General features: G+C 42.9%; 2 protein-coding genes and 4 non-coding genes across 6 annotated transcripts in view; 3 read left to right on the forward strand and 3 right to left on the reverse strand.

Moving 5' to 3' along the window:
- The first annotated feature begins 3261 nt into the window (after window positions 1-3261).
- On the forward strand, window positions 3262-3370 carry TRNAL-CAA (transfer RNA leucine (anticodon CAA)). The gene is made up of 2 exons: window positions 3262-3299; window positions 3325-3370. It is a non-coding gene; the product is annotated as a tRNA-Leu (tRNA).
- Window positions 3371-3904: 534 nt separating this feature from the next.
- Window positions 3905-3976, forward strand: TRNAE-CUC (transfer RNA glutamic acid (anticodon CUC)). The gene has a single exon. It is a non-coding gene; the product is annotated as a tRNA-Glu (tRNA).
- A 3223-nt stretch (window positions 3977-7199) lies between these two features.
- TRNAE-CUC (transfer RNA glutamic acid (anticodon CUC)) lies at window positions 7200-7271 on the forward strand. Its single transcript has one exon. It is a non-coding gene; the product is annotated as a tRNA-Glu (tRNA).
- Window positions 7272-18933: 11662 nt separating this feature from the next.
- LOC134395481 (L-amino-acid oxidase-like) lies at window positions 18934-53321 on the reverse strand. The gene is made up of 7 exons (XM_063121644.1): window positions 52868-53321; window positions 31606-31820; window positions 29567-29679; window positions 25899-26100; window positions 23837-23905; window positions 21324-21460; window positions 18934-19741 (listed from the first exon to the last, which is right to left on the reverse strand). Exons 1-7 carry the CDS (start codon window positions 53319-53321, stop codon window positions 18934-18936), a joined length of 1998 nt encoding a protein of 665 aa, XP_062977714.1.
- Window positions 53322-54378: 1057 nt separating this feature from the next.
- On the reverse strand, window positions 54379-54487 carry TRNAL-CAA (transfer RNA leucine (anticodon CAA)). Its single transcript has 2 exons — window positions 54450-54487; window positions 54379-54424 (listed from the first exon to the last, which is right to left on the reverse strand). It is a non-coding gene; the product is annotated as a tRNA-Leu (tRNA).
- Window positions 54488-64456: 9969 nt separating this feature from the next.
- Window positions 64457-72089, reverse strand: part of LOC134396870 (zinc finger protein 345-like) — a 9588-nt gene continuing 1955 nt past the window's right edge. The window contains exon 2 of the mRNA XM_063123463.1: window positions 64457-66499. Coding sequence (XP_062979533.1) covers window positions 64710-66482 — 1773 coding nt within the window. The 5' untranslated portion in view covers window positions 66483-66499 and the 3' untranslated portion in view covers window positions 64457-64709. The remainder of the gene's footprint in view (window positions 66500-72089) is intronic.

Genomic DNA, 72089 nt, shown 5'->3' on the forward strand with positions numbered 1-72089 from the left:
AGTAATTTGGGCACTAGAGAGAATAGATCTTTTGTCTAACTTTCATCTCCCATGCACCTAGACTGTGTGCCCATGCTACAGGCTGGCAAGGAAAAGCTAAAAGGAAGCTATGGATCATCTTCCTTGCCTGGTGAAGACCAAGGCTTGCTAATAGTGCTTCTCCACTCTCAGGTTAATTCCAGCAGCTCTTATGAGCGTCCTGTTTGAGATTAAGGAGATGTTGGCAGTCTTCCCTTGGATAAAATTAAGCACACTCCAACCTGGTCTGCAGAGACAGGGTAATATTCATGACATTAAAGCCAGTTTTGGTAAAGGTCTAGCTATGGATATCCCAGCCAGGTTTTAGGCTGGTGGAATATAAGCTGATTCGCTCAAAACATGCTAGGGAAAATAATGATGCTGTTGAAAGCTCATTTTCATTGCAAAAATAATCTTCCAGGAGCCAAGGAGTTGTCAGACTCATGTGCATCATAACAGGGCAAGGATAATAATCACATTTAGGGTAACAATGGTTCCTTGGCTACAGCGAAGGTAAAGCCACCCAGTCATAATGTAGCTCCTTCATTTGCATGCTGTTGCCTATAACTGATGGTGCTTGGCCAAAGTCTGGTGACATTTGAGGCAAGTGCTTAAGGAGAAAAGAACAATGGCTGCTAAACAGCAAGGCATGAAGAAAACCAGGGATGTGAAGAGAAAGACGACTCAGAAGAAGCATCAACAAGTTGGACGGAAGCAGAAGAAGCTGCAGCCTCAAAAACAGAAGAAGCGCCAGTCTCCTCTTAAGCATCAAGTCAAGCGGACCTCTGCCAAAAAGGCAGTGAGCGGTGGGCAGGAGAAGAAGACCTATTCCCCAAGGCTCTTTGTATCCAAGTCACTCCGGCAGATGCCCAAGGTGCGGATGGAGGCCAATGCCAGGGGTCTGGTGAAGACCTTGTTGATGGACCTCTATTACCAGGTGGCCACCGAGGTAGAAACCCTGAGCCAGAAGGATGAGTCGTCCACCATCACCTGTGCTGATGTGCAAACTGCCTTGAAGGGGGCCATGGAAAAGGAGTTGGCCAAGCACACGGCCGAACCCACCACCAATGAATGTGCCTAGAGGAACATGCCTCCCCTTCTCCAGCTGGGGCAAGAAGGGAGAGGACCAAACGGTGCGAAGAGAAAGATCCCAATGATGCCTGAGAAAACCAGCAGAGGCTGAGTGGGGGGAACAGCCATGATCAAATATATATATTTGAAAGAACTGTTTGTCTAGCTGTTTCTAAATGGAAAAGAAACACCATATATGAACTTCTTCCAATAAATCAGGGTTTTTGCAGCTTTATTCACAGAAGTGTGTGACTGTGTCTATGTTTTGTTTTTCAACATGGGGATTTGCGGTTGGGTTGTGGGTTGACTATAAGGCACAGTTGAGAACTTCTAGTTCAGGAGCCAGATCTGGGTCACAATATGTCCTTCTGGATTTCTCTAAATGACCATGCCATTGTACCCCAACCACTGATCATTTTGTGGTTACACGGCTTCTTTGCCTTTCCTGTCCCCCCTTCTAAAAAGCTTTAAATGCTTCTCCTAAGGTTTGGTTAATGGCAGTAGAAGCTTTAAGATATAGGCCTTTTACACATGGGCCCTTTCTACACCTAAGGGTTATCCCAGGAAAATGGAGGGATCGTCTCTGCCTGCTCCCGGGATCCCCTGTGTGTCATTTTGATGCACAGGAACAATCCTGGGATGATCCCGGGATTTACGGCTGGTGTAGACATGCCCTTAGAAAGAGCTTCAAAGGTACTACGAGCTGTATTAGTACACTATAACAACCTAAAAGAATTCTACTGAAATAAAATATTTAACATAAAATAATAAAAGAGAACCACATAACTGGTGAGGTGGGATACCCCCTTGTCTTCACTTTAGGTATCCCTTATTTTAGGCAGAGTGAGGTGGCCATCTCAGGTAGCGAATGCTGGGGAAGAGGTGTTGGAGGGCAGAGCTGTATGTTCACCACACCATTCTGCCCATGTTGTCTAAGCAGCTAGCAGTGCAGCAGAGGCAGCCAGTATTGAAGTAAGAGCCTTCAACTCCATATAGCCCCCTTCTGTACATGGACTGGCATGGGGAGGCACCATTTTCTCCTTCACCTCTTGTGCTGGTCCTGTGTGATGTTATTACTCTGCAGATTTGCAGTACAAGCCCTAATTATAACAATATATCTATAGCAAAGGGGTAGATTTGGGAGGCAAAGGAAATTGTCTGCAGAAAATACGTTTAGGGAGCAATGTTGGGAGTTGTAGGACTTTTATTGGTCAAAACTAGCATAGGATGCACCCTAGAATGTTTTTTGAGAGGAAGCATGAGGAAGAGCAATTGGAACCATCAGAGTATTTTGATGGTTAGAGCAGAAAAGGTAGAACAATAGCACACGAAGCAAGACAGACAGATGTATAATAATCTATAGCAGCACTCTGCTTTAATTACTATAGTTTGGTGCAGATGTTGAATGATTTAACAAGAAAAATACCTCTGGGAGAACCCATTCAGAAACACCTCCCCCCCCCAATTTGATCGTAAATCCAGTGCAACTAAATTATTTTGCACTAAATTATTGCTTGCTCTACAGCATTTTGAACGGCAGGTGACGTTAAGCGGAACAGGCCAAGAACGCAGATGAACGAATTAGCTGAGTTTTAATCTAAGCAGGAAACGCGTGTGATTGGCTAGAAATGAGCCGTGTCAGTGGAGGCTGGTGGCTCCGATTTCGGTGGGGATGTAAATCCATTCTGGGTTTCAATCAGAACCAGCCAGAACTCTAAAGGAGATCTCCAGGGTGCCGAACCCTGGCTTTTGCACCCTGGATGTTGAACCTTAGGGCTGGTTCTGTTTAGTTCTGATTGAACCCCAGTCTTAGAATTGGGTTCCTTTCTAGAAGGAACCAATTCTAGAATTTTATCTCACTTTGGGAGAACAAAAGTATGCAAACATCGTGCAGCCTGTAATTGAGGGGTCCAATTTGTATGGTTCTCGGTGGGCGCATAATGAATGATCCGACACTGATTGGAATTTAGCATTCAGACTTTAAGAATGAAAGGGAACAACCGCAGCGGCGCTTCATAGGCATTATTTTCCCGCTGGAAGGAGGATCCTTCGAGGAATTCGTGTGTTACTCTCCTCTCTCCCGTTTCTTTGAAAAGGATAGTAATATAATCGCCAGCCTGAAAACAGCCAGCAAGTATTAGAGCCCTTTGTTCGCAGTAGTCTCATGCGAGTGTCAGGATGGCCGAGTGGTCTAAGGCGCCAGACTCAAGGCTTCTACCTTCCCTGCTCTGGGTGTTCTGGTCTCCGAATGGAGGCGTGGGTTCAAATCCCACTTCTGACACATCTATCTTTTGTTTTCAGCTCTTTTTCTCCGTACCTCTCCCATAGAACACACACATAAAATTACTAGAAATACGAAAGAACTTAAAGAAAAAAATGCAAGCAATTTTTAACTTCCTGTTTATGTTACTTCATTTTTCTCGCATTTATGTTTACGATGCCTTTCATGTTTCTCTTCTTTCATTGTCAAGTTATTTTAGCGACTTGGAATGCATTTTGTGGGGTATAGAATTAAGCAGGGATACAAAGGAAAATATTTTTTTACTTTTAAACCCTAAATTTTACGATTCTAAAGCATCCACTCTTTCGGGACGCTTTGGCTTATAAGCGGCAGGCAGCTTCTACGTGTCCGTTTTTATTTTTGCCCTGTTGGGAAGGGACAAAAATGTGTTTTAATCTACTGATTAGCAGAACATGATCTATAGAGAGTGAGTACATTGCAACATCGAGAAATTTACTTGCAGACACATTTATCACCAAAGAATCTCTTTTAGTATGGACTATGTATAGTTTGCTGCAAGAAGGCACTACAGCTTCCCTGGTGGTCTAGTGGTTAGGATTCGGCGCTCTCACCGCCGCGGCCCGGGTTCGATTCCCGGTCAGGGAACATATTTTGAAAATATTCCAAAATAATACGTTTAATTTTTGCAAAACATGCTTTATGTTTGAGGGTACTTAGAATAGCAGCTCCCTTTGCACTTCTTTTTGTAGCTGTGTATGATGAGGGAAATTACTTTAAAAATTACTGAATGAAGAATTAACATTTTAAAATGTACAAAACCTCTGAGTAAATTAAGCTGATATTTTATTTCAATACTGGATGTTGGATATACATTTGTCTGATATTTTAGAATATAGATTTGTTTTAATAACCACCAAACAAAACTTCCTTTAAAAATAAATTATTTATTTATATAGTAGCAGCAATGTTTCTGTACCACTTGTCGTTTGCACAAATCCCAAAGCCGTTCACAAAATAACACAATAAATACAATACAACAAATAGTATCCTACGAGAGACAGATTCACAGAGAGCTCATGGCTCGGGCAAAACCAAAGTAAAAAGATGAATGTTCAATAAATGCCTAAGTCATGCTAACAAAGGGGAGATCATTATACAAGGGAATGTCATTGCAGAGAAGGCCTGCCTCAGAATCGTTGGCAAACAGAAATCTGTAGGTCAGGGCATGGACACAACCTCTGACTATTGTAATGGCCTGGGAGGTCTGCAGCAGGAATCCACATGGATATTCCCACTTTCCTTGCAGCAAGAAAGTGCTTTTGGAACATAGTCCTTATCTACCTTTCTTTTGCTTGTCACATTGTAACTTCTTAATATTTCACTTGTTGATCTGTATCCCTTTTTACCTGCAGAAAAACATAAACACTAAATGATGCCCAAAAGACCCTTTCCCAGTCAACATCTGTTTTCTGGTAAGGACAAATTATTTTCTCCTTCTGATGGCAGCCCAATGCTGGATCAGACTGAAGGCTCAGTGTCCTGCTTTGCGCTGTGGTCCCATCACACATCAATTTCTTGTGTAGCTTCTCTGAGGATTCATTCTTCCAAAAAGTCATTCAAGATCTATTTTTCTCATGCTTAATTGCCTTTATGGACTGCCATTGGACAGGTGCCATTTAACAACAGCTAGAACAGCTCAAAATTGCATGGTTATACCTTATTATAAAATTGTGCACTGTGATTTCTGGGACTCCTCACATTATATTCATAACCTGACACTTTCCAGATGTGTTGAACTTCAGCACCCATCATCTCACCAGCATGGCTGATCTTGGGTAGTGGTAATGGGTATAAGAATATTAGAGCCATGCTGGATGAGGCCAATGGTCCATCTAGTCAAGCACACCTTGTTCACACAGTGACTAACCAGCTATCAACCAGGGACCCACAAGCAGGACACGGTGCAACAGCAGCCTCCCACCCATGTTCCCCAGCAAATGGTGAATATAAGCTTACTGCCTCTGATACTAGACGTAGCACATAGCCATCAGGCCTAGTAGCCGTTGATAACTTTCTCCTCCAGGAATTTATAAAACCCTCTTTTAAAGCCATCCAATTTGGTTGCCATCGCCACACCTTTGGTAGTGAATTCCATAGTTTAACTATGCACTGTGTGACGAAGTACTTCTTTTATCTGTCCTGAATCTCCCACCAATCAACTTCATGGGATGACCTCCATGTTCTAGTATTTTGGGAGAGGGAGAAAAATGTCTCCCTCTCCACATTCTCCACACCATGCATAATTTTGTACACCTCTATTAGGTCTCCTTTACCCATCTTTTTTCTTCCTTACCCATCTGTTGTAACCTTCCCTCATAGGGGAGATGCTCCAGCCCCTTGATCATTTTAGTTGCCTTTTTCTGTACTTTTCCCAGCTCTACAATATATTTTTTAGGTGTGCTGACCAGGACTGTATACAGTATTCTAAGCGTGGCCGAACCATAGATTTGTACAAAGGCACTATTGTACTGGCAGCTTTATTCTCAATTCCTTTTCTTATAATGCTGGACATAGAGTTTGCCTTCTTTACAGCAGCTGCACACTGGTTGACATTTTCATCGAGCTGTCCACCACAATCACAAGATCTCTTTCTTGGTCTGTCACCACCAGCTCAGATCCCATCAGGTTACATTTGAAGTTGGGATTTTTTGGCCTGCTGTGCATCACTTGCTTCCACTGAACTGCATCTGCCATGTGGATGCCCACTCTCTCAAAACCAGTGGAGGGTTCCAGTTTGGGAAAGTCTGCCTGAATCCATTTAGCAGACCAGATGACCTTTCTAACAATCTGTTGTCTGCACTGCCTGGTTGTATTAGAGTAGTTCTACAGGGAAACCTTAATAACCAGACTGTTATCTGATTGGCTGAATCATTGCTCAAACCACCAATCAGAGATAGTTTAGCTGCTCAAGTTTGCTTCCTTCTTTTGGGTAAATACTCCCATATACTCCGGCTAATGTAAAAATAGAGACATTTAGGGTGCAATGCTATGCATGTCTAAACAGAAAAAAAAGGCCTACAATTCCTAGGATGCAGTAGGAACTTTTTTTTTTTTTTTTAAATCTAAACATGTGTAGCTTTGTTCAATCCATTTCTAATTGGAAGGAAGTTATGCAGCCACACTACTGCTTTAAAACGGTTTATAACAGTAGTGACAACTGTTGGGGCCCAGGACACACTCCCTATACAGTTTTCAAAATGTTTTCAAAGTGTCGTATCCTGCTTGGTGTAGATCTGGCAGCTCCGTTGTTGATTAGTACGTAATGATTTGCCTTCCTCGAGGCCTTAAAAAACCTTTCTCCCTTCTCTGATGAAGGAGAGAGCCGGCTGCAGGTAAGTGCTAATGATTTAAGTTACTTAATCTCCGGAGACGATAGTGGGGGAAAATCCCCTCTCCCAGAATACGTTCATCTCCATTACATTTATTTGCATGTTAAAGACCGCAAAAGAATAATACTCCTCCACCTTCAACTTTACAGTAGAAGGTGGCAATCTTATACACACCTGGGATAAAGTCTCATTGTATTCAATAGCGTTACTTCTGAGTAGACATCTGTAGGATTTCTTAGAGGTTTCCTTTATTTCACCTACAAATTCCGTACTCATTTTTTAATCTTATATATATTTATATATATAGGTTCAGGAAAGTGAGCCGAAGCTTTCAACTCTGAAAGTAAGACTGTGAAGTGTCATGACAGGGAACTTACTTTCATTACACCTAAACATGTCATGTATTTGAAATGAGTTGCAGGACCAAAATAATACTGATGATACAAAGATCACTGGAAAAGGTGCTTTTTTTCACAACTTCCCTGGTGGTCTAGTGGTTAGGATTCGGCGCTCTCACCGCCGCGGCCCGGGTTCGATTCCCGGTCAGGGAATGTGTTTTGATGCCTCTTCAACAAGAACAAAAAACCTGATGACTTTGGTAAACTGTGCTTTAATGTTTGAAGATATTCAGCACATTCCATTTGCTTTCAGCAACTCTGCACTTAAAGGCTGCATGTCAACTTCAGAAGAAAAAATGTCTTTTTAAAAAATGAATAAACACTTCAGGTATTACTTCAGAGTTATTATTATTATTTGTCTGATTTTCTTAGGGGTTTTTTTTGGGGGGGGGAAGCCATCAGAAAGATCATCCTTTGAACAAATCAAACAGCAGCAAAGCAATATCTCAAAGATAACATTAAATTCTTTGAGTTTACAGAAAAAGTGTATTGGAGGGATCCAGAAATGAATGCAAATTATAGAAATGTTTATTGACATTATGACAGTGCTGATAAAAAAATGTCATTTTAAAAATTCATGTTCCTCCTATTCCACTTCCTCCTGCGTGGGGAAAACTAAATTCCCACACTCTGCAATGCACTATAACCATCCTGTGCAGTACCCCAGGATTCCACTTTGACTTCTACTGCCTTCCTGTTGACATCCTTGAAATGAAATTTCACATGTATTTGAAATTTGACAAATTATGAATGTCTGAAATGTATTCAATGGTTGTTTGTCTATACCTCTTTGCCTTAATAGTTTAAGGCAGCTAACAGCCATAAAGTCATTATAAACAACAATACCAGAATAAAAATTCAAAAACTCAAACCAGTGGTATGCATCAAGATAACGTTGAAGAAGTACCAGTTAAAATAATAGCAAAATTTCCACCATCCTAAAAAGAGCCCATAACTGAGTAAAAAGATGTGAGGATTTAATGCAGCATTTGTTATTTTTTTACATAGATTCTCAAAGCACCTTAGAAGCAAAACGTTGTAATAATACAAAATATCTCCATTTCTCTCTCTGGCTGTTTCCAGATAGAGGGCTCCAAGCTCTCTCAGGCTAGTACATCTTTTCTTCCTTAATGGATTTTCTGTGGTTAATAAAAAGATGGGAGAAGTAGTAAGAAAACACAGGAGAGTTACAAACAGAAGAAGACCCTGTGTGGCCTCTCCCTAAAATTTTGTGAACGAGGCAGTATTATTGCACAATAAAAGTCTCGTCTGGAAGCACGCATGCCCCTTGCTCACACACCCACAACAGCCCTTCGTCCTCTGGCTGATGGATGGTGCCAGAGCATGCATCCCTTCAGTTCTGTAGTCTCAGAGCAGTAGGCAAGTGTTATATCTAAGAACAACTTTAGCAAAACCAAGCTCAAATTAATGGGTTGAAGAAGTGAGGTGGGGGGTTCCTTCTCAAATGTCAGATTTATTTGTTTTTAAAACTAGTACACCGTACAGGCATGATCCCCTCACTCAGGGAAGAAATTGCCCCGAAGTGGCAGATTATTACAGTGGAGAAATAGACAGCCACAATTCTGGTGGATGGTCTTCAAATTGAGCCAAATACATAACAGACAGAACTGCCAAGCCTAAGCGAGATCTTCCAGTGTGTAAACTCGGTGTTGTACAATAATTCTGCCACTAGATGGTGCTGTCTCAATGGAAGAGAATGGAGCACACAGATAGATGAAATACTCAATTCAAACCATGTGGCTGCCCATGTAATTAAGCCAATTGCAATCCCAGAAAGAAAGCAGAAGTAGAAAGCCCTGGTAAGGCAGCGGATTTTTTTTTTAATGTAGAGAAGCTCTATGACTCTGGAGATCTATTATGCCATATTTGTGACATCTGTTTGTTAATAAACATGCATGAGGAAGTAGGCAAGCACCCAGACAGAGAGTGGAAGCCTGTAATCCAGCGCCAGGTCCTCCAAAGTCAAGCAGCACCCACTGTCTGTGGAGCCCCCCAGACCTCTTGCTTCTTGGCAGCTGCAAATCCCAGAACTCTGTCTTTTTCTCTGATCACATTGCAATGACATGAGTTTCTGCAGCCTTCACAAGAGCATGTGGTGTCTATTGCAAGACTTGCAGAGAGAATGTGTGTGACATGCTTGGAAGATTAATTTAAAGCAATATATCAACGCTATTATTAGGAGCTACTGAGCCTAGAACCAGGAGTTCACAGCACTGGGAAAGGATACCCTGTGTGCTAAAGGGTACACTGAACAGCTGCCAACCACCAGAGCTCTGGACCCACTGGAACTTCTCAGTGTCAAGTGCTCTTTTAGCCATCAAATGTCATTGCATATGCCTCTTCAGCTATCTCTGGAAACATCAGCTGACCATGAATGACCATGAGCAAGTAGACAGTTTCAGTGAAAGATGGTAATTTCCAGTTGACAAATCAGCAAGGACAACCTGGTTCTAGGGGCTGTCTATATGTGGGGAAAACCCCGTGGTGGCTACAGACCTCCACCTGTAGCTTTGCAATCACTGCTGGGCTTTCCTGCAAAGCTGAGCATTGAAAAAGTTGGAGACTTACCCCCAACGTTTTCAATGGGAGCGAGGTCATGGCTGTCCTGGCATCTGATGTCGCTCCAGGGTCAATCCAGGCGTGGTCCATGGTGCAAGGTGTCCAGCGATTGGTCACCTTCCACCAGGAAGAGGGTGGGGGGCAGGGGCAGCTCTGCTACCCAGATAGCTGCGGAAACTCTGCGCTCCCTCCCTGGCATCAGGATTACCCAAAGCCACTGTGGGGGAGTAAAATGACAGGATTTCTGAAGGAGGCAGCTAGATTTTGGAAGCTGCTCTCTGGGGACTGCTGAAGGTCTAGTCTTTGGAGGGTATTTGAACTAAAATGGCTTTTGGCTCCTTCCATGTCTATTATTTTGAATTTGGAACAGGACATGGAAGAGTTTTCCTGGCAAAATAGGCACAGAAGCTATCCAAACCTTATTCTGGGCCTCTTGATACAGCTTCTCAGCAGTTTTGCCTTTTTCTGAAGGAGTCACATTGTAACTCAAGATGTCTGGGTCATTCCTGACCTCCCAGATTCTTTTCTTGATGTTGTTAATGAAATACCAGGTGTCATTGATCTCATGAAAGAGTTCTTTCAGTGGTAGGCCAAATTTCTAAACATATTCACGGACAAGCCTGAGGAAAGAGAAGGGATAATCACTGGCAGAAGAAAAAAATTTGAGTGAACCAATAGTACAAAACTGAAAAACTGTACTGGAATGTATGGAGGGCCATGGTATAGATGTCAGAGGCTGTTACTCTAGCCTCCTCATCTCTCTCATGTTAGTGCATCCGTCCCCCGAGACAATGGTAAAACAAAATAGTCTGAACATTCAGTTTAAGCAGAATTCCTGCCAGCCGAAGAGTGGAAGTGAGGTCAACTCATGGAAATCAATGGAGAAATCCTGATCTAACTGTACCTGGGCAGCAGCTTGTTTCACCCCCTCACCAAACGATAACAGCAAATTCCGGGACATCCAGCAAAAAACACAAAAAGTCTTGAAGCACCTTAAAGATTAATAAAATAATTAAGGCACAAGCCTTTTTGGACAATAATCTCTGTTCAGCTGCAAGGTTGGCTGGCTGACCTTGGGCTAGTGATAATCTCATGGTCTTAACCTTGGCTGTGAGGCCAAGGAAGGGGAGCCATGTACTCCACACTGGCCTCCTTGGGGAAAAGGTTGGGATAAAATATTTATTTATTTATTTATTTATGTCCATACTGTCCAATAGCTGAAGCTCTCTGGGCCGTTCACAAAAATTAAAATGACGAGGTACAGCATAAAATACAAAAGCTTAAAACCACACTATAAAAGTACAGCCAGAATAAAATGTAACAGCAATGCAGAGATTTAAAATTCAGATTTAAAATGTCAGCCCTGCCCTGTTCACTTAATATAAACTGTTAGAGGCGCCATGGCCAAGTTTTAATTGGCCCGTGGGTGACGCCCAAGATCTTATGGGCAATGTCTCCTTTCTTCTGCCTTTCAAACAGTCTTGCACAGCATGGCAGTGTTATAGAGCAGTAACAAATGAGCAAGAGATGCTTATGCATGCTTCATGTGCATCTTACTTCTGGCTCTCAGGCAAATGCATGAGTACCAGCCTTCTTCCTCATTGTGATAGGTCTCAACTGGTCCTCCAGTGCAGTTGTTGGCTTCAAGAACAGTCACCTGGAGGCAAAGAGGACAATTCTGGTTTGACCCTGAATTTCCTGCTCAGATGTCATTTGAACATCCTTAACCACAGATGGGAGGGCAGTTTATTTATTTAGTAATGTATTTGGTTTCTACCTATCAATATTGTTACATTGCCCGGGTCCTTCCTTTTTTCAAGCTTTATTTACAAGGGACTGGAGTTTTTATGTTATATCCGCCGCCCTTATCCCCTAGCCTTTCCTCCTCCTTAGGTCTAGTTTTCCTAAACAGCAGCTGAGAATCTGCAGGTGGCAGATGGACTCCCAAGATGGAATGCTACAAAAACAAACAAACAAATTGTTCCTTGCACTTAGAAAGTTAGATGCCAGGGAGAAGGTTTTCTATCACAACTATCTCCCTGACGACAGTCTAGTATTGTGCTGGGAATTATTTTGTATAGAGGAGTATTCACTTCAGTTATGAGGTCTTTGACCTGCAGTTTTAAGTGCTAAAACCCAGAAACAGGCTAGCCATCTCGTTGGCTGTTTGGGAAAACTAGCCCTTAATTCATTTCCCTTAGGGACATAAGAAGCTGAGTCAGATCCTTGGTTCAGCTTGTCCAGTTTTGTCAAAATTGATTGGTAGTGGCTCTCCAGGGTTTCAGGTGAGAATTTGTCCAGCCCTAGCTGGAGATGCCAGGGATTGAACCTGGGACCTTCTATCTGCAAAGCAAATGCTCTACCACTGAGCCACAGTGGTCCAGGCTGATTGCTTTGTTCATTGCTTTCATTCATTTAATATTGATTTAGCTAGTATCTATCTTGCTTTATGACACACACACCCAAACCATTTTAAACAAACTTATAGCACTGCTGTCTGTGGTTCACCTATGCGTGTTTATTTCTTGACGTCTTGGGGAGGGGCCATAGCTCGGTGGCAGAACACCTGACTTACTTGCGGAAAGACTCAGGTCCGATCACGAGTGTCTGTAGTTTTAAAAGGGCCAGGTAGCAGGTGATGGCAAAGGTAGAGAGGTCCATTGCAGGGAAATCCATCCCTTTTGGGGCTCTTTGGATTCCCCCGGCAACTCAGGCTTGGCTTGCAATTACAAGCTGAACTACAGGCTTTCCCTCAAATTTGGGAACTTTTCTTGATCCTCCCTACCCCCATATATAGGAACTTGTGCAAATTGCGCCTGAAATTTGCGTCATTTGCAGAAATTTTGGGCAGAATTTGCATGGATTGCAGCGACAATTTGCGCACATTGCTATTTACAGGTGGGGAAAGGAAAATCTGCAAGCTGGTCCGACCCAATGAGATTGTGTTGGGCCAGTTCGCTGGGAGGCAAGCCAAAATCCAGGGGGCAGAGCTGTTGAAAACTTAGTAAATTCCACCCTCCAGATGGATTCTCTGACATCCCTACACGAAAGCCCGAGAGCCTGGAGATTAGTTGCCAGTCAGGCTAGACAATACTCATCTTGATAGACAAATAGTCTTACTTGGTATAATCAATGAGGTAGGGTGGAAACTTTTCCAGTGCTTTACTTTTCCATGGAAAAGTATCCATTTCATGAGTTCTTTAGTAACAATGAGCTCCATCACACCTACATTTTTGTCCTGGTTTGCCCCTGCCTTATCCGCCTTCATTTCATTAACGTGTCAAGTGCTGGTCACTTTCACATGTGCATGTCCTTGTGCTATTTCAGCTTGTGCATCTTTTCATCTGTGATGCTCGCACTTCCTCTCACTTGCTTTCTCTCCCGCTATTGTGCCTGCCCCACCACTTCCCTTCATCTTCCTGCAGCTCATTGGTTGTTTTTGTGGCTGTGAGGGACATTGCGATGGACGTGGGTGCCCCCCTCTTCTGGTTTTCAGTCTAACATTTAAGGAATTTGGGGTTTTATCACCCGTTTCTGGCATTTGAGCTGTGCGTGGTGCAGCATCTTTACACCAGCTGCTTGAAAACTGGCTCCTGGTAGGCAGAAACCATTTTTTAAAAATTTCTGCATAAATACAACAGTATGCACTCACGGCAGCCTGAAACTGCGCAATTATGGAAAAATGCCACCCAACGCTTTCCCCTAGGATTGTATTAAACAATATAAGTGAAGGGGGAGGGTTATTAGCAATCGACAATCGGTGATGGATGCCTTTGGGGAACCACACAATAAACGAAAAGGAGGTTTTTAATGGGAGACAGCATAGGTGATTTGGGGCTTTATCGGTCGCACCTGTTCTGCCATTTGAGCTGCACTGGGCATTTGTGTACCCACGCTCCCTCCCCCTTCCCAGTTGAGCGATCGGATAGGCGTCAGGGTGTAGTTGTGCAATTCCACCTGAGCACCCATAAAGCGGGCAGAAAAAAGAGGGAAGCCAAAAGAGAGCAGGAATTGGATCAGTGAAAGTATGGTTGACTGTTCATTCCACCAACTCAGCAAGTGTCCCCAAGCAGAATGAGGAAATGGATTCAAATGGAGTGCTGGAGGAGAACTGTCCCACGCTCTTCTTTTGTCAGTGGGACCGCCCTTCACCACGCACGCTCCCAACAAAAAAAAATTGGGAAGTGCCGATAGTGCAAGGACAGCTTTACACGGGGACAGAGGAGCGGTTTTATTGTACATGGAGGAAATAATGGACTTACCCCGCTCTAAAATAAGATGGAAAAAGGGGAGGAAGTGGCAAGATGAGTGCAGGATAGGGACAATGTCATGTGAGCACTGTGCTGCAAAACCACATACCAGGCACGGGAAGTGTGTGATAAATTGCTGGTGTGATGGAGCACTATGAATGGATGCCAATTGCAAAATACAATATTAGGCAAGATTAGCAGTTGCAAAGATGTAGACAAGGGTCAGCATATTATTTATTTATTTATTTATTTATTTATTCATTTTTTGCACTTATATACCACTCCCACAGCCAGGGCTCTCTGGGCGGTTATGCAAAGGTCATCAGTTTTCAATGTCTTTGTTGCTTTCATAATTGTATACAGTGAATGACAACATTGCATCTGAAGATGTGTGAGAAGAAAAGACAGTTCTATCTATGGCGGCCCATTCGCTCATGAAAGTCATCACTTGATTTATAGCTATCGTATGAAGAAACTTTATGTGTGAACCAGCCCCAGGTGTAGAATAATCCAAGTGCAGAGAAACAAAGAGTTGTATGTGTATGTTTATCCTAAGTGTGCCTTTCTTAGGTTCAGATATTTATATTGATTCACTCTGGAATCCTTTTGCTTCTTGTTACTTACTTTTTCTCATTGGGACTTTCATTTCATCCCAGTTCCCGGTTTGGTGGTGGAGGGGCGCCAACCCAGTGCTGTGAAGACAGCCCCCAAGTCTAGATCCAACCCCAATACCACTGGCCATAGTCTGGATTTTATCCACCTTGTGACCAAGGATCCATCTTTCAAAGTGTCTGTGTCTTTAATAATAATCTCCATATTGGTGGAGCTGTATTATATATTGAATTTGCCAGTTTACAATATGTTAAAGAGAAAATCAGTGGCCTGGATATACGTTTCTCTTCCTCTTCCCCACCCTGTGAAATACAGCCAGTGACAGTATATTTTGCAAAGCCCTCTAGCAATTAACACACCAGATCTGCTAAAAGTGTGAACCGCCCGGAGAGCTTCGTCTATTGGGCGGTATAAAAATGAAATAAATAAATAAATGCCAAACAAACGGACAACAAAAACGAAGCAGCAGGTGTCTTTTTAAAGAGTGGTATGCGTTACAACTAGGGAAAGTTGTAAAGCACTGCCAAAATAAATAAATAAATAAATAAATCTCCCAAGAACTTTTTTTAAAAACAACAACAACCCATGTTTACATAGATAAATGCTCCAACTCATTTATCATACTGAGCGTGTCATGCAGTAAAGAACTAAGAAAAGCCTTATAATGTTCAGGCAAGGAGAGGAGCCTACACAGAGATTCAGAAAAGTCTATGAGGGCTTGGAAGTTATGAAAGGCTTAGAGAACACACCAGTGAGGAAGGTAGATGAGAAGTTTACTGTCTCTCAGGCCCAGCATTGGGACTTGATGTGGCTGGACAGCAGCCAAGAGCTCATCCCTGACTCTGTCAACTCAACGGGCAGTTGAACTTTTGAATGGGAAGTCTGTGCCTGCTGCCCACCATGTTAGAGCACCCCAAATGCAATGCCCGACCCAATGTCAGTGGCGTAGATGGCATTTAGGTTCATTTAAGAAGGTGGACATCAGGTGCAGAGAGGAGTTGGGCACTGGCTGGGCTCCCATTTGGTCAGGCTAATCCTCATGCATAGCCACAGTAGCAAAAGGATTTGGGAGAAAGGAGGTTACCTACAGCTCAGAACGCATTCACACTGATTTTTAATGCTTTAGGAGAGGCAGTGCACACATATGCACACCTAAAAAAACAAATGGTCAGGTTGGAGAGTATGGCCTGGGCCTGGGCTCAGCGGAGGATCATCCAACACCAACCCACAAACAGTTCCCCACCTTATGTGATATTTGGTAGCTCAAAGTTAGGGTGACCATATGGAAAGGATGCATAGAACAGTTGCATAGAAAAGGGAACTTCAGCAGGTGTCATTTGTATATATGGAGAACCTGGTGAAATTCCCTCTTCATCACTAGAGGGAATTGCAGGAGCTATACTAGAGTGACCAGATTTAAAAGAGGGCAGGGCTCCTGCAGCTTTAACGGTTGTGATGAAGAGGAAATTTCACCAGGTTCCCATATATACAAATGACATCTGCTGAAATTCCCTTTTCTATGCAACTGTTAAAGATACAGGAGCCCTGTCCTCCTTTTCATATGGTCACCTTATCAAAGTGTATTTGGTGGTGCAGGAGCATATAAACTTCAGTTACTCAGTGAAGCTCTTCGTTCATACCTCTTTCCAACTTTCACAAGAATAAGGAACTGGAAATGGCTTTCCGAGTCCCTCCTGGAAATGCCAGGGAATGAACCTGGGCGAATTCTTTAAGGGATTTTGGGAATTTCGCCTTTGCTTGCTCTTTACGCTTGTTGTGTTTCTTTGAAGAACAACAAACATATTCAACCCTTGAAAGAACAAACAAGTTTGGAAATAGCACACAAAGTATTAGAAATAATTGTGAATATGTTCTGAGCCTTAGGAAACTTCTTTCTCCAACTCCTTTTCTTACTATGCATCAGGATTAGCCTGATCATAAACTACCCCTTCTTAAAACAGAAGTCCTTCCAATTCTGCCTTTCCTTCCCACTCTAAACAAGCCTTTCATTTTCTTTCTCCAAAGTGTTAGGGACTCCAATTTACTTAATCCCACCTCTTTGACCTCTTTATATTCAAAAGCCCACCCCTGATTAGCCCAGAATGTTCACACATGACCGTGGCGCTCTCATGTTTAGCAGATGGGAGAACGAAGCAAATTTCTCCGTAATCTGTTTCTCTTCAATGTTTTTGAATGGGTTGGGGGACCATCTGCAGAAGTTATAGGGGGCTGTGTAGGGGGGGGATGGGAGGAAAGGACAATGAAATTAGGACCCAAAATAAAGGGTATAAGTTACAGATATCTAGATGCTGATTAAATACAAGGAAGAACTTCCTGACGGTAAGATCTGTACAGCATTGGAACGGACTACCTACAGTGGGTTCTCCATCTCTGGAGGTTTTTAAAAAGAAGCTGGACAGCCACTTCTCATGGATGGTTTAATTGGTTTTCCTGCACATTGCAGAGGGTTGGACTAGATTATCCTTGTGTCCCTTCCAACTCAACAATCCTATGATAAGTTCCATTCCATCAGTGGTATCCTTGGGCATGCAGAACAACATTTCTGGATCCAGCGCTGAGGCAGTATACCCCTGAATATGAGAAGCTGTAGGCAAGCAGAGGGTGGGTCTTGCCTCCATGACCTGTTTCTTGGCTTGCTGGAGGCATCTGGTTGGCCACTTTTGAAAGAGGATGCTGGACTAGATGGATCTTTGGTCAGCTCCATCAGGATGCTTCTTCTGTTCTTAACCTGCACTTGTCACCGGAAGACAGGACAGGCTTGGTTGAGGAAGAGAGCAATTTGGTTTGGGTATCATTTTTTTGGCCATACAATTGCTGTTAAAGGCACTGCTAATGGAGCTGTGTGTCACTTGGGCAGCTATCCTTTAACACAGGGTGGGTAACCTCCGACCTGTGATCTCCATGCAGCCTGTACGGGTTCCCCATCTGGCCCAGCGTCTTCAGTGTTATCTCCGAGAGACCATTTAAAGGCATTTAAATTTTAAATATCCAACATAGAACTGAGCTCTGCCTTGCAGGCATGAAAGCTGTTGCACTGGGGCATAATCATGAGTAGGCATGCATATAATTGAGATGTCCTTGGTATGCTTGATGGGAAAATGTCCAAAGTGGTAAGATTTACACCTGGCACCACCCACTTTGGCCCAGTCTGCTCTATCCTCAGCCCCACTCCATATCTTTAGCACCCCCCTCCTCACTGTAGGAATGTGGTGCCTTGAGATCCTTCCCAAATTGGAATTTGGTCCCTGAACTGAAAAAGATTCCCCACTCCTGATCGAGGAGAGAAGTCCTTCCTCTCTGTCCCAAACCATCATTTTTATGCAACACATTTTTTTTATTTACTACTACATTTGTAGATTGCCTTTCAGGCATAAGTCTCTTGAGGGGGTGTACAAAAACAAATACTAAAACAATTAAAATATATTTAAAAAACTAAGTATGTGATTCTCTAGGGGTAAATTTATGAATACGGGAAGGGGTGGTGGGGGTGTGATACGGGGCGGCCTAAAGCTTATTTGAAGCCGTAGGCTCATGTAAACATCAGGTTTTTCCCCGCCTCCAAATAATGCTGATCTAGTTTGAATTTGCACTCCAGATGATTAAAGCTGAAATAGGATCAAGGACCACGGACTCAAGATTCCAACTGAAACCAAATAGTCGGTTTATTGATACACAATGCTCAGGAGAGGTACTGCAGAGAAGTAATATTGTAGGCCTAAATGACTACATCAGAACGCAGTGGTGGGTGGGTGGGAATCTATCCAAGAAGTTCAAACATGAGAATGAATAAGAATAACTGAAGAAAGAACAACTAAGAAAGCAACTGTATACTATTAAGCCTTTTGTTACATCCTTCATCCAGCCTATAGCTTAAAAGTATCCCAGATTTTCTTAGTTGTTCTAAATGCATAACATTTTAACATTAAGGGTGCAATCCTGGCTGGGGCATGCTGGGAGTTGTAGGACGTTTTCCTGTCTAAACGTGCATAGGATTATGCCCGAAGTCAAAGAGAAAGTCATTGCTACTAATCCAGTGCATGGCTTCTAGATACTTTGACTTGTCCCAGATCCACACCTTGTGTCAAATCGTTACAATCCCATCGTGGTAACACTATATCGCTCTTGCGCATTTATACCTTGTAGGATACACAATAATATTTTTGTAATATTTTGGATAATGTGGATTAATAGCTGGAAATAACGCTATGAAAGCGGTTTGTGTAATTTGCAACAAGAGTTATCAGTGCCCTTCAATACTGATATAAAGCAGTAGTGTAGATTTAGTCCTGGATTGAAGATCCTATGTGTAGACCCACCTTATCTGACCTTTCCCCTTTTTGCAGAGCTCCTCTTCAAAGTTCCTCTTTGCCACTCGGTTTACTTTCAGACTGCTGCCCCCCAGCAGCAAGGTTTATATCCCTTGCTGCCCTCAGCCCTGTCTTTATTGTGGTGTCCAGCCATCCGTGGAGCTTGGAGGTATGTTCCCCGGCAAAATGGATTCGGCCTTCTGTCCTAGCGAGTTCTTCGCTATAATCCACAAACTGATAGGGGGTGAAGGAAGCAAAGCCACACATGGCATATCTATCCAGGCTCCACTGCTTTATGACTGAGGAGCGACAGAGAGCCTGGATCTTTCTTTTGGGCAGCTGGTGGATGGCTGACAGGTCATCCATAATGATACTAATAATGTCGTCATGGCTGAGGGACAGGAAGAAACGCGAGTCGTCATTTTGGACATAGGAAGCCAAGATAACACCAAAGCCACTAGAGAAGTTGTGGTTGGGGTAGTAGATGAATCGGGATGGACGGTCAGTTATGGACTTCCCACCATGAATGCCGTCAGCTTCCCAAAACTTCTCAGTGCAGGCAAGTAAGACTTTGGCAGCACTCCTGTAGTGGATAGATCGCAAGGCGTCCATTTTGTTAGGTGAGAGGTGTGGTTTGAAATGGATGCGCCGCGTGGCCCTTGCCGTGGAGGTGACAATGACGTAATCGGCTGTCACCTTTAGCAGTGGTTCGGCTGCCGTTTGATAGAACACAGTGACAGAGTCAGCACTCTGCTCTATCTGGACCACTCTGGCATCGAAATACACCATTTCTGGAAGGGTTCTGTAAATGGCTTTCGGCAGCTGATCAAAGCCTCCAACTATTTCATCAAATCTGCAAGACAAAAACAAACTCAAATGAAGGGGAAATATTGAAATGGATGGGGCTGCCGTACATATAATTTTTACTTTTTTTGGTTTTTTTAACCTAGTATGCAGTATTGGCATGACCCTATTGACCATCTTGGGACAAGAATATTTACTTTAAAAAATAGTATGCACTATTGGCATGATCCTGTCAACCATTTTGGGACCAGAATATTTTTTGTAATGGCAGTGTGCTATTGTGTGGAGTAGGTAGCCACTGTTCCAGTGAGCAGTCCTTTAAATGAGCCAAGTGCACAACAGATAGAACTGCCAATCTCAATCACCCACTGGCTTCATTTGAGATAGTCTCTCTCTCGAAGGCTTTCTCAAGATCATGGCTGACACCAATTTTGACGCCCCCCCTGCAAAAAGCTGTCAAGATCGCCCCAAAACACCTGCTAGGAAGACCTCCCCCCTCAACATCACACCCCAGCAAACTTACAAATTGTGGTGGGCAGCAGATGTGCAGCAGTTTGTAGCAGGCAGCTGTAAGTTGCCTGCCATTTTAGATTTTCCACAATGCCCGAATGCAGTATCAGTCTGGGGCATTGTGGGAAATTTAAAATGGCAGATGGTTCACAGCTGCCGGTCTAGCTCCAGAGTGTGGCAAGGTTAGGCATTTGCCAGGGTCCCCAAGACCAGCAGAATGCAAACAACTGCAACAGTGCTACCTCTTCCACTTTGCACAGCGTCTTCAAATAAAGCCTCAGAGATTCTCAGTTTGCATATTCCCACTCTTCCAGGGGGCTGTCTATACATGGGGAAAGCCTTGGGGTGGCTCCGTTGTGGTGCTTATATGACGTAGCAGCCACTGCAGAGTCATCCCAGGGCTTTCCCCTGAAGCTCTGAAGTAAAAAAAGTCAGCGACTTAACCCGACTTTTTTGTCTGGAGTGAGGCAAGGATGGGGCATCCGCCATCTATCGCTGCTCCAGAGTCACACCAGAGGCATGGTCGGGGGGATGGCAACTCCTGATTGGTTACCGTCCACCCGGGCAGGGGGTGGGCCAGCCACCCAAATGGCTGCCAGAATGCCCTCATGCTTCTTCCGGCATGGGGAGAAGTAAAGTTCTCCATTCCTTTGGCGGGGAAAGCCCCGTGAGGTAAGGGAAGTGGAACCAGGGAGGGATGGGTGGTGGCACCTCCTCTGATGGGTGTAAGCCCCATGCTCGCTCCTAGGCATGGGGACAACCCTGCAGGAGCAAAACTGCAGGGGTTTGGGGGCTCGTGGCACCAATGCGTCATTGTCAAGACAGGCCCCTGGTTAGAGAAGTGTCATATCTTGCTTGTGGGCTTCACAAGAGGCATCTGGATGGCCACTGTGGGACGCAGGATGCTGCACTTCATGGGCCTTATCCAACATTGGGCCTTTTATGTTCTTATGCTGAGTTCATTGTGTGGGCGGGTGGTTGGGGGAGTCTGAACACATGTTCTTACAGTCCTAAACTTGGAAACGGCACCAGAAGCCACCTAGTTCAAAGGAAAGCAGATTTTATTTCAGCAAGGATAATTTCTCCTAGTTCCCCCTGGCTGTATGTGTTTGCTGACTCACCTCTTTATAGCAGAGAAGATAGCCTCGCCTCTCAAGCTCTCAATGAATGACAGGTAATACCCGGCATCTTCGTTTAATATGTCCCCAATCATCTGGACTGCTCCACGACTCAGGTTTGCTACCTTGACTAAATACTGCTGTTAGGGTGGAAAGAGTCCCAGACCATCTTTTAAGCATAACACTGAACCAAAAAGTGCACAAAGTCGAAATAAGTACACCAGAGAATTTACCAAGCAGGCATAGAATGCCGTCCTCCACCTGATGCCCTCCAGATGTCTTGGACTAAAATTCCCATCATCCCCAGCCAGTATGGCCAGGACTAACGTAAGTCCCATTCATTTCAGTGGACCTACTCTAAATAGGACTAACATTGAACAGAACCCATAGCCATCATGACTAGAGGCCATTGATAGCCTTATGCTCCAGGAATTTGTCTAATCCCCTTTAGAAGCCATCTAAGTTGGTAGCAGTTGCCACGTCACCAGGTTGCAAATTCTATGTTTTAACTATGTGCTGTGTGAAGTGCTTCCTTTCACGTGTCCTTGTTCACTTTGTCATGCACTGAGCACATCTATCATAAATCTGAGAAAGACAAGACAGGGCCATTGGCCATGCTGGCTGGGGATGATGGGAGTTGCAATCCAACACACCAGGTTGGGAAGGCTCCAGTATACCAAGCTGAGATTCTCAGCTTTCAGCATGTTTTTCTTTTAAATAAAATAAAAGCCAGGGGATGGTTCCACAGGAAGTTAATCATTCTCAAGCTCCATTGAAATCAATGAAATAACTTCAGTTGCATTAATTTCAATGGGACTCAAGTGATTTCACTTCCTCTGGTTTTAACCCAAAATTCTTATTAGTATGGTTTTGAAGAAAAGCTTGAGAACACATAGACAATGCCTGGGGGGAAATCTCTGTCAAAATGAGGGCAGAGCAAATTGACTGACTGATAATGGATGCAATATTCTGAGTTCTTCATACGTATTGTGAATGAATTTGCAAGTCATATTAATACAAAATGCTGGATCATCTCTTACAGCTTCTCTGATTGAACAATTAATAGCATGCTCATGATTGGCCACTCACAGAAGCTTGCGGGTCTATTACATGACATCGCCAGCATCCATGGCCACTCCCACTCTATCCCCTGGAAATCATGCATTTAAAAAACCCCAGAGATAATGTGGGAATATCTGAGAAATTTCTCAGTTTCCCAGTTTGTAAACTCTGCATTGTGCTATATCTCACTGAATGGAAATTAATGGAGCACGTGGGGCACTCAGAGAGAAGAAGTATTCGATTTCAAACTGCGTGGCTGGCCGTAGCTGCCCATGTAAAGGCACCGATCATAATCTCAGAAAGAAAGCGGATGCAGAAAGCCACGGTAAGGTAGAGGAGTTTTTTTAAAAAAATGTGGAAAAGCTCTCAGTTTTGTCTGATGTTTGAGCTTTTGGCTGTCTTTCTTTTTAAAATTGTAAATAGGTGCCCACCATAAGTCAATTTGCCCTAACACACTGAAAACTTGCAGAACCATTCCCCCCACAGAGCTTATTTATCTAGTTTACTGCTTACGAAAATAATTAATCAAAGTATGTACAATACAAATATATGAATACCATTTAAAATACAATTCTAAATAGTACGATATCCCCAGGAGGCTGATGGATCCGAATGGTTTCCTGATGGCTTTTGGGGATTTTCCTGTTGCCTCGGCAGGTGATTCTGTCGAAGCCCTGGTTGATCTCTGGAATACTTGATCCTTGCCCTTCCTGGCTTATAAAAGCTGCCAGAGGGGGACTGGCTGAGTGGGTAAGCGGAGTGGTCAATGCCATCCTTCACCAAGGTAGGGTCCCAGACTGCTTGAAGGAGGCAGTCGTCTTCCCCCCCCCCCCCCGTATGTTTTAAACTTTGTAAGGCCGCCTTGAGGCCCAGCATTGGGCAAAAGGCGGGATACAAATAAATATAATAATAATAATAATAATAATAATAATAATAATAATAATAATTTCAATTTATGTGTACATATCTAGAAAAGTCACCATCAGTATACTCAATCAACAACAACAAAATAATCTGGAAAAGCTTGGATGAAAAATGATTTTTAGCATTTGCCTAAAGATCATGGTTTGTTGTTGGGTTAAAACTCTGGGTTGATTCTCCCTCAACAACCCAGAATGCCAGGTCCACACATCATGACAACAAGTCACAGAGCATTCCTGTGTTGTTTAGCGATCTGGAAAGAAAGCAGAATTGGTGGGTATGGGGAAGGCAGTGTGTTTGCTTGCTCCAGCGTGACCACGGCTAAGTATGTTTAACCCATAGTTAGCTGTTATGTGTGAACCAGGTCATTCATTTCCTCTAAATTTGCTGGGTTTGGGTCGTGGGAATATCCAAGGAATATCCAAGGAAGGCAACTTCTGCTGTAGATTTGTTTGCTTTAAATTTTCATAGTTATAAAAGTGTAGCAATAAACTTTAAGTTGGGGACAAGGCTTCCAGAAGCGTTCCTATTACCTTGGTTGAGAAGGTGTCATATTTATTTAGTGTGTAGGTACAGTTTGTCCTCATAACCTCTTCTTTAACCTGGGATGGGCATCAAGAGAAAAGATAATAATAATAATAATAATAATAATAATAATAATAATAATAATAATAATAAGTAACATAGGCTGTGAAAGTATCTGATTAAAAACACAACATCAAGAAACAAAAGGAAAAGATGCAAAGCAAAGGAAAACAAATTACAAGTGGCTGGCTGGCTGAATTGTTGCAGTCTATAGACAAAGCTTAGGACATTACAGATACAGATGCAATTATTGTATATAACGCAGAATGCAATGCAAAAGTAATCACTGTACAACCTTTAAAAGCTGCACAAGGTCAGTCCTTGGGACAATCAAATCAAATGGTCATTTCAGAACCTGCTTTCGGTTCTCCTCCGCTACTGACAGGACTTTTGCCACAGCCACTGACACTCCAGGAGTTTTATTGGCTAGTAGATAACTTACCTAAAAACTCATTGACCTACTTGACAAAAAAACCAAAGGTTGGGTGGGGGCAATTTGAGGCTATATCACTAAGTCTCTTTTAAATTTGTTACAATATTGAACCCAGCTTGGAGAAGAAAAGAGAGGTAAAGCCCAGTGTTTCAGGCTTTCATCTGTGGAATGATGGAGGACATGAAAAGAGGCCCCGAGTTCAAACCTCACTTGCAGGGACATGTCTGTGACAAGGCCATTGTAAGGTTTATTGAAATAATGTATCATGAACTTTCTGAAGTAATATATAAACAGTACTATTAAGAGCTATTGAGGCTAGAACCAAGGTAGAATCAGGGACCCACAACTCTGGGGGTGGGTGCCCTGTGTGGTGAAGTATCAAAGAGTCCTTGGGCTCTAGACTAACAATGCCAATCAAGGCTGGCCCTTGGCTCACCAGGAAGAACTATATACACTTCCTGTCCAGGCTGAGACTTTGCATGGTCAACAACAATCTTGGTTGACTCTTGGTTCCCTAGTCTCACTTGACAGCTCAATTCGGCTGGCTCCCCAGAGTCCACTTAGCTAGCTTGTCTCTATGTCCTGTATACCCTGTTGCGGCTGCGCACTGTGCTGTGTTGTTTATACGACACAGCCACCAACTCGCACTACATGGGGATTTCTCCCCGAAACTGTGTTTTGCGGTGTCATTTTAGTGCAACTTTTTCAGTTGCTCTGAGGTCACCATGTTGCTTCTTCATCTCTCAGTGGTGGTCTCGGTTCGGTTTGAGCAACTGGGTGTTGCTAGGGGCAGCTTCAAGTACAGGGTAAGCGTGGGAACGCAGGGCAGGGGGTGGGCTTGACAAACCGAGTGGCTGCCAGCATTGCGTTTTTTCCTGGTTGGACACCCAAGTTCTCTCCTGCTGTGTAACTTTCTCGATTCTGCCTTGCAGCAGCGATGCTGCGGGGTTTTGAGGGAATCAGCTACCAAAGACATCCCTTAGAACAGGACAGGTGTTGCAAGGTCTGCAGAGCTGGCTATCCAATACTTCCTTCCCCCCAACAAACAATATTCTGCATGTGAAACACTGGAGAGGGCTCCAAAGTTGGAAATGAAAGATGTGCATTCTTCCCTTCCTCCCCATTGCCATCATGGGGGGTGGCCAGCTGAGGGTAGACTAGGTATCAAGCATGGGGGATAGGGTGATCATATGGAAAGGAGGACAGGTCTCATGTGCCTGTCAATACAGTTGTATTGAAAAGGAAATGCAGCAGGTATCATTGGTATGCATGCAGCACCTGGTGAAATATCCTCTTCATCATAACTGTTAAATCTGCAGGAGCCCTGCCCTCTTGACCAGATACAGAAGAGGGCAGGGCTCCTGCAGATTTAACAGTTATGACCCTTAGAAATTACACTTCCAGTTAGCAACTACATTGTGAGAAATGTATGCATAGAAATATGCTTCGTCTAAAAGTGACTTCAGAGGGTATTTTGACTAACTTGACTTATTGCTCCTTCTACCTTGTTTAGTTCTATATTTCAAACAAGCCATAGAAGAATTTCCCAATAAAATAGCCATAGAAGGTATCCGAACCGTTGTGAGGGAGTCATGATACAGCTGCTCAGCAGTTTTGCCTTCTTCCGAGGGCTTCACATCGTAATTCAAGAGGCTGGGGTCCTCGTTCACCTCCCAGACTCTCTTCCTGATGTTGTTAAGCAAAATCCAGGCATTATCATCCGACGGAATGAATTCTGACAGCTGTAGGCCAAATTTTTTAACATATTCACGGACAATCCTGGAGAAAGAGGAGGGAAATTATAGGTGTTCAGAGAAAGATTAGGGAAAAAATCTTGAACAAACAGTACAAAGTGGAAAATGGAGTGTCAGGAGGAGGATCATGGTACAGTTGTGTGTGAGGGTGTCATTCTATTCCAGAGGTAGGCAACCTCTTCCTTTATTAATAGCAATGCCGGTGGGCCTACATTTCCTATAAGTCCCCACCAGCATGGCAAATGATTAGGAAACACGGAAGTTGCTGTCCAAAACATGAGAAGGACACCAGGTTGTCTAACCATGTTCTTCTCTACTCATCTGTGCAGTGCAAACTCAATGTTGTACACAGAGATAAAAAAATATTTAGAGCTAACACAGCCTGCAGTCTCAATTGCAGTAGATCATGGAGAAATGTTGCAATGGAGACCAAGTAAAACAGCAAAAGGTTTTGTGACACCTGGAAGGCTAGCAAATATATTAAGGAAGGCATTCAAGAATAACTACAAAAAAAATCAAGAATAAAAATTTAAATTCTACAAGATGCCAAAGAAAGAGGAGGTTTGGGACTACCCGATCTGAAATTGTATTTCTATGCATGTTGCTTGGTGTGCATGAAAGAATGGGTAGTGTTGGAGAACAGACGGCTATTAGAGGTGGAGGGGCATGATATAATATTTGGGTGGCATGGATATTTGTGGTATGAGAAAGCAAAGGTCAATGTGGACTTTAACAATCATTTTGTTAGAAGGTCTATTTTGAATGTATGGAAGAAATACAAATCGAGATTATGTCAGAAGATTCCTGTGTGGGTGTTGGCTCAAGAAGCTTTTTTTAGAAGAGAACTATCGAGTGGACACAAATGGTTAAAATATAGCGATGTCCTGGAGACAACCCAAGGAGAGACCAAATTAAAAACGAGAGAAAAGTTGGTAAAAGAAGGACATATATGTCAATGGTTTTCGTATCTACAGATCCAGGAGAAGTTTAAGAGTGATTTAAAAGAGGGGGGATTTGAGGGGTCAAAATAATTGTTCGAAGAAGTATTATGTACTAATGATGAACATCTTATTGGTAAAGTATATAAACTGTTATTACAGCTGGAGGGGGAGAAAGAACAAATGAAGGACTGTATGGTCAGATGGGAAAACAATGTGGGGCATAAGATTCTAATTGAATTATGGAAAAATATGTGGACAAAAGGTTTAAAGTACACATTAAGTACCAGAGTAAAGGAAAATTTTTATAAGATGATGTATAGATGTATATGTCTCCATCAAAGTTAGCAAAAATGTATCGTGATTGTTTGGGGGACTGTTGGAAATGTGAAGAACAAGAAGGAACCTTTTATCATATATGGTGGTCTTATAAAAGAGCAAAAGTATACTGGGTTAAAATACATGTATTAATGCAATTTTTTTTAAAGATAAACATAGAAATGAAACCAGAATTGTTTTTGCTTGGACTCGGGGATGATCAATTTAAAGAAAAAAGATTGTTATTTCAACATAAGGTGACAGAGGCAAGACTACTATATGCGCAATATTGGGAAAAAAACACAAGTACCAACAATGGAAGAATGGCTCTTCAAGGTGATGGAATTGGCGGAGATGGCGGAATTAATGGCGCTAGTACACGAAAGAACAATAGCTTCATATGTATTGGACTGGAAACCTTTTATTGAGTATATACAAGAGCAGCAAAAGGATATTTATTTGTTTGTGGGTTTTATATATAACCTGTACCTTTGCCTTTGATATATATACATTAGCTTGTTGTTATGAAATTCGTAACTGGTAATATAGAAACAACGGATGTTTGCCACCTGACATGAAGATTGATTTAAATGAAATATAGCCTTACGTATTGTGTTTATTTTACCAGATGTATGTGTGGTGTAGTAGTTTGTATAGTTTGTAGTGTTTCTTTTTTGTACCTTCCTTATGTGTCTGTTTTTTGTGGAAAATAAATAAAAGTATTAATTGAGGGGGGGGGAAGAATAACTACAAAAACATGCTTTATCCTTTTTTTTTTTGTCTTTGTATCATTTTATCAGTTGTTCACTGCTCCGGAATCTATTTAGATGTGGATCAGTATACAAATGTTGTAAATAAATAAATAAAATAATAAATAAGCTTTTGTGGATTAAGATCTACTTCAGAATCCTTGATCAGTCACAATGTTTACTAGTCTTGAGCTAATCTTGGGCCAGAACTACTCCTTGTGCCATAGCGATACGGTCCCATCATGGTGACGCTATATGCCTCTTGTGCATTTATTCCTCATAGCACACAAAATGACACCTATTGTGGTATTTTGGATAATATGGAATAAAAAAGGGGAAATAACACTAGAAAAGCAGCCTATGAAATGCCTAATATGCCCCAGCAGTTATCAGTGCACCTCAATACCAATAAAAAGCACTAGTGTAGATCTAGCCAGGGTCTCTACTAGGTTGACCATATGAAAAGGAGGACAGGGCTCCTGTATCTTTAAGAGTTGTATTGAAAAGGGAATTTCAGCAGGTGTCATTTGTATATATGGGGAACCTGATGAAATTTCCTATTCATCACAATAGTTAAAGCTGCAGGCGCCTTGCCCTCTTTTGAATCTGGTCACTCTAGTATAGCTCCTGCACCTTTAACTGTTGTGATGAAGACAGAATTTCATCAGGTTCTCCATATATACATATGACACCTGCTGAAATTCCCTTTTCCATGCAACTGTTAAAGATACAGGAGCCCTGTCCTCCTTTTCATATGGTCACCCTACTCTAGGCCTTATCTTCCTTACAGGAGCATCGTGAGGCAACTTTGGTCCCATTGAAATCAATGGGACAGCTTAAATTCCATTGATTTCAGTGGGTCCAAAGTTCAACTAACTAACACAATGATTCTTCTTTTAGCAAACCCTGCCTTTCCCCATCAGTTTTGTCTTGTTCACTTGACATAAATTATTGTAGACCCCAGGGCCAAGCGTGCCTAAGTTGTTGGACTGGGAGTGGGGAGATCCGGGTTTCAGTCCCCACTCAGCCATGGAAACCCACTGGGTGACTTTGGGCCAGTCACAGACTCTCAGCCCAGCCTACCTCACAGGGTTATTGTTGTGAGGATAGCATGGAGAGGAGGAGGATTGTGTACGCTGCCTTGGGTACCTTAGAGGAAAAAAGGTGGGATATAAATGTAATAAATAAATAAAAAAAAATCAGCCAGTGGGTCATACCACTTGCACTCATGTGCAAGCTCTCCTGCATGCCAAGGAGACCTTGCACATGAGTTCTTGGGCATGACCCACTGGCTGATTAACGCTTGGCCCTGGGGTCTTCAATAATACTTAATGATACTTAATCCAGAGTACTGGCAAGAGTACTGTGTATCCCACACAGTACACTGTGCCCTGCAATGCAGCAGTTGTTGAAGAGCAGTTAATACACAAGCAAGAATTTTTATATATATACAAGGAGATCAGAGAAGCACATGACGACATCTTACTTGTGGCTCTCAGGCAAACGCATGGCCCCCAGATTTGCATACCAGCCTTCTCTCTCATTGCGATAGGTCTGGACCCGTCCTCCCACGCACTCGCTGGCTTCAAGAATGGTCACCTTGAGACAAACGGGACATCTCTTACTTCACACCAAGAATTTCTCACTCAGTTGCCACGTTGAACTCCTTCATTTGGAAGGAGGGGGGAAGACAGCCTTCTTCTCAATGGGATGCATTTGGCATCTATAGGACAGGACTGTTTACCTGCGCAGGACCTTCCCTTTCTCGAGGCTGATATATAGGGGACTAATTTTTTTTGTATGACAGCTGCTGGCCGCTCCTTACCTCCTCCCTTAGGTCTAGCTTTCCCAAACAGCAGTTGCGAAATGACAGGAGGGGCGAGGACTCACAAGATGGAATTTGACACTGTGCAAAAATATTCCTTGCACATTAAAAAAAAACCCAGGGAGAACGTTTCTAGCCTAGCTAGCACATCCCCCTGACACTCTGATTTTCTGTGTGCGTGGAATTGTTTTGTACAGGAGGCAGATCTACACCTTGTGTCAAATCATTACGAATGTGGAATAGAAGGCAGGATATAACACTATGAAAGCAGGATATGGAATGTGGATTGTGCTCCAACAGTTATCAGTGCACTTCAATTCTGCCATAAAGCAGTAGTATGGATCTAAGTCATAAGGTCTCTCATCTGCAGCCCGAAGAGGCAATTCTCAGTCTGCTGCCTGAAGGGAATGCTTGCCATCTCATCTGCTGTTTGGGAGAATTTGGTCAGAAATGATTCCTCTCTTTTTCAGTCTCAGGCTCTTCATTGCTTTCATTCATTGAAGGTGCAAACCTATGGACATTTAGACAGAAAAAGAAGGCCTACAACTCCCAACATGCTCCAGCCAGGATTGTGCCTTGATCTTGATAAAGGTTGCATCTATTTTGCTTTAAGCCTCACCTACCACCACCCCATTATAAAGAAATTTTTAATTGCCATCCATGGCTTAGGGTTTGTTTCTTGATATCTTAGGGATGGGCTATAGCTCAGTGGCAGAGTACTGAAGAAGCCATGGGACAAAGAGCAACAGCCATGCTGAAGCAGAAACTGGAGCGCCTCTCCCAGAGGAGATAGCCCATATTGAGATGGAGTGTTGGGTGCCATCAGTATGCTGATGATACTCAGCTCTATCTCTCTAGCTCTACTTCTCCTTGTCGTTAGAGTCAGCTGGGGTGGTGCAAGTGCTGGACCAGTGCCTGGAGGCTGTAATGGGCTGGATGAAGGCCAATAAACCAAAGGTGAATCCTGATAAGACGGAAGACTGTGGATTGGTGGTTCCCGAGTCTGGGAATTGGGTAAGCAACCTGTTCTGGATGGGGTTGTACTCCCTTTGAAGGAGCAGGTGCGTAGCTTGAGGGTAATCCTAGATCCATCCTTGTCACTGGAGGCCCAGGTGGACTCCATGGCCCGGAATACTTGGGGTCAGCTTCGGCTGATCCACCAGCTACAGCCTATCCTGGACAGGGACAACCTAGTAGTGCATGCACTGGTAACTTCCTGATTAGACTACTGCAATGCACTCTACATGGGGTTGCATTTGAAAACCACTTGGAAGTTGCAGCTAGTGCAAAATGCAGCACCTAGACTGCTGACCTGCACATCCCACAAAGACCATATAACACAGGTCTTAAAGGAATTGCACTGGCTGCCTATATGCTTCCGGTTGGAATTCAAGGTGTTGGTAATGACTTTTAAAGCCCTAAATGGCTTGGGACCTTGATACTTGAGGGAGTGCCTCTCCCTATATATGGTGGCCCAAGACTTGAGATCTGTTGGAGGAGCCCTCTTCTGTGTCGCACCAATGCAAGACATATGCTATGGTGGGACATGGGAGAAGGCTTTCACTGTTGTGGCACCCCGGCTGTGGAATGTCCTCCCCTTGGAGGCCCAACTGGCACCAGTGCTGGCCTTATTTCGGTGCCAAGTTAAGACTTGGCACCAAAAAGAGAGAGAGAGAGAGAGAGAGATGTCAGTGATTTACCTCGTGCCCAGCTTCTGTGAGAGCATAGGCTGCGCTGAGCCCTGACACTCCTGCGCCCACGATCACTACACGCCTTGGCTGGGATGTCTTCTTTAGGCCATTTCTGGCTATCTCTAGAAATTCCTCATAATCAGCCTCTTTGAAGCACTTTTCCAGAGGGAAGGAATCACCAATGCAGCTTTGCAGTGTGGCAAAAAACAGCAACGAGAAGAGAACTGGACACAACACACACAAAGAAAATATTTATCAGGCCTGCATGTGTTTTCCTATTTGTCTACATCTTGTGGATTTCTCTTGTCCATACTCACTCCAATTCACTTTAGCACCATTCACATTGATTGACTGATGGCTTGATTGCCAAGCCATGGTTAGGCCACTAAAGCTTTTGCAGCAAATGGTTAGTGAACATGTTTAAACCATGGTTGCATAGCCACCTTGGTTAGGAATGGTTCACATGACACACTAAGCCATTATGTTTAGCTCAAAATGTTTAACCACCATAGCTTAGTGTGGCATCTGAACAGGGGCAATATATTACAATATATTTAAAATACAATAAAACACACACACTCATACCATCCATCGGCATACAGACATGTGTTCCATTTGTCGATCACCCACCACTCATCATCAGCATGTACTATATATATATATATATATATATATATATATATATATATATATTAATTTAAAATGTTTCTAGACTGCCTTTCAGGGCAGGTGGCTTACAACCATAGAAGAAATAATAATAATAATAATAATAATAATAATAATAATAATAATTCCAGCCAACAGCTATAGGCACTAAAACAGACTAGAATCTTGGTATAAGTTGGGTTTCCACTCTTTTATTCTTTTTACAGAGCAGCTGACTGGATGATAAGGGGTAGGGGACAGATCATAAAAAGAAAGGCTAGAAAGGGGAAGACTGGGATGAAAGGGAAGAAGGCAGCAAGAGTCAAACAGTGTGGTGTAGTGGCTAGAGCGTTGGACTGGGAGTCAGGAGGTTCTAGTCCCCACTCGGCCATGGAAACCCACTGGGTGACTTTGGGCCAGTCACAGACTCTCAGCCCAACCTACCCCACAGGGTTGTTGCTGTGAGGATAAAATGGAGAGGAGGAGGATTATGTACACCACCTTGGGTTCCTCAAAGGGGGGGAAGATGGGGTATAAATGTAACAACAACATCAACACTTGGGGGGTAGAGAAGGAAAGAGGGAACTGGGGCTAGAGAAAGAGACTGAAGAGGAAAGTCATGGATTCTGATCACAGAAGATGCACCCAGAGAAGCAAGAGATACACATTATTATTATTATTATTATTATTTATTTATATAGCACCATCAATGTACATGGTGCTGTACAGAGTAAAACAGTAAATAGCAAGACTCTGCCGCATAGGCTTACAATCTAATAAAATCATAGTAAAACAATAAGGAGGGGAAGAGAATGCCAACAGGTACAGGGAAGGGTAAGCAGGCACAGGGTAGGGAAAAACTAACAGTAGAAAGTAACAGTAGAAGTCTGCACAACATCAAGTTTTAAAAGCTTTAGGAAAAAGAAAAGTTTTTAGTTGAGCTTTAAAAGCTGTGGTTGAACTTGTAGTTCTCAAATGTTCTGGAAGAGCGTTCCAGGCGTAAGGGGCAGCAGACGAAAATGGACGAAGCCGAGCAAGGGAAGTAGAGGCCCTTGGGCAGGCGAGAAACATGGCATCAGAGGAGCGAAGAGCACGAGCGGGGCAATAGTGTGAGATGAGAGAGGAGAGATAGGAAGGAGCTAGACCGTGAAAAGCTTTGAAGGTTAACAGGAGAAGTTTATATAGGATTCTGAAGTGAATTGGAAGCCAATGAAGAGATTTCAGAAGCGGAGTAACATGGTCGGAGCGGCGTGCTAAGAAGATGATCTTTGCGGCAGAGTGGTGAACAGAAACCAACGGGCTGATGTGAGAAGAAGGAAGGCCAGAGAGAAGAAGGTTGCAGTAGTCCAACCGTGAAATAACCAGTGCATGAACAAGCGTCTTGGCAGAAGAGACAGACAAAAATGATCGAATCCTGGCAATATTATACAGGAAAAATCGACAAGATTTAGCTACTGCCTCAATATGAGGAATAAAGGAGAGCGAGGAGTCGAAGATAAAGCCAAGGCTACGAGCTTCCTTGACCGGAGTAAGCGTAACATCATTGACAGTAAGAGAGAATGAGAGATGAGGAGAAGGTTTAGGAGGAAAAACAAGCAATTCAGTCTTTGCCATGTTAAGCTTCAAGCGACGATGAAGCAGCCAAGCTGAGATATCTGAAAGACATGCCGAGATACGATCGTGAACATCAGGAGAAAGTTCCGGAGATGACAGATATAGTTGTGTATCATCGGCGTACAGATGATATTGGAGACCATGAGATTGAATAAGCTTGCCCAAGGGCAACATGTATAAGGAAAACAACAACGGGCCAAGCACCGAGCCTTGCGGAACCCCTACTGAAAGGGGAAAGGAGGAAGACGAGCTGCCATTAGTCAACACGCTGAAAGAGCGACCCGCTAGATAGGAGGCAAACCAGTTATAGACAGAGCCACAAAATCCAAGGTCATGAAGGGAATCTAAGAGAAGATCATGATCAACCGTGTCAAAGGCTGCAGTTAGATCAAGGAGAATAAGAACGGAATAATGGCCTTTAGACTTGGCAGTAAGGAGATCATTGGTGATCTTAGTAAGGGCTGTTTCGGTGGAATGCAGAGGACGGAATCCAGATTGAAATGGATCCAAAGCAGAGTTACTAGAAAGAAAGTCAAGACAGCGAGAGTAGACCGCACGCTCCAGGATCTTTGAAACAAACGGCAACAAAGAGACAGGTCGGTAGTTAGACAGAGATAGCCTATCAAGAGTAGGTTTCTTGAGAATGGGAGAGACTGTAGCATGTTTAAAAGCAGAAGGAAATGAACCAGAGGACAGAGAAAGATTAATAATATGTAGCAAGGAAGGGAGGATAGCAGGAATAAGATTAATAAAGACGCGAGAAGGAATCGGATCACGAGAACAAGTGGAAGGCTTCGAAGAGCGCAGTATTGTAGACAGTTCATCCGCAGAGACCGAAGGAAACGCAGAGAAATTTGCAGGAGGAGCTGACAGATGAGGAACAGGAACTGGAAGAGGAGCAGAGCTGGCCAGATCAGAGCGGATAGTTTGGATTTTAGCATTGAAAAAAGAGGCAAAGTTGTTAGCAGACAGAGAGGCGGGGAGAGATGGCGGATTAGGCTTCAGAAGAGAATTGAAGGACGCAAAGAGCCGCTGAGGATGCCTAGCATTTGACTGGATCAGCGTTGAGTAGTACTGCTGTTTGGCCAGTGAGATGGCAGAAGAGAAAGAGGAAAGTACAGGCAGAGCAATCCTGGGGGTCATGCTTGGAGTTTGCTCACTTCCTCACTTCTTGGCAGGGACTTTGACAGGCTTTGAAGATAAATGGCTCCGTGGGATATATCCCACCTCCATGCATTGATTGAGGTGAGTGTACAAGCAAGCAAGCGTACCAGACTGATGGGCTCCACAGGTTCACTTGACTCTTGACTCCCTTTGTAAAAGATGCCAACAATCCCAGGCGAAAGCTGGGGCTGCTCTTGACGGCAGCTGACTGCCATGGGCATTATGAGCTGACACTTCCTCTCTCCTGCCACACCCCAGCAGTGCCTTAAATGTGGACGTGCACTTGAAGCAAAGCACTGTAACTACTTCTGTTGATTCAGCCATTCTGAGAAGAAGCGTAGCGGGATGTTGCCAAATGCTGCTCTGGAAAAGAAGCCAAAATTTGCTGCCTGAGCATGCCTGTCTCACTCTGCCTAATGCTCAGGTCAGCCTGACCCTGAGGTTCAAGCAAGATTTGCATGCTGCATCAAAAAGGCCTGTCATAATTGGTATGACTGGGAAACTGGATTTTAAATGGATGTTGTTGTTTTTATACTTTTAGTGGTTTTAAATTTTGTATATCTGTTTTAATGTTCACTGTTTTGAACTTTTGTAAACCGCCCAGAGAGCTTTGGCTATGGGGCGTCATATAAAGGTATATAAATGTAAATAAATAAATAAAATGCGCAACTACATGAAGAAATCCATGATGTGGCTACAAATTGGCGGCAGCGTTGTGTCAACTAAGAAGTGTAACTTCACAGCCATGATGGTGTTTATACCCTGTGAAGACATACCCCGGGACAGCGTCTTAGTGATTTCACAAGCAGATTTGCCAAACATCAATTGCTTTTCTAGAAATATGTTAATTACGAGGCATAATTTCTCAGAGACTCACAAACAGAAAGATTGCAATTGAATTCAATTAAATCTAAGATAAATGGCATTCTGCAAAATGCTAACATAGTTCCTCCAAATGGTTATTAATGACTTCCTTCCTCTTCCTTTTAGATTCATCACACCCTGGTTCATAGTCTCTCTCCTTGTAATCTGCCATTCTGCTCTCTAATCTGTCTCCTGATCTTTGACTCCCAAGTAGGGATGGATGAAGTTGTCCACTTTGAATTCTCCTAGTTTCTTATTTTTCCAATCTTAATTTCAGTTCATTCAAAGCATTATGATTTTTTTAAAACAAGCAAACAAACAAACCCATTCATATGCACAAAAATTCGTATGTACTTTTGTGCACATTTTTCCTAATACATACTTTTTTTTACTTAATGTACACATTTTGTACAAACAATTTGCTTAATATGTTTTTTTAATTTTTTAATAAAAGATTTTCACTCAATATTTGCTTTTTTGTGTGCATTTTTAATTTGAGAATTGAATTACAAAATCCGGAGACATGCAAATGACGAAGGATAGCTTAGTTTTGGATTGCATATTGGTCTGAAAGTGCGAAATTAGGTAAATTTGAGTTGAAATGCAAACTGAACTAATTTCTCCTCCTTTCTTACTCCCAGAGTCCTACTTGGGCATTCTAATTCCCTAGGGTGACCCTATGAAAAGGACAGGGCTCCTGTATCTTTAACAGTTGTATTGAAAAGGGAATTTCAGAAGATATCATTTTTATGCATGCATCACCTGATAAAATTCTCTCCATCACAACGGTTAAAGCTGCAGGAGCTATACTAGAGTGACCATTTTAAAAGAGGGAAGGGCTCCTGCAGCTTTAACTGTTGTGATGAAGAGGAAATTTCACCAGGTTCCCCATATATACAAATGACACCTACTGACATTTCCTTTTCAATACAACTATTAAAGATTCAGGAGCCCTGTCCTCCTTTTTATAGGGTCACCCTAAATTCCCCACACAACCCGAATCCCATGTTAGAGTGGGGGAAACTGTGCTAGATAAGGCCTCTAAATTACATGGAGAGCCTACATAAATTAGGCTCCCCACTCCAGATGTTCACCTTACAACTTGTTGAACACAACAGGGGTGGTGATAGAGGGGGCAGACCTAGGGTGTTTCCACCTGGAGGGCTTGTAGCACTCACAGTTAGAAAGCATTGTGCAGCTATTCTTTTGCTCCTTAGCAGATTTTCCAGACTTAGAAAAAAAAAAGACGGAAAAAGCTGTGAGGAAACACGGGAGAGTTATGAGTGGAGGAAGACATCACCTGGACAGTCACACCCCATAAAATTCCAGGAATCAGGCAGGGCATTGGTGCGATAACAACTTTATCTGTAAGCTCATCTCATGCAATTCTAGTTCGCCATTCCAGCAGGATGAGCCCGGAGGAGAGAAGATTCCTTGTGTGTTCTATCTTTTTAGATTGTAATTGCTCATTATGAGCCTGTTCAGACAACATGCTAAGCCGTGATTAATAGGGTGACCATATGGAAACGAGGACAGGGCTCCTGTATCTTTAACAGTTGTATAGAAAACGGAATTTCAGCAGGTGCTTCATTTCTATGCATGAAGCACCTGGTGAAATTCCCTCTTCATCACAACACTTAAAGCTGCAGGAGCCCTGCCCTCTTTTGTATCATTGTAGTATAGGTCCTGCAGCTTTAACTGTTGTGATGAAGAAGGAATTTCACCAGATGCTACATGCATATGACACCTGCTGAAATTCCCTTTTCTATGCAACTGTTAAAGATACAGCAGCCCTGTCCTCCTTTTCATATGGCCATCCTAGATGAGGCCCCCAATGCAGCAAATGCGTTTAAACCACCATGGTTATGTAGCCACCAGTGTTAGGCATGGTTTACATGATAAGCTAAGCCATAACGTTTACCTCAAAATGCTGAACCACCGTGGCTTAGCATGTCATTTAAACAGGGTCATAAACTAATAGATGGCCACCAAAAATTAAGGTTCAACAAAATATAAACATATTTCTTGCCTAAAGAAATGATGGGGAACATCTGGGACCAATCCTATTTCTAAACAGGTTTTTTTTTGTCCAGGATCCTCAGGGATGATTTAGTCGTAGACTCAGGAAAGAACCAAATAAAAAAGTAAAACATAACTACATTCTCCCTTGGGAGATAATGGGCATGTCCACACCACAAGGGTGTAGCGGGAGAATCGCAGACTTATCAGCTTCCACAATCCTCCCTGAGTATCTTGACAACTGTGCAATGTCCTGGAAAGACGTTGCTGCTGCCAGTTTTTTTTTATAGAAACAACAAGAGGAGTGCACTGGCGCTCCACTGCAAAAGATAAAAAAATGAAAACCGGCCCCGCTCCCCACCCCTGATGGGCACAGACTGCTGCCGTACAGCTCCGTGCCCATTTCAAGTGTCCCCCTACTCACGGAGAGGATGGGACAACCCAGGAGCAGAGGCCACATGGCCCACGCTTCGCGGGATGGTCCCGGAACCACGGAAAGGTCGGGTTTTCTTTAGTGACTGATATCCTGGACGTATGTGGATACACAGGGATGATCCAAGGACTACCCCGGGGTATAGGCATGGAGTAGGCATACCCAATAGGTAGGATAAACAGCATGTTACAAAATGTTGTAATCCTTTAACGTCATGGCCTAATGTCATTACAGTGTATGTTTCCCTGCCAGCATGTAATTATTTATTTTATTAGGGTGACCATATGAAAAGGAGGACAGGGCTCCTGTATCTTTAACAGTTGCATAGAAAAGGGAATTTCAGCAGGTGTCATTTGTATATATGGGGAACCTGGTGAAATTCCCTCTTCATCACAACAGTTAAAGCTGCAGGTGGCCTGCCCTCTTTTAAATCTGGTCACTCTAGTCTAGCTCCTGCAGCTTTAAATGTTGTGATGAAGAGGGAATTTCACCAGGTTCTCCATATATACAAATGACATCTGCTGAAATTTCCTTTTCAATACAACTGTTAAAGATACAGGAGTCCTGTCCTCCTTTTCATAGGGTCACCCTAATTTTATTGCATTTTTAAACTGCCCATAAACCAAGTTCTCTGGGCGGTGTACAAGCTAAAGACATAAAAATAGAAAGGAATAATAATAATAATAATAATAATAATAATAATAATAATAATACAAAGTCGGGTGACAAGATAAACTCATAAAAAAAATCCAATAGTAAAGATACCTGAAAGGATAAAATAGTACAAATATTGAAAAACAGTCCCCTGAAGCACTAAAATAATTCCTAAAATAAAACGTTTTTCACCTGGTGACATTTAAAGCCCTAAACGGCTTGGGATCTCGATACTTGAGGGAGCGCCTCTCCCTATATATGCTTGTCTGAGATTTTAGATCTGTTGGGGGAGCCCTGATCCACGTCTCACCAATGCGAGATATACACTATGGTGGGACATGGGAAAGGGCTTTCTCCGTCGTGGCACCCCAAGCTGTGGAATGCCCTCCCCTTGGAGGCCTGACTGGTGCCATTGCTGGCCTCATTTTGGCGCCAAGTTAAAACATCGCTTTTTAACAAAGCCTTTGATGGTTAAATCCACCAAGGTTGCACCACTGAGAAGGCCCTCTCTCTTGCTTTGCCTTATTTGGTTGGAGTCCCTGGAGAAGAGCCTCAGATTATGACTTTAGTCCTAGGTAAATAAATATGGGAGAAGAAACTCCTGCAGGTAACCTGCACGCAAATTGTTTAGGCTTTTAAAGGTTAAAAACAGTACTTTGAATTGGGCTTGGAAATGGACTCGCAGCCAGTGCAGATGGCAAAGTATTGGCATAATATGATCATATCAGCCAGTCCCCATTAATAATCTAGCTGCCCTGCTGAATGAAATCAGAACTCATTTTGAGCTAGAATGCTAAATATTCTTTATCCTTTGCAGCATGAAGTCGCAGTATGTGGTTTCATGTATAGTACAGCTACATTCTATGAGCGCCAGTGTGGTCTAGTGGTTAGAGTGCTGACTAGACTGAGGAAATAGACTAAGACAAGAAAATAGAAGCATGGGAAGTAGAAAACAGGAAGCATCAGCAATGATTGAAGGAAACATAAATTCTTCCACAACGTGGAATGCACTGATGACTCTAATACTCCCTTTCCCTTAGGGTGACCATATAACCGGATTTGCCAGGATTTGTCCGTTTTTTTGGTGGCAAATCCAGGAGGGGGAGGGGAAATCCGGATTTTTTTTCAAAGAGCAGCTGTAATGGGAATTAAAAATGCTTATAACTCCGTCATTTTTTAAGATAAAGACATGAAACTTGGCACAATGATAGCTCTTAGGAAGGGCTTTAGTCACACCAAATTTGAAACATATCCGTTCATCCATTGATCTTTAAGGAATTTTTTAAAAATTGAGGTTTTAAAATTATTATTTTTTAAATCAACATTTTTAAAGATAAAGAGATGAAACTTTGCACCATGAAAGGATTTAGGTAGAGCTTTAGACATGCCAAATTTGAAATAGATCTGTTCATCCATTGATTTTTTAGGAATTTTTTAAAAAATGAGGTTTTAAAATTATTATTTTTTAAACTGTCATTTTTAAAGATAAAGAGCTGAAAGTTGGCACCATGAAAGCTTTTAGGTAGAGCTTTAGCCGTACCAAATTTGAAACAGATCTGGGGGCAGTAGCAAACCCTGTTAACAACAACAGCAGCTTGCAATGAATGAAGGCACAGTTAGAAAAGATATTTGAGGGAAGGGGAGAATGTAACACACAGAGTATAGCAAAAGCTTCAAAGTACAGCAAAACCTACAAAAGTAGGAGTGAGTGAAGTTAATTTCAGATACATTGAATCTCTCACTTGTTCTTTATTTCAGTGATTTTAACATTAAGATGTTATGTATAAAAATGTAAAAAAAAATGTAGAACAGATTTGTCTTAAATGTGTGCAGTAAAATCAGACATGTGACCAAGGCTATGTTCGGGTGGGCACGCCCCCTTGGTACTGGACATGCCCCCTTGGGGGCAACCATGTTGTTCTCCTTTTTGGTTTCCAAAATATGGTCACCCTACCTTAACTTCATACACAATTAGAATGAAAAATGACCATAGGTGCTGTATGACATCCAAGATGTTCAAACAAGCTGAGAGCAACCTGAGAAATGTGCAGACGTGTCCTAACAAATAGGCACAACCCACCAGGACATTTCCCTGCACAGTGTCCATTGGAAAGAATGGGATTTGCAGAAGAACAAAATCCTCAATTACTCCACAGACAACAGTTCAGAGCACAAGCAATGTTCTGCACACCAAAATTTACTCTTTGAAGAAGCTCACAATTTCCCCCCTGAAAACAGCTGCATTCAAAGAAGTCTTCCTTGACTAACCAGCCAGTTTTGTTGCTATTGTGTTTTGGAAAATAACATTTTTAATATAGCATTTTATTTCTTTTATCTTTTTATTATTTTATCTTTTATTGTTTACCGCTCCGGAATCTGTTTAGATGTGGAGTGGCATATAAATGCTGTAAATAAAATAACTAAATAAAAACTTAAAACCTAAGTTTTATTCATTTATAAGGCCTAAGAGGCCTTAGCTAGACCAGCCTTTATCCCGGGGCGAATCCCGGGATCGTTCCTGTGCGTCTACATGACGCACAGGGGATCTCGGTATCAGGGAAGGATCATCCCTCCCTGGTCCCGGGATACAGCCCTACACTTTGGGCCTGTTTTTCCGTGGTCCTGGGCTGAGCCCGGGAACGCGGAAGGTGTGGCTCGTTGTCGCGGCTCGACCCAGCTCCGTGTGAGTAATCGCGCGGAGCCGGATGGAGCGCTGTGCCCATCAAGGCTAGGTTGGGGGTTGCAGGGAAATCAATTTTTTTTTTTTAACTGTGTGTTGCTTGAGCACTTGTGTGCAGCTGTCCCTTTAAAAATTAAAAAAAATGGCGGGTGCGACGCCTTTCTTCTTGAGGTTGTCACGCCTTGCATGTAAACAGGGGTAAGATCTCGCATTATTCACTACATGAGGTCTCCCTTCCTCTGCCCCGGACTTTCAGGTAGGTCTAGCTAAGGCCTGAGATTGCAAGCGGGTTTCCCATTCATTTTATTTTTGTACAGCATCTCATCTGCATTAGGTATGATGAGGAGGAGGAGGATATCTGAGTTAAGAATGAACTTGTACATTATTTTTACATCTCCATTTGTATCCCCTAAATCCAGCAACATCCACGACTGGGGATGCTGTAATTATTATAATTGTTTTTGAATGAATATATAAATTCATATTAATAGCCATCAATTAAAATATTTCATTGGCCAAACACCTGCCTTTTAGTCATTTAATAGGTACCTTTTGTCATCATTAAAGGAAGTGTGACTATCCAAAGCTACCACCTTTAATATTTGTTTTTACATTACCACTTACAGCAGTGGTTCTCAACCTTCCTAATGCCGCGACCCTTTAATACAGTTCCTCATGTTGTGGTGACCCCAACCATAAAATTATTTTCGTTCTTCTCTACACGATCCATTGTCATGGGATGGTTTGCTAATGAAAATAATACATAACAATAGCTTTAATAATACAAAAGATGATACATGACATAATTCAGTCAATACAGTTTCCTAAACTATCGGAAATATGTGTTTTCCGATGGTCTTAGGCGACCCCTGTGAAAGGGTCATTCGACCTCAAAGGGGTCCCGACCCACAGGTTGAGAACCGCTGACTTACAGTAACATAGCAGGGCCAAAATAACCTGCGACTCAAACGATTTTCAGCCTCAGTGGTTAAAATTTGCCTGAATGACTAATTGGCTTCCAACAAATAAAAAACTAAAGCTTTATAACAATTGGAGCTTGCGGCCTCAATCGTGACCACTTCCTCATCTTGTCCTCACCTAAAATATTTTTATTCTTCTACAATCCTTAACCCAAAGCTGTGCTGTAGGCTAAAGCTGACAATTTCCACAGCTACTTGAAGCTTTCAAACCTTTGAAAAGTTTCAGAAGCACATGCAATTATTATGTTAAAAACAAACAAACCAGACTCCCTAAGCAGTAACCCCTTCTGAAGACTGGAAATAGATTTCCATTGGAAATATCTTGAATAAGATAAAAATGCAATCAACAATCCCAGTGATACTTGATTAGACAGAATGTTACTTACAGAAGATACCCATATCCTCGGCCTTAGGAACGTGGATGATGACGCTTGGACGGAGTTTTTCATTTGCTAAACAATCTGCTCAAAACACTTTTTAAAAGAACAGGAAAGACAGTGAAGTGTGCTGTCATTCCATAACCTCCTCTATTACTCTTTCAACTTCTCCTCCCATTCTAATTATGCATGAAGGAATGAACAAAGAAACGGAAATACTTCAATAGGCTGTGTTGCTTGCATTTACTCATCTGGAAAGTCCACAAGCAGGACATGAAGGTTACAGCCCTGCCCTGACATCTCTCTCCAGCATCTAACACTCAGATATACTGCCTCTTAATACGGAGGTTTCATTAGGCTATTAGTCATAGTTGTCCATGATTTTCTGATCGTGGGGGAAACTACCTTCTGGCCCCTAGATAGCTTTTGGGGGGCTACAGGATACTTTGGATCTGGGAATCTATGCTCTGCCCCCTCCCTTTCGCAGTTGGCACTGAAAGAGCCATGCCAGGCTGCCTCTCTGAAGCTGGGAACTGGACCTCAGCGATGGAGTAAAGGCAGCATTCCGGTGGGCAGGGAGGGGAGGAGCCTGGAAAGGCCGGGATATGAGCTATCCTGGGCCTCTCCAGCCTCCTCCACTCCTCTTCCTCAACATTTCAGCAAGATGGGCAAAAAAACCTGTCAAGTGAAAATATAGAGCGGAAGGAGCAACGGAGGTGGCCACTGTACCTGCTCTGCGCTGGATGCTATCTAAGCCAGTGGGTGGCTATCATCACATCTTGTGCAGCATTCCTTCCTTCATTACTACAAAATTCTACAAGTGTAGAAATTGTGTACCTCCTAAATGAAGATTTCCACCTAGTGCCACCATGACACCCAACAACCTAACCTAAATACCCAGATCTTTAATTCCTTTCCCATGTCCATCCCTTTTCTACTTCCCTAATCCTTCCTTGGACATTTGATTGTCTACTTAGAGCAGGGACGAGCAACTTGTAGCTCTCCAGATGTTGTTGGACTGCAACTCTCATCATTCCTGTCCATTGGCTATGCTGGCTAGGGCTAATGGGAGTTGCAGTCCAACAACATCTGGAGGACCACAAGTTGCCCACCCTTGGTTTAGAGTGATATGGGGTGGATAGGACACAAGGAAGGTTAAATCCAACATTATGGTAGCGTAAATCTGCTAGCACAACAGGACTTTCTCCCTCTCTCCTCCTTCCTGGAGCTTTCCACATCTTCTGAAAATCTGCTCCACAGGGTTTCCTGGCCTAACTGCTTCCATTAGCAGAATAGTTGGGAACTTATAAGGCATTGTAACTGAGCTTATTTTAAGGTACACAGCTATCTGAACCTGCCATAAGTTTTTTGCTTACCTGTAAGAACATAGGAAGGGATAGCTAAGTGAACCAAAGACTAGGAGCTCCATCACACCAGCAGTTTAATGCACTCTCCCCACACCTGGTATCTGGTTTTGCAGTGCGGGTTGATGGGGTTGGAGTTCAACAAAATCTGGAGAGCTGCAGGTTCTCCACCCCTGCTATACAGCTTTTCCTTGTCTGCAACCTAGGCAAATATTTCAGAAGCAGAATTACTAATCTCCCTGCCCCAATATATGTTGATTTGCACTGCTATTTCTGTTTATTGTTTGAAGTTCTGAGTGCAAGCAAAACAACGACAAGAGCAGGTTTAAGAGGGAACTGAGCAAAGGAATTTTGATGCAAGTAGTTCCATCCAGGTTTACTCTGATCCCAGAAGAGGGAAAGGTGGAAATGGTTATCCTGTAAAACATTTTCGTAATAACCAAAGGAATGTATGAAAAAGATATTGCAGAGGAAAAGCCAAGAATAGAAAATTGAATAAATAAGGCTGCAATCTAATGCATGTCTAGAAGGAGCTGAAAGCATCAAATAGATTCAGCAGGGGGTGGGGGAAGGGAGCAAGTTGCTCAGGTAACAGAAAAAGAATGTGGGTCGTTGATATGAGGGAGGGAGTGAAAGAAGAGGAGAAAAGGAGGGAGTCATGGCTGACAGAGAGGGAAGCTAAAGGAAGTCGTCAAGAGACAAAGAAAACAGATGAAGAAGTAGAGAATAAGTACTTGAGGTAGCAGAAGACAGAGTAAAAGACTTAACAGAGAAAGAAGCAGTTCCTGTTGCACCATGTCCTGCTTTGTTGGTCCCTGGCTGACAGCTGGTTGGCCACTGTGAGAACAGAGTGCTGGACTATTATTATTATTATTATTATTATTATTATTATTATTATTATTTATTTATTTATATAGCACCATCAATGTACATGGTGCTGTACAGAGTAAAACAGTAAATAGCAAGGCCCTGCCGCATATTGGTCTGATCCAGCAGGGCACTTCTTATAGTCTTGCTGTTAACAGAAAAAGTATCCATTGCTGAAAGAACAAACAACAACAACAACAAAAAAACCTGTGGGGCTGCCTTCACGGCACCGCCCCACTGCCAAACCCCACAGTATCACTGCTAGGGGGTAGCAGCGAGCAATCTTGATGGAGCGAGGCAGTGCAGGGCAGTGGTGGCACTAGAAAAAAAAATCAGGGGGGGGGCACAGCAGGGGCAAAGTACATTTCTAGGCGGGCGGGCTGTGCCCCACATATTAAGGTCTCCAAAGAAAAATAATGGTATATCTCACACTATAACTGCCATCCTAAACATAAAATCTGAAATAAAACATATATTGATTTAGTTGTTTTTTTAAATGTAGAACTTGGCATTTATCCCTATTAAATTTCATTTTGTTGTTTTCAGCCCAGCATGATCACTTTGAAGTTTGTTTCTGTCTTCCAGGGTGTTAGCTATCCCACCCAATTTTGTGTCATCTGCAAATTGATAAGTGTTCGCTGTACCTCCTCATCCAAATCATTAATAAAAAAGTTGAAGAGCACTGGGCCAAGGACTGAGCCCTGCGGTACCCCACTCGTTACCTCCCCCCAGTTTGAGAAGTTTCCATTGATAAGCACTCTTTGAGTCTGATTCCGTAGCCAACTGTGAATCTACCTAATAGTTGTTCCATCTAGCCCACTTTTAGCTAGTTTGTTAATCAGAAAATCATGGGGCTTTGTTGACTGCACTTCTGTTATGCAGCTTCAGTCCAGTAGCTTTATTCCAGTTGTTGTACACTTTGTGAGTAAATGGATTTTCAGCAATACAATTCAGCAATACAGTCCGATTCTGTATTGGACTGTATTCTCTGTATTTCCAGAGAAATGGCGACAAACAAAGCAAAACACAGCGTTTTGTATTACACTGTATTCTAACCAAGAATAGCATTTGTACCATGTTGGGTTGAAATGTCTCCATGACGATTGGCCATATTTTATTGATGGATAACTTTTTAACACTGTCTGAATTGGACTTTCTTCTTGAGACTGTGCAATGTCACTTGGACCAGGTAACTTTTTTTTTTTTTACAAAGGGAGGCATTAACTCAATCCCTAAACAAGCATCTGGAAACTCTGAAACACTTTCGTCTTCAGAATTATCTATTTCAGAAATATCAGACTCACTACTACTGCCACATAATTCCTCCTCCTAGTCAAGTTCTGGTTCAGTTAAGTCTTTCCAAGGAGCTCTGTATTTCTGTAACATCAGACTTTTTCCTGAGTTTTGCTTGGCTTGTGAAGTAGTAGTCTAAGATCTAAAAGACAATGTTTTTTAAGATGATGCTCTTGATGAAGCTGAGTTTTTTTATTACAATCCATTGCCTTTGTAACATGTAATTAAAGAAATAAGAGGCATTGAATATGGTGAGATTAATTGATGAGTAAACATTGTGAGCAAATTCTCACAATTTACTCTTGCACTGTGAGTGAATTCTCTGCCCCCATTCCTGTCTTAATTCTCTGAGGAGAAAAAAGGAAGACGTGGATAAGGTTAACGTGGATTCATTTTTTCCTCCCCCTCTCATTTTTCCTGGCCAACTGTAATGAGTAAAAAAGGAAGAGATCCATGGAATAACCAGTGTTCTTCTAGCTGGCTGGCTGCTGGTGCTGGAGTATAGTTTGGAGAACTGCCAAGAATAAGTTTTGGCCATTAGGAGTTTTAAGTGTGATGCAGTTATGACGGCCCTCATCCCAAACCACAGTTACCTAACCCAAATTGGTGGGGCAAAAAGTGGGTTCACTGGAGACAGAGCCAAGGGGGTCACTACCCTCCTAGAAACCTCTCTAGGATAACACAGAGAAAGCAGTTTGTGGCAGAGCCCACTTATTGAAGTAAGGGGAGGTAGGGAAGGAAGAAGCCCATTTCACACACAGGCAAACTGAGACAGGAGGCAAATAAGAGTCAATTATTGCAAGAGAGTGAGTTTGGGTTGCATAATTGCAGCACACTTAAGTTCCCAGAGCCAACAGAGAGCAGGCTTAAAAAAAGTGTCTTAAACACACATGCACACAATTTATCCAGGGTACGTCACAGCACAGAGAAAGGCATTTATAGACAAACCTACTTCTCCAACATTTAAATTAAATGCAGATGGGAGACCAAGAAAACCATTTCACACATAAACTGAGGCAGCAGCTAAATAGGAGCCAATGACTGCAAGTGAGAGAGTTTGGGTTACATAATCACATGTTTAAAGGGGGAAAATGTACTCCATCAAACAGGAGGAATTTAGCCACGAATATATATTAACTTGCACCACGAAAAGCAAAGACATTATTTTTTTAAACCACGTGTTCACAATATAATTGAGATGAATTATACAGCAAAACAAAATGGATTCTAGGCCGAAACACACACACGAATTTCTCAATCTGAAAATCACACACACACACAACAAGCCCAAATAGATTTTTATATGACATGGCACCAGAGTTACATGCATTCCCTATTGTCACAACCCCATGAAAATATTTTTTCATGAATCTATTGGGCTCTGATGGGAATGGTTTTTGTTAAAACAAAAGTATTTTTGCTGAGGGAAATAATCCCCTACCCACCCAGAAATGAACAAAGGAGATCAGCAACCACCATCAGCAAGAAACATTACAAAAAATAGCAATAAGATCATGCAGGGAGGAAGATGATAGTGATGTTCTTGAAGCTGCCTGCCCCCACCCCACTCAGACTGAGCTGGCCAGACAGGAAAAGGTTAAACAGCAAACAGTAAAACTTTAGCAAAACTATTATACACTGGGCAAAACAGGCTGCTAGCAAAAAGCAACATGCAACCCCCCCCCCCCAAAAAAACCCCCAACATAACGACAATGTGCTGAATATTAAAAAACCCCAAAATATTTTTTGCAACCAGCACAGAAATATTCTACGAACCAGATTCAATTCACAAAAAGGCAAAAGTGGGGTAAATAAAATGTTCCTCAGTGCAGAAGATTGGAATAGTGTATTGAGCATTTTCCTGACAAACAATATTAGGAAGTGTTTTTTATAAGGGAGAGCAATAATATAAATGGAAGGCTAGATCGTCAGCAGACTGTCTTAAGGGAATGAAATGATATCAGTAACTTAAAGAAAAGGAGAATCTTTTAAAACATACTTAAACAGGGTGCAGTTGGCAGCTGTGGGGAAAGCAGAGGCAGCAACCTGGGGCCTGGGCTGGTTGCTCCTTATCTCTTCCTTGTTCCTTCCTCCTCTTCAGTTGGATTTTGCTCCCACTGGAAAAGGAGCAAGCAAAACAGGCACCGGCAGTGTCTCTGCTCACCGAGGCTGCTTAGCCTGGCCTGCCTGGCACGTGCTCACTCTCCTCTTCACCCTTGCTAAGTAGCTCCTTCCTAACCTTCCCACCCTGCCCCACCTCTTTCTAAAACAACAAGCCCCCCCCCAGTCTTCCAGATAATTAATCACCACGACAACGAGGCCTCAAAGCCTCCGCCCAAGCAGTCACCCAGCAGTGAGCTGACCAAGCACCCTGGAACTGGCTCTGGAACTGGATCAAATCCTCGTCTCTACTGCCACTGGCTTCTCGACCATCCCAGAATGCAGGCAATTATAACAGGAGTCCTAAAACTGGGGTAGCAACTGGGGTGGCAAGCTCCTTGTTTGGGGGGGGGGGGCGCTTGCCCTCCTCCGCCGCCCCCTGGAGCCGCCACTGGTGCAGGGTTTCCAGCATCCATTAGGCTCACTGGGCCCACCCCCTGCCCCGGCTTCTGGCAACCAATCCAAGGTTGTTTCCGTCCAGGAACACCCCCAGAGCAGCTCCGGAATGAGGACAGGAGGCAGAAGAGCCGTGCTGACCTCACTCCTGCAGGAAAAGTCAGGGCAAGTCCCCAACTTTTTTCTTTTGCCTCTTTGCTCCGCAGTGGCTTCAAACTGGCGGCTGCATCATATAACCGGCACAGTGTCGATTTGGAGCCAACACAGGGCAAAGACTATGTTTAGACAGCCCCTGTGTTTCATGTCAGGCCTGATTGGAGTGGAAAGCAGGAATTTTGGGGATTGTGTTTTCTGAAGAAGGAAGGAGAGACAGTCAGACCCTCAACAGACTGACTGTGATATAAGTATTACTGTTTGTTGAAAATATATTTAAACACTGGAAGCATTTGTTTATTCTGGCTTCATTGTTATATGTATTTACTTCCCTTTCTTTATTAATCAATTTCTGTACTTGTCTTTTCTTTATTTATAAATTTGTGTTAATCTTGCCCTGTTGTATAGATCTAGTTACATACCTAGTAACCGGAGGTCTGCAACACATGCATACCTGGAAGTAAGCCCTGTTGAGAAAAGGCAGGTAACGATGCATAAGATGAAGATGTCCCCCTGAATGCTAGGCTAAGCAGGAAATACTGCTTAGAATTAATGAAATGTTACCATATCTGTAACAACCTTGAATGATGCTATCTTCATCTGCATTTGTTTAGCCTTGAAAAATGGTGGGTAAGGAAAGACATGACAGAGGAGTACCACATTATGCATGGTGTGGTGAATGTGGAGAGGGAGACATGTTTCTTCTTCTCTCATAATACTAAAACCCAGGGTCATACCATGAAGCTGATTGGTGGGAGTTTCAGGACAGATAGAAACATAGATTCATAGAAGCGTTGGAAGGGGCCTATAAGGCCATGGAGTCCAACCTCCTGCTGAATGCAGGAACCCACCTTAGCATATCTGAAAGATGGCTGTCCAGCTGCCTCTTAAATGCCTCTAGTGTGGGAGAGCCCACGACCTCCCTAGGTCATTGGTTTCATTGCCATACTTCTCTTACAGTCAGGAAGTTTTTCCTGATGTCCAGCCGGAATCTGGCTTCCTGTAAATTGAGCCCATTATTCCATGTCCTGTACTCTGGGATGATTGTGAAGAGATCACACCCTCCTGTGTGACAACCTTTTAAGTATTTGAAGAGTGCTATCATGTCTCCCCTCAGTCTTCTCCAGGATAAACATGCCCAGTTGTCTCAGTCTCTCCTCATAGGGCTTTGTTTCCAGACCCCCTGATCATCCTGGTTGCCCTCTTCTGAACACGCTCCAGCTTGTCTGCGTCCTTCGTGAAGTGTGGTGCCCAGAACCGGATGCAATACTCAAGATGAGGCCTAACCAGTGCCGAATAGAGAGGAACCAGTACCTCACATGATTTGGAGACTATACTTCTATTAATGCAGCCCCAAATAGCATTTGCTTTTTTTGCAGCCTCATCACACTGTTGACTCATATTCAGTTTTTGATCTACAACAGTTCCTTCTTGCTTGTAGTATTGCTGAGCCAAATATTCCGCATCTTATAACTGTGGATTTGATCTCTTTTTCTTAGGTGTAGAACTTGGCATTTATCCCTATTAAATTTCATTTTGCTGTTTTCAGCCCACAGAGCACATAGTCAAACTACGGAATTCACTGCCACAAAATGTGGTGATAGTCACCAATTTGGATGGCTTTACAAGGGGATTAGAAAAATTCCTGGAGAAAAAGGCTATTGATGGCTACTAGTCCTCATGGCTATATACTGCCTCCGGTATCAGAGGCAGTAAGCCTATGTAGATGAGTTGCTGGGGAACATGGGAGGGCATATGCTGTTGCACTCATGTCCTGCTTGTGGGCTTCCCGTGAGCAGCTTGTTGGCCTGTGTGAAGAGAATGCTGGAATAGATGAGCCTTGGTCTGATCCAGCATGGCTCTTCTTATGTTCTCATGCATTTATATAAACATCTCACTTTGCATTAAGTGATACTGATGTATTTCCAACACAGTGTAACTTCCTGACTGCCGCTTCTCCCCTCCTCTTGCTATTAGTTGGTGAGGAATAACTTTACCATTTAAATGTCCAGTGCAAGAACATGTGTAAAGCACTGGGATGACTGGCAATAGAAAGAATACAGCTCTGATTTCCCCAGAAGTTATCTAATTCCCACAATAAAACCCACAGTTCGGAGTGATACTTCATCCTGATGTCATTCTTCTTATTTTAATTTTCATTTCTATACCACCCAGAAGCTGAAGATCTCTGAGCGGTTCACAAAAATATGCACAATACAAAATAATAAAACCAGAACAAAATATCGAACGTACAAACGTTAAACAGCTAAACAGTTTTTCTTACAGCAAGTCAGAAAAATGAGCTTCCAGGAATAAAGTTAAACATTTATTTCCCTCTTGGAGAATGTAGCACGTCATTTGTAAAAACACGAGAAAAGAGTTCTGCTGGATCAGACCTTATTCACTGTATCCCACAGCTGGAGGGAATCTACACGTCGTTGTGAGGGCGCTTGCATGCGCCCCCAGTGTGCCCCCAAAACGACTGTGTGGTCGTGCCCTGAAGAGACGGAGGAAGAGGCGGAGGAGGAAGCGGCTGGGGAATCTGGCCGCGTCCTGCCGCCGCTGCCCACCTCCCCGCTGGCCTCCTGCTGCCGGCGGAAGAGCCAGCCGGGTCGGAGAGCTTCTTCCGCTCTCTGCCCACCTTCTTCCGCTGAGCTCTCCGACCCAGCCGGTGGGGAGGTGGGCAGCGGCAGCAAGGACGCGGCCGGATTCCCCAGCCTCCTCCTCCTCCGCCTCTTCCTCCATCTCTTCAGGGCCGGCCGGGTTGGAGAGCTCGGCGGAAGAAGGCGGGGGGGAGAGCGGAAGAAGCTCTCCGACCCAGCTGGCTCTTTCGCCGGCAGCAGAAAGCCGGCGGGGAGGTGGGCGGCGGCAGCAAGGATGTGGCCGGATTCCCCAGCCGCCTCCTCCTCCGTCTCTTCAGGGCACGACCACACAGTCGTTTTGGGGGCGCACTGGGGGCGCATGCAAGCGCCCTCACAACGACGTGTAGATTCCCTCCTAGAGGTCAGAAGCTCAGAAGGAACCGGTCTTGAAGAATGGAGGAATTGCTACGGAGGACAGATATATGGCCCATCCTAAGATCCCCACCCATCTTTAAAACAGAAAAGAAAAGAGAAAAATAAGTAAGAGACGGATATTTCCCAGACTGGGAATCAAACCCAGGTCACAAGGCACCTATTAGACCAGTGTTTCTCAACCTTTTTCTGACCGTGGCCTCCTTCCGACTTTGTTTCCTTCCTGTGGCCCCCCTATCCTACCAGTAGAAAGCTAGCTATTTAAATGTTTTGTTTGTAAATAGGACATGTTTTATTTATAATTTTTATAATTTATACAAAATACAATTACATAAAAATGTATCCTTTAAGTATTTCTCGATCAATGTGACCCTTGTGCTTGATGACCAGAAACAAGCTTTTTTATATCCGGTTCTATTGCTGTGAGGGATAACCGAAGATCACCTCTGTCCATTATGTTAAGGCGATTCCGCGTTAGGCTGAGTAAATAATTCACACGACTGAAATCTGTTTCTACCAAATACGAAGTAGAAAATGCCATGAAAAACAATTTTACTTTATCCCAAAGCTATGGAAACTTTTTAGATATTGTACTCTTTATCCAAAAATGGTGTTTTTCTTGACTGAAAGTTAATTTGGCTGCTATGTCCCTCTGTAGCTCTATGAGCGCTTCTTGCAAAGAAACATCAACGTCAGCAGCATTCACAGCAAATGGATCAACTACCCAGGCCGGAATATCCATGTCCAGCAGATCATGGAAACAAACTTCCATATCATTATAAAGCTGCTTCAAATGATCCACATACACAATTATTTCATCATCTTTCAATTCATCACTAACTGCTGCCAAAGAGGAAAACTGGGCGAATTCTCGACGTCCAATATTGGTGGCATACAGGTTGACTTTTCCAAGAAACCCTGTAATAATCTTGCTTGAAAAAAGGTCACAATTCTTGTCCTGTAGTTGTTTGTTTAACAAACTGAGCTTTTCGAAGACATCACACAGGTAAAACATATCACATTTAGCAGAGGTTATCTTTTCTTCCATTTCCTTGTCTCTGAAAAATGTCGCAACTGAGTCCCACAAAGCAACTTTGGACAGCCAACAGACTTTTGTATGCAATAATAAGCGTGTGAAATCTTCGTTATTGTCCTCGCAAAGCTGTCGAAACAGGTGGTCTTGAAGTGCATTTGATTTAATGTAATTTACTGATTTTATTACAATCTGTAGAGACTCATGCAAGCGCCCTGATGGTTTTTTTGAAACCAAGTTTTGAAACCTCTGTGGCCCCCTAGTCTCGTGCAGTGGCCCCCCATTTACAAGATTTTCACCTGTGGCCCCCTTGGAACATCCTGGGGGGGGGGGGCCTGGGGGCCATATGGCCCCCAGTTGAGAAACGCTGTATTAGAATACGAGGGAAACGGTTCTTTTTTTGTGGTCATATGATAAAAAGTACGAATCGTAAACCGTCTATAAGAAAATGGTTTGGTTTGTTGGTTTCGTTTTGGTTTACTGCTCTCTACTCCTTAACATGATCACAGCTTCTTTGTATGGCTTTTTAAATAAGGCATGCATGCTGCATTTGCCAGCGAAACCCACGTGGCTTTACGGGGGAAGTGGAAAATATTATCAACTAAAATGTGATATATGGGAATGATCTAATACGTTCAAGTTTTAAAATAAAACGCAATCCGTTTTTGCTCCCAACAATTCCCCTCTTCCCTGACCTACTGCACAGAAGAACCAGGACGAGGTGCATATGAAGAACGAAAGGGCAAGCCGCGATCATGCGCTTTCCAGCGCAAATGCTAGCCATACTTACTCGGAAGTAAGTTCCAGGCTGAGTTCGGAGGACACGCTAATCAACAGTTGTTTCCCATCCTGTTCCTATTCCCCCCCAACCCACCCCCCAGTTGATTAGCGTGTCGTCCGAACTCAGCCCCAGTGTGTGTTCAGTGGGGTTTATTATTCTCAATGGGATTACCGCCTCAGTGCCCAAATCCTGCCTAGAAAAAGAAGTAAATAAAGCACCGAGCCTTTCCATGTGCTTTTAGACATTCAATGACTACAGAGAGACAACGAAAAACGAATCTCTAAAAGAATGTGTCAGAAGTGGGATTTGAACCCACGCCTCCATTCGGAGACCAGAACACCCAGGAGAGGGAAAGGTAGAACCTTGAGTCTGGCGCCTTAGACCACTCGGCCATCCTGACACTGCTGCAAAAGTACTTCCTTGTTCTCCTCTAATTGTTAATATGCTAATATATGTGTCTCCTGTGTACTTTGAGTTGGAGGCGTTTCCCTTTCGTTTTACACAACACGTCAACCTCCTTGTATTTTACCTACTGTAAGCGAGCCCTAACAGCCTTTCTTCTGCAAAGAGGCAACCCCACTTACCCCATCCCCGCATCAAAATCGACCTAGCCCCTCCATTTCACCCCTCTCCTCCCTCCGCCACCCACCCACGCAGCTTGGAGTCAAACGTACAGAGGACTGCTCTTAAACCAGCTGTTCCTTTAATAAAAGGGAGAGCTTCGAGATGTGGGTGGTAGTATATATTCTGAAATCAATTTAAAACAAGAACAACCCTCCCTTGATACTGGATGTGAGATATTTAGTTTCACACAGGATGCTGTAATCATATCTGCGAGGCTGGATATGATTACAGGTTATTTAAATTAATAATGATATTAAAGACTTATATTTGCAAGTGTAAAGTGCATGTTTATTCAGTAATAAGTCTCATTGAATACAATGGGACTTGCTTTCAAGGTAAGTGCATAGTATTTCAACATCTAGTATTATAACTAGACAGAGCTTTACCAAACAGTTCCCCAAACTTTGGGTCCTCAGATGTTGGAAGGTGGTGTTGTACTCTTGCCCTACTTGTGGGTTCCTGGCTCATACCTGGTTGGGCACAGTGTGAACAGAATGCTGGGCTAGGTGGACCTTTGGTCTGATCCAGCACAGCTCTCCTTCTGTTCCTGTGGACTACAGTTCCCATCATAAGTGAATATTGGCTATACTGGTGAGGGATGCTGGGAGTTGGTGTCCAAGAAGACCTGGGGTGCTGTGCTTAGGAACAGCTGTGCTTAGGAACAGCTGTGTAAGGTTTTCAGTTAACGCAGAAACAGGCGGGGAATAAAGAAGCAACCAATGGAAGAGTTCTTTAAAAAACAAAACATATTATTCTCTGTTTTTCTAGAAAGTCTAGGGCTGCTTCTAGAGGTATGGTTTCTAGCGCTACCAATTTAAAAACACTGTGCAGCTATTTTCTTTCTTAATGCAAAAATTGATTTAAATTGTTGTACACAGCCTGGATGGCTTTTTAGCAAATAAGATTGTACATTATTGAGGATGAGGATGGGTTTTTATTTTTATTTTTATGGAAAGAAAAAAGACAGAAGAGACTTTAGTTGGGGGAGATTTCTTGGTAGTTGTGCTCCACGGTTATAACAACTTCTGCAGCCTAATCTCTGATAGCTTTCAGTTTGTTGGTGAATCAGAGCTCCATCCGATGAGTGTTTTATTCCATGCTCATTACTGGGCACTCACAGAGTTTGCTCAGGTCATTCACATGACGTCATCTGTCTCCCACATGCCTTCTGGCCTTCCATTCACGACAAAAAAGAACCTGGTTAAGTCCAATGTATTTTTAAACACAGAATTGCTGCTCTCTCCTACCGTGTGCAGGAGAAGCAGCGCCATTAGAACAGGAGATTCAATGGACCTTGTGCTCGTTGTGTACTTCCTCTTTTGAAAGGAAGTAACTGAGGAACAAAAACACAGGCGGAGAAGTGATGGTAAGGAGTGTGTTTCCTCCCAGTGTGATGGAGCTTTCAGGATGCCCATAGCAACTGTCTCCATAACATCAAGTTCACACCAAAGGAAACTGGCCTGATTTCTTTGAATAGTTGAGGTCGCTGCTGCATAAGAACGTAAGAGCCATGCTGGATCAGACCAAGGGTCCAGCTAGTCCAGCTGTTCACATAGTGGCCAACCAGCTGTTGACCAGGGACCCACAAGCAACACACAGTGCAACAGCACCCTCCCTCTCATGTCCCCCAGCAACTGGTGTATACAGGCTTACTGCCTCTGATACTGGAGGTTGCATTTAGCCGTCAGGAATAGTAGCCATTGATAGCCTTATCCTCCAGGAATTTATCCAACTCCCTTTTAAAGCTGTCCAAATTGGTGGCCATCACTACATCTTGTGCCAGTGAATTCCATAGTTTAACTATGTGCTGTGTGACGATGTCCCTCCTTTTATCTGTCCTGATTCTTCACCCAATCAGCTTCATGGGACGACCCCAGGTTCTAGTATTATGGGTGAGGGAGAAAAATGTCTCCCTATCCACATTGTCCACACCATGCAAAGTCTGGAGGGTCCCCCAAAGCATATAGTATTCAAAACCACCACATCTGATTACAAAAGAGTCATCACAGAAACATTTGTTGATTTGAGAATGTGCATTAAAATGGATATGTTAATTTGCAAACAACTACAAGATGTCAAGTGCACAATTCCTTTCATTCACTGCAGAACTGCCTTGTAATTCAGATATTACATCAAAAAAGAAGTGCTATGTTCCCATAAGGTTTTCATCAAAACATCCATCTTTTTCCTGAAAGGAATGATCTTCATGAAGGTATCCCAGGTTTTCGCAGGGCAAACATCTTTTCAAATTAAGACATATGCTTAGGAGTGCTGGTCTTTAGGATACATTAGAAATTCTTTGTTTACCTGCAAACCTATAAGGTCAATGGCAAAGTGGCTGCTGGAATGCACTGTTACCACCTTAGCAAGAGCAATTTATGGTGTAATTCATAAGTGTATGTAGCCTAAAATGCTTTGGCAAAAGGTGAGGGTTATGGGGAAGAGTCCTAGAACCGTAAAACATATATGCAGGAACCCAAACATTTTGCATTGCACATGAAAGTACAAATAGAGAAGACACTGCTGAAGTTAAATTGATTCTAAAATCCCACTTTATTAGTATGTTAATAACCAGTTGCTTTGTCTTCTGCTGAAGGAAAAACTCTCACATGCAATCTGGATGTTTGGAAATCTAACATACTTTGAAGCAAGAGGGTCTTTTCTTTCTAATGAAAACAAGGAACTTCAGTTGTCCGTGTTTTTCTCTCAAGGCTCTGCTGGGAACCTTCACTACTGAAGACTAGTGAGGCCATTTTCTTAGAGTGTTGGTTTTCCTGGCATCTTAGATGGCAATGCAAGGTTTTCTGTCAGTGGAGGATGGGATTTTTCAGAGGCTGGCCATTTCTTCTCTTCCTTCCCCCCTGTAGAGACCACTTACGCCAGCCCAGGGAGAAAGGGAGTGATATTCTGCTAATAAGGATTCATGCTGGGGTGATTGACAAACAAGCACGGGATCAATTGCCTGGGCATCATCTCATTCACTTCATACTGAAGGTCTTCGCCGATGAGTGCGCAGACATTGCTGCCCATCCTGCCACAGTTGGCTGGCAAGGGCACTGCATTGTTGAAGGCACATCGTTGCTGCTCATCTTGCCACAGAGTGCTGGTGTTATCGCTTCGCTGCTGAGGGCGCACTGTTGCTGGCCATCTTGCTGCTGGTGGTCTGGAAGGCCATACGATTGTTGGAGTCACGTTGCCAGTGCCCAATGCGGCTTGTGAGGACATGTAATTGCTGAGGAAACATTGTTGCTGCCCATCTTGGGTCGTGAGACTATATTGTTGCGCAAAGATTGCCTTTTCATTCCCCTGGATTGGCAGGGGCGTCTTTCCTTGGCGTCGGAAAAACGGTGGCTTCACCTTAGGCACAACGACATCCGATGGATAGTTTCGATTTGCCCGTTGCCGCTTTCTTCGCTGCTGCTTCTGTTTCCGTTTCATTCTTTTCTGAGGTTGCATCTTCTTCTGTTTACGGGCAGCAGCCATTGTTTCTGTCTTCTGTGCCTAAGCTCACTGTACTCCTGAAGTGATGAATCGCCTCTACCTCTGCTGTCATATACTGGCTTGTATTCAAATGAGGGAGCAGCTGTTTGGCCTTTGATTGGCTGGCTAGAACAATACACTTTCTTAGGATGTAACTGTGATGTTGTGCTGCCTTATATGTCATAAATGTAAATATCTGCAAGGTTAATGCTTTATATTACATAGACAGTTCCATGAAATAAGTAGGCCTCAATATGAACCGCCCAGAGAGCTTCGGCTATGTGGCAGTATACAAATGCAATAAATAATAATGTACTTATGATTTGAATCCACAGGTTGGGTTCATAAGGGGGGTTGAATGCCTAGTGCTGATTGGATGGTTGAGGGGGAGTGCTTGAATTGGCTGTGTGAGAGTGGGAGGAGATGGAGAAATGTAGCTTTATATACAGACAGTTAAGTCAGGGGTAGGAGAAGAGACAGAGTGGGTATGGATTAGGATTCTGTGAAGTGAAGGGTAGAAGTGGGGTAGAGAGAAGTGGATGATTATATGAGGAAAGTGTAGGATTCTATGAGAGAAGTGGATGATAGTAGTATTCTAGAGTGAAACCTTGTAAGAAAGAACTGTCAGAAACCAATATGCTTAGAACCTTGTAACCATACACATCTGAACTGAGGAAAGCAATAAGCTTATGTATAAGCACTTATGTTAATAAATTCCAGTTAATTAAAACAACTGATGTGGTTGGTGGAGTGACGGAGGAGAAAACAATAGTGGCAGCAGAATGGGAAACTGAGGGCTAGGTTGCCGGGCTGTGGAGCCTAAAGAATAAAGGCGAGACGAGCAGCAGCACTAGGCCTAAACCCTCACACACACACGTCATTAGCACAGGGGGGATTTAAGTGGTCCTGGTGCTAGTGGCTTGGATAGTCCTGTCAGGTAGTTTGTGGGCGTCTCAGGTGAAGCCAAGACGACACAGAGGAGGTTAGGACATCACAGTAACAATAGCATCTGAACAATCCACAGCACTTCATAATATGCCCCTGTGAGCTGTTTCTCCCTCCCATATACAAATAGAGAAGACTGTGACATCATCAGACCTAATATCTGGCCAGTGGGAAGGAAGAGACCAACAGTGAAGCTGACATGGTGCTTTTTTGCTTTAACAGTTAGAAAGATATCTAACCATCCTTCCTGCAGTTAATTATTATTTTTAAATAAATGTTGTAGAAATCATTATCTCAGTAGTAATATAACATAATATCAAATGCCTACACAGAAAGTAAGTTCTGGCTAGGTTCTGTTACACTTTAATGTGAACAAGAGAAACAGAATTGACAGTCAGCCGCCCAACCTAAAAAGAAGCATCAGCAACAACAGATCTTTCAGCAGAGAAATGGTCACAAGAACCAGACTCAGTGGCACACACATGTAGGTACCAACTCTGTCCCCTTGTCTACCCTGGCAACACTATTACATCTAAGGCACATTGGTGTCAGATGGATAGTTGCGTGGCATAGATATTTGCCATGCTGGCGACAATATTAAAGGATCTAATAGTCATCCACAATAGTGGGTGCATATACCTGCTCATTTTTCAGTGTGATACGTCATCATATGGAACTATGGAATTCACTTTCACAGGATGTAGTGATGGCCACCAAGTTGGATGGCTTCGAAAGGGCTTGGACAAATTCATGGAGGATAAGGCTATTAATGGCTACTAGTCCTGATGGCTCTATGCTATCTCCAGTATCAGAGGCAGTATGCCTATGTACACAAGTTACTGGGGGAATATTGGGTGGGAGGGTGCTGTTGCACTCATGTCCTGCTTGTGGGTTTACCGCGGGCAACTGGCTGGCCACTGTGTGAACAGAAGGGGATTTCTTCTGCATAAGTGCTACCACTGAGATGTTGGTCAACCATACGTACTTCAGCAATGTTGCATTGATATCTGTCTTTACAATGGCTGGTTTTGCAGGATGGTCATGCCTATATCAGCAGTCACAAACAAGCCCATAACTAATCCCACAGAGGATGGAGTTTTTGAAGTAGAATAAGTCCCAGCCACCTCTTCTGTTGGAAATTAAATGTGGTCTCTTCACCTTTTGTGCTTCTCTATTCTTTATTATCTCCAGAATTTTAGCACAATCTCACAGACTTGTGGACGAAACACGGACGCTACAAAGATAAATTAGTGAAGCAATTACAGAGAGCATGAGTTGTAACAAATCAAACTCCCAAACATCCTGCATGCCATCTAAAGCAAAGGGTGCTGCTATGTGGCAAAGTGGCAGTCTTGCAAGAACCAAACAGATGCCTTCAATGGACACAAAAAGGTCTTTGACCCACATTTAAGACACACTGCAATGCTACGGACAAAAAGTGTCAGTACTGGGGGTGAAAGACCATGGTTCAAATTGCACCCTTGACTATTAAAGCTTGCTGCTTATGTTTGCTCACAAGTCTTTTTCTTTCACTCTGCCTGACTGTGCGGGACTAACATGCAAAGAAATAAATAAGAATTATAAAGCAGTCTGTACACCGAAAAGTGCTGTAGAAATAATGAATAAGAAAATAGACACTGCTGTGATCTGCCTCCCAGGGCTTCTGGGAAAGCAAACAAAAATCCCAACTAAGTGAACTAATAGCAAAACACACTTCACAAATGAGCTTATAATTATTGTTCAGACTTGGCATTTAGCCAACGGTCATGTAAACTTTTGGGTGTCTAAAACATTCGTGACGATGTGCACAATCCTTCTGGACTGTTTGTTTTCTAAAGGTAGTGGTGTCATAACATGGCCTGAAGTGATGTCCCTATACCAGGAGTGAGCAACTTGTGGCCCTCGAGACGTTTTGGATTTCTCACCATTGGCTATGCTGGCTAGAGCTGATGAGGGTTGTAGCCCAAAACATCTGGAGGCCCATATATTACATACCCCTATCATATACTGTTCCAACTGTCAGCTTTTGAGGTTCCTAATCTCTATATATGCCTATTTCATCCATACCTTTTTGAACTCCACATTACCACATGGATTGTAAGACAAGAGACATTTTTCTGTGCCGTGTGGCTTTGGGGTCTGAGATTATTCTTTCTGAAGAAACATTTGTCTTCCTCGACAAATCACATAGTGGTCAGCCTCAATACTTATGCACTACTGGGTAGTAAAATATAAAATTAAACTGTAAAGATACAGCATCTAATGGGTTTCTCATGGTACCCACAGATGTGATCTCAGAGAATAGCAGCAAGTATTATTTATTTTCAGTTTTAAATAGGGTGCTGGGCTATTTATCAGGAAGGAAGTGCTGCTCTTTCCAGAGCCCAGCATGAACTAGATCAGTCAGAATGTCATAGGCCCTTTCATTGGAGGGTGGGGTGGGGGTCAGAGTGGCTATCTTCTACTGAACTCCCTCAAGCCAACCTGCCAGGCGGCCCAGTCCCAATGCAGCAGTAGCCTTTATAGTTTACAGCCAGAATCTAAAGGGTTCAGAGCCCAGTTCAGTAGTGAATAGGGTGACCATGTTTTGGAAACCAAAAAAGAGGACAACATGGTCGGCCCCAAGGGGGCGTGTCCAGCCTTGGTCACATGTCTGATTTTACAGCACACATTTAAGACAAATCTGTTCTACATAACATCTTAATGTTAAAATCACTAAAATAAAGAACAAGCGAGAGATTCAATGTATCTGAAATTAACTTCACTCACTCCTACTTTTGTAGGTTTTGCTGTACTTTGAAGCTTTTGCTATGCTTTGTGTGATACAGTCTCCCCTTCCCCAAATATCTTTTCTGACTGTGTCTTCACTCATTGCAAGCTGCTGTTGTTGTTAACAGGGTTTGCTACTGGCCGGCCGGATGGCTGGCTTTTTTCAATTTCAATTTTTTTAAAAAGCTTGTGTATAATTGTCACAAGTTTCTCTACTCTAACAGTAGGGTGGGTGTTGTGGCAGTTTACCTAAAGACTGGAGAACCCCTTAATGCCAAGGGCTGAAACTGCTCAATATGCAAAACCCCTAAGAGGAGGTTTGACAACCTGAGTTCGAAGGATATGGCTCCAGCAGTTTTAAAACACAATAATTTTAAAACTTTGAACTTTTAAAAAAACCCTTAAAAAAATGGATGAACAGATCTTATTCAAACCTGGCATGGCTAAATCTCTCCTTAAGAGCTATCATGGTGCCAACTTTCAGCCCTTTATCTTTTAAAAATGTAATTTAAAAATAATAATTTTAAAACTTAAATTTTTAAAAAAATTCCTAAAAAATCAATGGATGAACGGATCTGTTTCAAATTTGGTATGACTAAAGCCCTTCCTAAGAGCTACCATCGTGCCAAGTTTCATGTCTTTATCTTAAAAAATGACAGAGTTATAAGCATTTTACTTAATTACCATTAGAACTGCTCTTTGGAAAAATCTGGATTTCCCCTCCCCCTCCCGGATTTGTCCCCCAAAACCCGGAGAAATCCGGTCACATAGTCACCCTAGTAGTGAAAAGCCCAGGATCTAAGAGTTTGGCTATGCCTCATTTTTCATGTAATGGTAAGAGGAAGGGGAGCTAGTTTGGGCCTAATCACATGTGGAATGCCTGAATAAATGTAATCTTATGTGTCAGTTTTCTCAGAGAAACTAGCAGAAGGGGAGTGAGTCTCCGCTCTCCGGCTGCTGTTGATCGATCATGAACGTCAAGCCTACAGTTAACATAACCAACAGCCTCTCCATGAGAAACTAGCAAAAGTGGGGAGTTTTCAGAGGTTGGTATGTCAACTCAAGAGGGTGGAATAGAAATGCCCTGTTTGGCATAGATTGTGTCCCTATCAATTAGATCATTAGGAAGTGTGTTTTGCAGCCCCACCCTTCCTTTAAAGGTGATGCCTAGGCTGGGAGCTATTGATGGGAACATCGCCTTTAATGTCCGTCTTTTATTGTGCATTGTATACTCTCTGTAACCCTTCCTGTTTGGGACTGTGAGAAACACTTCTCACACGGACATACTTTGTTTCACCGGCAATGTCTTATCTTGAAATCTGAATTGTCTGTTTGATCTGTAAATCATTAAGGGCTTTTCTACATAAGGATTTTAACCCTCTACTTTTGCAAGGTTTCTGCTTCCAGATTCTTTGTGGGATAAAGATCTTATTGTCTACACATTCCCCTCCTCCCACCAATTTTTTCCTTCTTCTCTGCCTTTTATATGTTCCATTACATAACGTCTAGGTGGTGCTGTGGTACAGCAGAATTGCTCAACTACACTAGGCTTTCATTCTGCCTTTCCCAGATATACCAGACTTTCCTTGATTAAAAATAAATAAATCAACAACACTAGAATGGTTGCAAAGAATAGGAGAGGCCTGAAGGATGACAACGTTGTGTAAAGCACCTGCAAACTATCATGACTGAAGAATTACGAGTACAGAATAAATGCCTCATGTACAAAAGCTCTAAGAACCTGTCACTGAAGGTTTTGCTATACTTTTCATGGATCCTGAATTGCTATTTGCTATGGATTGTGTTGTCTTCTTCTTTGATAGCCCAGAATGTCTGCTGGTTTGAAATAATCCTGACTCTTGGACTTTTCTATGCCTTGACCCATGGAGATACCAAAGCAAGGAGATATCAAAGTGGAAGCTATGGTTGTTGAAATCTCTGCGTTTCTGGGACTACTCTGGATTTAGCCTTGAACCTATGTCTTGACTCTTAGATTTGATAGGCCTTGACCGATGTATCATGGAGGAACCAATGAAGATTTCAAGGTTGGACTCAATCTCTCTGCATTGGATTTATCTAGGTCTTTTTCTGGAATCCTTGTCTTTAATTGCCTGGGCTGGATTAGTCTGAGAATCATTCGAGGCCCTTGCCCTGTATTCTGAACTGTATAGATTGCAATGGAGAAACCAAATTGTATGGTTCTCTGACTGAATTACATTTTGAGCTTATAGCTAATTACTTTATGATTTCTGGAGTATTGCAACCATTTTGCTGTGAGAGCTAAGAAGCTTGTCTTTGAAACCTGATTTGTTAACAATAAAAATTCTCGCTGTTATTGGTGTTTTGTGTTAGTTTGCCAGGATTTGTTTATGCCAAGAGATAGGAATAGGGCACAACCATATGAAATCATTTTCAGCAGCAAGGGACTTCAGTGCTCTATAGACAACAGCTGTTTCCATGATCACTATTCACAAAAGAGCTCTGTGTGAACTCTTTACTTACTAATGCTTCCTGCTCCGCCCCCACCCCATTTCATCCCATAAAGATATTTGTAACGGTTGAATTCCATATGAATCCACCCATATCTAACCAATTACAAAGTTGCATGGAAATATTTCTCACTAGTTGCACATTTCTGCTCCTTACTGCTGGTGTGGATTCCCTATTGTCTATTAAGATCCAAAGACTTTTTCTGTGCAAGTCTCTCATTGGGAGCAGTTATATTTCTGTTCATTTACAACCTGTGTTCTTGGCTGAAGAAAACAATTACAGGGTGCATTTGTACTTTTAAGCACACTGGTATTCTATAGCACCTGATGAATACTCTGGTGTACGTTCTGCTGTGAGCCATCTCTAAACCTTCCCCTATAGATGGGGCATTCATAAGGCCTTTCTTCTGCATGAATTCTCTGATGTTTGTTAAGATCTGATTTATTGGCAAAGTTCTTCCCACACTCAGGGCACATGTAATCTTTCTCCCCTGAGTGAGTAACCTGATGTTTAATAAGATTAGAACTGCAGGTGAAAGTTTTCTGACAGGTGAGGCATTTATACGGTTTTTCTCCAGTATGGATTCTCTGGTGCTTATTCAGACACGATTTGACACGGAATCTCTTCCCACAGCCCCCACATTCATAGGGTTTCTCTCCTGTGTGTATCCTGTAGTGTCCATGTAGGTGGGATTTGATGCTAAATCTTTTCCCACAATCAGGGCAGCCATAAGGCTTCTCTCCTGTATGGACTCGCAAATGAACATTGAGGTTGGATTGCTGGTCAAAGCATTTGCCACATTCAGCACAGGGATACGGTTTCTCTCCAGTGTGGACCCTTTGGTGTTTAATTAGGTTTGAACGCCGATCAAAACTCTTCCCACACTCAGAGCAGGCATGATTTCTTTTTGCCACAGCAAGTTCAATTTCAGACCTGCTTCTCATAATTTTAATGGCATTTCCTTTTTGGGGAGCTGCATAGTTCTGCGTCAGGTCTGGTAATATTGCCGGAGGTCCTACTGATTTGATCTCAATTGCTTTGGACAGCTTGGGATCTCCCGCATGGATTCTCTGGTGCTTATTCAGGCATGATTTCACACGGAATCTTTTTCCACAGCCCCCACATTCATAGGGTTTCTCTCCTGTGTGGATCCTGTAGTGTCCATGTAGATGTGATTTGATGCTAAATCTTTTCCCACAGTCAGGGCAGCCATAAGGCTTCTCTCCTGTATGGATTCGCAAATGGACAGTGAGGCTGGATTGCTGTCCGAAGCATTTTCCGCATTCGGTACACGAATAGGGCTTCTCTCCAGTGTGGATCCGCTGATGTTTAATTAGGTTTGTACGCCGATCAAAACTTTTTCCGCACTCAGAGCAGGCATGATTTCTTTTTGACACAGTGATTCCTATTCGGGGCCGGTTTCTCATCATTTTAACAAAATTTCCTTTTTGGAGAGCTGCATAGCCCTGCATCACCTCTGGTAATATTACCTGAGGTCCTATTGATTTGATCTCAATTTCTTTGGACAGCTTGGGATCTCCTGCATGGATTCTCTGGTGCTTATTCAGGCACGATTTGACACGGAATCTCTTCCCACAGCCCCCACATTCATAGGGTTTCTCTCCTGTGTGGATCCTGTAGTGTCCGTGGAGGTGGGATTTGATGCTAAATCTTTTCCCACAGTCAGGGCAGCCATAAGGCTTCTCTCCTGTATGGACTCTCAAATGAACATTGAGGTTGGATTGCTGGTCGAAGCATTTGCCACATTCGGCACAGGGATATGGTTTCTCTCCAGTGTGGATCCTCTGGTGTTTAATTAGGTTTGAACGCCGATCAAAACTTTTTCCACACTCAGAGCAGGCATAATTTCTTTTTGACACAGTGATTCCAATTTGAGGCGTGTCTCTCATCATTTTTCTGGGAGCTGCACAGCCCTGTGTCAGCTCTGGTAATATAGCCTGTGGTCTTACTGATTTGATGTCAAGCACTTCAGACATCTCAGAAGCAAAGAAGATATCCCACCACAGCGCCTCGTGCAGTTGGTCTGCTGCGAGTTCTTCCTGCCGAGGTTTCTTCCTCACATCCATAACTTCAGACCCATGACCTGCAGGAACAAAGACAATGGAAGTTGGCCAAAGTGGTGGAGGCAAAAAGTGGCAAGAGATGAGACAAGCAGGGTGTGGGTGGGGTGTGGCTTCAAGTCAGGTAGGAAAGTACTGGGTAGTAGCTGGATCTAGAAACTGCCTTCCCCAGATGGAAGGGCTTCTTCCATCCATGGGAGGTTCCGGATCCAGTGGATAAATTCTGCTGGTGGAATGGAAGAGGACAGTCTTCATGGATTCCCCCTCCTGCTATAATCTACCAAATCTGCTGCAGAGGATTGGGGGGACTCTCTAGAAGAGGGGTGGTCAACTTTGGAAGGTCTGGGAACCATTTTTGACCCCTGGGACTCCTCCTCCACCTTCCCCCTACGGCGCTGATTTTTTTTAAAAAATGGTGTCCTAAGTAGTAAGAAGCACAAAAAAGGTCAAAATTAGTTTGTTTCAAAGCTATTTTTTATCCTTTTGGTGATCTGTAGAGAGAGCACCCAAAGGGTGAAAAAGACATTAAAATTGCCACTCTGGATGCATTTTGTTTTGTTTTAAAACAATTGTTTGGGGGGGCCTGCATGTGGTCTGCAGGCCATAAGTTGTCCATGCCTGCTCTAGAACAATGATATATATATATATATGTGTGTGTGTGAGTGTGAGTGTGTGTGCGTGCTAGGACAACAAAAGGAGTGGGAATTGGTAAAAATTTCCTCCACCCCTTTATGGAACAGGAGTGTTCTGAGGAGTTCATCAGTGAATACTTCTGCCAATGGAAAAGAAGCTGAACCAACCTGTGGATTATCTGATGCGAAGTTATCCTGATTAGGAGAACATGTGCCACAAGTAGTGGCCCAGGCCTCAAGACTTTTGGGGGTGGGGGCATATCCATACAGCAGGAGCAAGGCCTGCAAGGCTGGGCTATGGTCTGGAACAGCTAGAGAAATGGTTTCAAACTGTGTCTCAGGACTTGCTGGCAGTCAGCCATTCATCAGGGGAAAATCAGCAGTAATTTTTGATGTACTTCTCTGATTAGTTCTAAAGAGTTAGATCTCTAATGGATCTTCCATTAATAAAACATGACTCCCATATGTATTGCTGTGCAAATAGTCTATTATTTTCCTTAGGAGGCCCTGTACTACCTTTAAAAAGGAGTGACACCTTCTACCACACAACTGTGGGAACTGTAAAGTCAGCCCAATTAAATCTTCAGGGAGCATACAGCAGCCTGGTATGTCAACTGCCCTGTATAATATATACATCTTTTTTGTCTATACCTAAAACAACATTTATAGCAACCTATGTGAGGTCCTTTTGCCCCTGCATGTATATTATGTAATTTGTTCTTTTTGCATATTTTATTTTAGCACTGGCCACTGACGAAGACTTCGTGTTGAAACACGTTTGGCCTGTTCATTTTATGTTGTTTCTGTCGGATATTTGTTCCTGTGCAACATGTTATTGCACTCTTAATGCAATACTATGTTAATTTTAATTTTATTCTTGTACATTAAATATTGCTGCTTTATTGTATATATCCTTAACTTTTTGTTTAGTATCACCTTTCCATGCAACACAGCTTGCTGCTTCTGATCGTCCTCTACAGAGCAGCCACAGGGAAACGTAGATTTGCACTCTCATATATTGGAGCAACAGTGAGGCCAGTTCTGCACTTCTATCTGCTCCTTGGCTCTACAGATTAGAGGCAAAACCACACCAAGGCATGGGAGGCTCCACTAGAATTGTTTAAAAGCTTGTTTAAAACGTTTTCATTTTGTATGCTGCCTAGGGTATTCTGTAATAGATGATGATGATGAAAATAATAACAACAATAACAACAACAACATAATGCTGCATAATGTTTATAAACTAGTTTGTATTTTTGTGTGTGAATTGTTATGAACTGCCCAGAGAGCCTCCGCCATAGGGCATTACAGAAATGAAATAACAACAACAACAGTGATGGAGGAACCTGCTGGACCTTAGCTTAACTCTCTCCCTGCCACCCCACCCCTTCCTGGAGCAGCCACCTTCTATTTGCATTCCAAAAGGGTTCATTGATCCAACACCTCACCTGCAGAAGGACCTCTTGCGCTCTTCTCCTCCTCAGACTCCTGAATCTTTTCCTCTTGTTCCATCTGTAACATTGCGTCAGATTCAGGCTTATGGAAAATCTTGTCTGGATTTGGAGGTGGAAATTCTGGGTTACAGGGGGGAAAAGTGAGATCAGAGGGGCTTAGAAAATGCATATTGGAAACAACCTCATGCAGATAAGACTTTATTATTTGATGATCCATCAAACTTTGTCTTGAGCGGTGGCCAGCCAGAGGTTCCTTGGCTGACTTTAATCTGGTCCATTTTTGTGGCATGTAAAGCAATGGCAATGTGGCCACACAAACTGATTGGGGACTTCTTCTTCTTTTAATTAACCTGAAGTCAGAGGAAGGGAATGAAAGGTAAAGAATGCCTTTGCCCATCATGGAAAAAACAATGGGACCTAGTTTATATAGTGTTTTGCTTTATTCTCCCCCAATGTAATAACTCCTTAGAGTAAAACAGCTTTACCAAGTACACTCAGCCTAGTACTTTAAAACAGCCTTGTGGAAGATGTCCCTGAAAGCAAGAGGCATCATCAGAAAACATTGGCCATTTGCGAGATCCTTTGTAGACAGGTACTTTGGAACCACAGGAGACTTTAATTATTTAATGCATTTATGTCTCATGGCACAGGGTGTGTGGATTACTGGGACAGATGATAGTATCTCTCCCACTTGTTTACAATCCGCAGAGGAAGAGGGAGTCAGCAGTGCCGTCAGGGCAGGACTTAAGAACATAGAACATGGCCAGTCACCATTGGTAGCTTTATCCTCCCATGAGAATAAGCAGAACTTTGCAGCAGAGGTCCAGGGACCCACTAAGCAGAATGAGCAGGAAGGGCTTCAAAAGCACCAGGGCTGACTTATCACATTTTGAAAGAAGTGAAGTAATGCATATAACCAGTGGAGGCTGGTGGCTCCAATGTCAGTGGGGCGGTCTGTCCGGTCCGAGTTTCAGTCAGAACTCTAAATGATGGTGCCTTGACTGAAATCCGGACTGGATTCACTTCCCCACTGACATCAGAGCCACCAGCCTCCATTGCACATAACCATCTAAAGCCCCCTGACCCTGCATCCTGTAAGACTATTAACTCCAGAGCTTAAGGGTGTTTCCAGACAGTGGGCTCCTAGTGCTACCCGTGAGAAAGCATTGTGAAGCTCTTCTGCCTTTTCTTTCTTAATGGATTATCTGTAGTAAGAGAGCGTTATCACACCAGGGTTATACTGTGCAATCACTGCGAACTGCGTGCAAAGGACTCTGAAGTTTTCCATCTTATAATCTGCTTTGACTGTGAAGTACTCCCATGCAGCCTGCTTTAATTGTGCTATAAAGGGAAAAGCCTCGCTGTATTTAGCCACTATCTTCCGAGTGGCCACTGGGGCGCAGGAGCAGGATTTGGAAAAAAAATTAAACAAATGCTTACATCTGCGTAAGCTTTAAAGATAGAAACATCAAAATTGGCACAGTAATAGATATTAAGGAGAGCTTTAAACATACCAAATTTGAATAAGATTGGGTCAGCCGTTGATTTTTTTGATTTTTTTTTTTACATTTCCCCCCTTAAACCCTCTTCCTGATATGCAAAGTGCTGCCGCCTGGGGTACAACAACAACAACAAGAGCTAAACGCTGTAGGGGATAATTCGAAGGAAACCGGTACATTGGATGAAGCTCAGAGAAAAGATGGAAGAAACAGCAGGGAAACATTGCAGGGTTATAAGATGAGGACAACAATGTCTTAAGCCCACAGTAAAATTCTGTGAATGAGGGAGGGCGATGGCACGATAAAAAGCTTTGTCTGGAAGCACCCCAAAATTACGTAATTGCAGTACTGGAGGATGGTACTAATGGCACATAATTACCAACTCCCTTCCTGACACTATCTTTGTTTCTAAGGCTGTATTTATGTTACAGGGGTGGTTCTAGCACTTCACAGATGAAGGGAGAGGAATGTTGGACAGATATGAATAATAACAGGTAGAGCATGAATTGGACTCTGCACCAAACATGTGTTAAATCTGCAGTGCATAGATAGTCCAAGGTAGGGGTGGGCAACTTTTGGTGGTGCGGTGGCCATTTTTGCCCCCTTGCAGGCCTCACTCCATAGGGCACAGCTAAAAAATCAAATCAAAATTAGGTTTCAGGTTTTATGGGAGAAATGGCAGTTTTAGCTCTACAGAAGGCTAAAAGGGTCAAATTAAGCCTCAGAGCAAGCTAAATTTGACCCATTTATTTATTTACAATATTTGTATACCATTACATATTAAAAACAGATTCCACAGTGATGAACATGAGAAGTAAAAAGATAAAAAGAATGAAAACATTATTAAAATTTTTCTTTTAAAAAGAGAAAACCAATAAAACTATGGCTGGTTAGTTAAGGAATGCTTCCTGGGAAAGAGTTGTTTTCAGGAGGTGCCAAAAGCAGCACAGCACTGGAACCTGCCTGACCTCCAGGGCCAGGGAGTTCCAAAGAAAGGGAGCCACCACACTAAAGGCTCTTCTCTGGGTGGATTCCAGTCAGGTCCATGTGGAACCACCAGAAGCATAATCATTTAGCGCTCTGTAGTGCCAGAACTGCCATTGCATCCTCACCCCTGCCCCTAAAAAAAAATTCCCTTTTTTTGCTCACTACCAAATTCAGTATGTTGCCTATCCCTGGTCTAAGGCAAGCGTGGGGAAGTTGTGACCCTCCAGATATTATAGGGTTCCAACTCCCATCATCCCCAGCCAGCATGATGATGGGGTGACAGGATCCCCAGCTCCTGGTCTAAGGGGATACTCCTTTAATTCCTATTGGCAACCGTACCATTTATTAAAAAGAAAATCTTGATGTGGTGAGGTTGAAAATGAGAAAAGCAGGTAGATAAGGAGGGAGTGCTTACAAAACATTTGATCTGCAGTCCAAACTCAACTTAAGGTTCTCAAATAACATTATAGAAACTCTAGCCAACTGTACATTGTATTATAGCACTGTACAGGCAGGCGATTCAAAACTGTTCTTATTAAATCATAAAAATAGACTGTTTAATTGTCAGGATCAGGCCCCGTCTCCCTAGCGTGTATCCCAAATCAGACTCAGACTCAGAACCAGAAGAAGGAGAAGAAGAAGAAGACCACCAGCCAAGACAGGAAGCGAGGGAAGGAAATTATCCAAGACTCTCCAGGAGTCAAAGAGGAATCTTCTCAGGAGCTTTATTGGACAGGAGGCCCAGGCAGAACTCTAAGGGAGCTATCCAAAATGCTGAAATATTTACTATATTTCATCTACCATCACCTACTATCAAATTCTTTTTTAATTGGAGATGCCAGGGATTGAACCTGGCATGTGCTCTCCTACTGAGCTATAGTCTCTCAACTCAGTCAAACGCTTTAAAACAAAGTAAATTTAGCTTCATGTTCAGTGTGGAGAGAGATTCTGATCCGGAAATGGGAATGAAATCTGACAGAACAGCCGTGCTCATTTCTAGACTAAGTATTTATTCATGCAATACTTTGTGTGTTGTTTTCA

The sequence above is a fragment of the Elgaria multicarinata genome, chromosome 3, assembly GCF_023053635.1.
Source record: "Elgaria multicarinata webbii isolate HBS135686 ecotype San Diego chromosome 3, rElgMul1.1.pri, whole genome shotgun sequence".
Classification (NCBI taxonomy): domain Eukaryota; kingdom Metazoa; phylum Chordata; class Lepidosauria; order Squamata; family Anguidae; genus Elgaria; species Elgaria multicarinata.

Bases quoted from the DNA above. Each gene is read 5' to 3' on its own strand.
- LOC134395481 (XM_063121644.1), bottom strand. From the start codon at position 53,321: ATGGAAGAAAAGATAACCTCTGCTAAATGTGATATGTTTTACCTGTGT. The intron at 31,821-52,867 runs GTACAATATCTA...TGTTGTGTCCAG, and splicing joins ACACCATTTTTGGATAAAGA to TTCTCTTCTCGTTGCTGTTT. The intron at 19,742-21,323 runs GTGAGTCAGCAA...TTTGTCTTGCAG, and splicing joins ATCTTCTCTGCTATAAAGAG to ATTTGATGAAATAGTTGGAG.